Source organism: Salmo salar, chromosome ssa24, assembly GCF_905237065.1.
Source record: "Salmo salar chromosome ssa24, Ssal_v3.1, whole genome shotgun sequence".
Taxonomy (NCBI): Eukaryota; Metazoa; Chordata; class Actinopteri; order Salmoniformes; family Salmonidae; genus Salmo; species Salmo salar.
In genome coordinates, this window is record NC_059465.1 from 41169105 (window position 1) to 41241193 (window position 72089).

The following is a 72089-nucleotide window of genomic DNA, read 5'->3' on the forward strand; positions in this document are numbered from 1 at the left end:
GGGTAGGAGCAGGAGAGGGGAGGAGAGGAAGAGAGGAGAGGGGAAGAGAGGAGAGGGGGAAGGGAAGAAAATTAGAGGGAGAGGGGAGGAGAGGAAGAGGAAGAGAGGCAGAGGGGAAGAGAGGGAGAGGGGAGGAGGGGAAGAGAGGGAAGAGAAAGGAAGAGAGGGAAGAGAGGGGAAGAGGAGGAGAGGGGATGAAAGGGGAGGGAGAGAGGAAGAGGGGAGGAGAGGAGAGGGAGAGGGGAAGAGAGGAGAAGAGGAGAGGGGAAGGGGAGGAGGGGAAGAGAGGGAAGAGAAAGGAAGAGAGGGAAGAGAGGGGAAGAGGGAGAGGGGAGAGAGAGGGGAAGAGAGGGAAAGGGGAGGAGAGGAGAGCGTCAGGGGAAGAGAGGAGAGGGAGAGTGAAGAGAGGAGTGGGAGAGGCGAGTAGAGGGAGAGGGGAAGAGAGGGAGAGGTGGTGTCACACACAGTCACTGTATAGGAGAGGTGACGTCTCTCTCTATCTTTATTGCTGTCTACCTATGCTGTTGGGGAAGAGGGGGAGATGGGAAGAGAGGAGAGGGAGAGGGCAAGAGAGAGAGAGAGAGGGAAGGAGAGGAGTTGGAGAGGGAAATAGAGGGAGAGGGGAAGAGATGAGAGGGATGGAGGAAGAGAGGGAGAGGGTAGGAGTAGGAGAGGGGATGAGAGGAAGAGAGGAGAGGGGAAGAGAGGAGAGGGAGAAGGGAAGAAAATGAGAGGGAGAGGGGAGGAGAGGATGAGAGGGAGAGGGGAGGAGGGGAAGAGAGGGAGAGGGGAAGAGAGGGAAGAGAGGGGAAGAGAGGAGAGGGGATGAAAGGGGAGGGAGAGAGGAAGAGAGGAAGAGGAGAGGAGAGGAGAGGAGAGGAGAGGAGAGGAGAGGGAGAGGAGAGGGAGAGGGGTGGAGAGGGGAAGAGAGGGAGAGGGGAAGAGAGGGAAAGGGGAGGAGAGGAGAGCGTCAGGGGAAGAGAGGAGATGGAGAGAGAGAGTGAAGAGAGGAGTGGGAGAGGATAATAGAGGGAGAGGGGAAGAGAGGAGAGGGAGAAGGGAAGAAAATGAGAGGGAGAGGGGAGGAAAGGAAGAGAGGGAGAGGGGAGAGGGGAAGAGAGGGAGAGGGGAGGAGGGGAAGAGAGGGAGAGGGGAAGAAAGGGAAGAGAGGGGAAGAGGGGAGGAGAGGAAGAGGGGAGGAGAGGGAGAGGGGAAGAGAGGAGAAGGGATGAAAGGGGAAGGAGAGAGGAAGAAGATGGGAGGAGAGGGAGAGGGGAGGAGAGGGAGAGGGGAAGAGAGGAGAAGAGGAGAGGGGAAGAGAGGGAGAGGGAAGAGAGAGGGGAAGAGAGGGAAAGGGGAGGAGAGGAGAGCGTCAGGGGAAGAGAGGAGATGGAGACGGGAGGAGAGGGAGAGGTGGTGTCACACACAGTCACCTGTATAGGAGAGATGACGTCTCTCTCGCTTTATTGCTCCCTATATCGCTCTCTCTCTCTCTGCCTCCCACTCTCTCTCCCTCCATCTCTCTCTCTCTGCCTACCTCTCTCTCTCTCTCTCTCTCTCCCTCCCACCAAGTTGTCATGACGTTGTCCTCTTTGGGTACAGCGAGCAGAGTTGACCCCCTCCCCCTGCACCATCCCCCTACTTCTGCACCATCTCCCTCTGTCTCCTACACCCAGGCTGCTGTGGTCAGAAGGGGTCGTAAATTCCTAAGAAAATGTCCCACCTCATGGCCACAGTAAAAAGACAGGCTGTTTTCATGGAGAGACAAAGGAATTCTTCCACCTCACAGGACTGGAGAACCGAACGACATTTATGTTCCGGAGGAGGTATAAAAAAATCGGTGAAGAATCCAGCTACGAACTGGTCCGTTTGGTACAATTTTGTGAAACTCATGAGAGACAATACGGCCACATTGCCATGGCTCTGTTTATATAATAGCCTCAGTTGTGAGACTTATATCTAATGGTTGTATAAAATTAATGAATAAGGATGGAACTGTTTGTGAAATTGTGTAAATGTGATTTTGGACTGTTTAATGAAGGAAACTCAAATTCCCTTTGGAGTCTTAACTAAGTACTTGGCACGCCCCCAGGGACAGAGACAGGACCTGGCATCATGAGACAGCCTTTTTCTGTATTCCGAATATAACCCCCACCCAGGGTTTCTATCATCAGACCAGCTTACCTCGAGGGCCAAGGTTTGACCATGCATTCCTCGTTCTGAACTTTAACCTCTCTGGGCTAGGCGGGACGAATTCGTCCCACCTACGTAACAGCCACTTGAAGCCTGTGGCGCGATTTTCAAAACCATAAAAATCCTATTACTTCAATTTCTCAAACATATGACTATTTTACAGCTATTTAAAGACAAGACTCTCGTTAATCTAACCACACTGTCCGATTTCAAAAAGGCTTTACAACGAAAGCAAAACATTAGATTATGTCAGCAGAGTACCAAGCCAGAAATAATCAGACACCCATTTTTCAAGCTAGCATATAATGTCACAAAAACCCAGAAGACAGCTAAATGCAGCACTAACCTTTGATGATCTTCATCAGATGACAACCCTAGGACATTATGTTATACAATACATGCATGTTTTGTTCAATCAAGTTCATATTTATATCAAAAACCAGCTTTTTACATTAGCATGTGACGTTCAGAACTAGCATACCCCCGCAAACTTCCGGGAATTCGCTAACATTTTACTAAATTACTCACGATAAACGTTCACAAAAAGCATAACAATTATTTTAAGAATTATAGATACAGACCTCCTCTATGCACTCGAGATGTCCGATTTTAAAATACCTTTTTGGTGAAAGCACATTTTGCAATATTCTAAGTACATAGCCCAGGCATCACGGGCTAGCTATTTAGACACCCGGCAAGTTTAGCACTCACCATAATCATATTTACTATTATAAAAGTTTGATTACCTTTTGTTGTCTTCGTCAGAATGCACTCCCAGGACTGCTACTTCAATAACAAATGTTGGTTTGGTCCAAAATAATCCATCGTTATATCCGAATAGCGGCGTTTTGTTCGATGCGTTCCAGACACTATCCGAAATGGTAAAGAAGGGTCGTGCGCATGGCGCAATTCGTGACAAAAAAATTCTAAATATTCCATTACCGTACTTCGAAGCATGTCAACCGCTGTTTAAAATCAATTTTTATGCCATTTTTCTCGTAGAAAAGCGATAATATTCCGACCGGGAATCTCCTTTTCGGCAAACAGAGGAAAAAATCACAAAGACGGGGGCGGCCAGGTCACGCGCCTAAGCCCAGAGTCCCTTGATCGGCCACTTGAGAAAGGCGATAATGTGTTTCAGCCTGGGGCTGGGATGACGACATTCTGTTTTTTCCTGGGCTCTGAGCGCCTATGGACGACGTAGGAAGTGCTACGTTAGAGCAGAGATCCTTAGTAAAAGATAGAGATGGCAAAGAAGTTCCAGAAATGGTCAGACAGGCCACTTCCTGTAAAGGAATCTCTCAGGTTTTGACCTGCCATTTGAGTTCTGTTATACTCACAGACACCATTCAAACAGTTTTAGAAACTTTAGGGTGTTTTCTATCCATATGTAATAAGTATATGCATATTCTAGTTACTGGGTAGGAGTGGTAACCAGATTAAATCGGGTATGTTTTTTATCCAGCCGTGTCAATACTGCCCCCTAGCCCTAACAGGTTAACCATACCACGTGGTTAAACTCTTAGACTATTGATACCGACAGAATAATAACAAGTCTTTGATATTGATTACTAGTCTGCAGCTAGGAATTCGGTATCATTGAACGCGAAGACCGACGAAACATCCGTCCTATAACGAGATTAATGAATGTCACTTTGAAATATCCATTCTAACCGACAGAGAGAGAGGGAGGGCGGACAGACTCTACTACAGAACAAAACTCTCCAACAAAGATCCCGACGACACACTGAGCGTAAATATATATATTGATTGCAATTGTTCCCGAATGAGTGAGCGTTCATGTGCAAAGGATTAGCATTTCAATTGTTAATATTTATCAACTCTGTAGTGCCTTCTCAGCTGACCCACACTCCCCTTTTGTCTAACAAGCCGCCATGCCGGTTTAGCCCACTAGGGCACATTCCTTTATCATTTCTTTGTAACGATACCTACTGTTTGTTATGCATTTCTTTGAATTACTTAGATTAGTAAATCAATTATTTTAAGACAATTGATGTATGGATGACTCATAGTGAAGACTTACGACGTTTGGAATGAGACTGACGAGGTAACTAATACGTCATTAATCAGGAGACTAATCGATCAGATATTATAATATCTGAAAGTTATATTAGGAAAATTATAACTTTGTAATCTGAATATTTTCCTTGGTGCCCCGACCTCCTAGTTAATTACAGTTACACGATTAATCAGTTTAATCGCGTAATATTAAGAATTATTCAATATTACTGCACTGTTGGAGTTAGGAACACCAGCATTTTTGCTACACCCATTTTTGCTACACATCTGCTAAATATGTGTATTTGACCAATACAATTTGATTTTATTTGAACCACACATGTTGAATGGGGATACCAGATACCTCTACCACCTACAAGTCCAAAAGATGCCAGTGCCATCACCCCTTCAACCATTCATCTAAGATACCCTCTGACATGTTGTAACGGTTGTCTTTGGAAGAAGGAGTAGACCAAAGCGCAGCGTGGTACGTGTTCGTGATGTTTATTAATAACTTGAACACTGCAACAAAAAAACTAAGTGAAACAAAACGCAACAGCTCTGTCAGGTGAACACACCAAACAGAAAACAACTACCCACACCAAGCCTGTGGGAAAAGGCTACCTAAGTATGGTTCCCAATCAGAGACAACGAGAGACAGCTGTCCCTGATTGAGAATCATACCCGGCCAAAACAAAGAAATACCGAAACATAGAAAAAGGAACATAGAATGCCCACCCTAGTCACACCCTGGCCTAACTAAAATAGAGAATAAAACCCTCTCTATGGCCAGGGCGTGACACATGTGTTTTTGGTTCTGACTAAATTATTATTAACATCAGGAGAGTTCATTAAATGAGTTGATGTGTATATTATATATTATCATAAAAAAAACATCCTTGAATTAGAAGCTAGTAGTGTAGAAAGATCTGGGCCTGCAGACAATCAGAGATGGACAGATAGAACCAATCACACTGAAGGAGGGGTGGGGGGGTGAGAGGTGGGGGAGAAATGAGAGGGGGAGGGGAGAGAAGAGATGATGAGAGGAGGGGAGGGGAGAGAGGATGGGATGGGATGGGAGAGAGAGAGAGAGAGAGTAGAGGGGAGAGAGAGAGGAGAGAGGAAAGGAGGGGAGATAGGAGAGGAAGAGAATGCAGTGAATGGATATATTGTAGTGCACATAAGAGCAGACTGTAATCAAAGCATGGCTGATAGTGTGTGTGTATGCCTGCGTGCGTGTGTGTGTGTGGGTGTATATGTGCGTCTCACTTCAGCCAAAGCCTTGTTGTTGCTGTCTGACAGGCTGACATGGTTCCAGAATCAATGCATATCAGCATAGATCAATTTTTCTAGCTAAATCATTTTTCATTTTTCCTTGGCACAGAATGAAAAAAAAACTAAATGCTACAACGAAGCCTGAAGCCAGACAGGAAAACGTAAATGAGAAAATCTCCGCTGGTAAACTGGTGTTCAAGGGAAAATATATTTTCTGAAATGATCACCAGATCAAAAGGAGAAGATCTCACAGACGACTTACATTACAACCAACCACCACCGGCATGGTGGGAAGCTCAACCAACCACCACCGGCATGGTGGGAAGCTCAACTGGCCACCACCGGCATGGTGGGAAGCTCAACCGGCCACCACCGGCATGGTGGGAAGCTCAACCGGCCACCACCGGCATGGTGGGAAGCTCAACCGGCCACCACCGGCATGGTGGGAAGCTCAACCGGCCACCACCGGCATGGTGGGAAGCTCAACCGGCCACCACCGGCAAGGTGGGAAGCTCAACCAACCCACAGCAGAGAGGAGAGAGAGAGAGAGAGAGAGAGAGAGAGAGAGAGAGAGAGAGAGAGAGAGAGAGAGAGAGAGAGAGAGAGAGAGAGAGAGAGAGAGAGAGAGAGAGAGAGAGAGAGAGAGACCTGCATGTAGTCATGTAATTAACTACTCCCTATATATAGACATGTTCTTTACTACTTCCTGTATATAGCCATGTTCTTTACTACTTCCTGTATATAGTAATGTTATTTACTACTTCCGGTATATAGTCATGTTATTTATTACTTCCTGTATACAGTCATCTTATTTTCTACTTCCTGTATATAGTCATGTTATTTACTACTTCCTGTATATAGTCATGTTATTTACTACTTCCTGAATATAGCCATGTTATTTACTACTTCCTGTATAATGTCATGTTATTTACTTCTTTCTGTATATAGTCATGTTATTTACTACTTCATGTATATAATCATGTTAATTACGACTTCCTGTATATAGTCATGGTATTTACTACTTCCTGTATATAGTCATGTTATTTACTACTCCCTATAGTGTATATACCCATGTTATTTTCTACTCCCTGTATACAGCCATGTTATATTCTTCTCCCTGTACATAGCCATGTTATTTTCTACTCCCTGTATATAGCCATGTTATTTTCTACTCCCTGTATATAGCCATGTTATTCCTACTCCCTGTATATAGCCATGTTATTTTCTACTCCCTGTTTAAAGCCATGTTATGTTCTACTCCCTGTATATAACCATGTTACTTACTACTCCCTGTATATAGCCATGTTATTTACTACTCCAATGCTATTTTCTACTCCCTATACAGTATATAGCCATGTCACTTTCTACTCACTGTATATATCCATGTTATAATCTACTCCAATGCTATTTTCTACTCCCTGAACATAGCCATGCTATTTTCTACTCCCTGTATATAGCCATGCTATTTTCTACTCCCTGTATATAGCCATGTTATTTTCTACTCCCTGTATACAGCCATGTTATTTTCCTCTCCCTGTACATAGCCATGTTATGTTTTACTCCCTGTATATACCCATGCTATTTTCTACTCAAATGTTGTTTTCTACTCCCTGTATATAGCCATGTCATATTCTACTCCCTGTATATACCCATGTTATTTACTACTCCAATGCTATTTTCTACTCCCTGTATATAGCCATGTCATATTCTACTCCCTGTATATACCCATGTTATTTACTACTCCAATGCTATATTCTACTCCCTGTATATGGCCATGTTTTATTCTTCTGCCTATTTTTTTTATTTTTTATTTAACCTTTGTTTAACTAGGCATGTCAGTTGAGAACAATTTCGGCCTAGGAACAGTAGGTTAACTGCCTTGTTTAGGGGCAGAACGACAGATTTATACCATGTCAGCTCTGGGATTCAATCTACAAACCTTTCGGTTACTGGCTCAACATTCTAACCACTAGGCTACCTGTCACCCCTATATATAGTCATGTTATATTCTACTCCCTATTTTATACCCATGTTATATTTGACTACTTATTTTTATTTGTTATTTACTGTGTGACTATTCATATTTTTTACTAGGGTTAGGAGTAAGGGTTAAAAACAAAGCATGTGACAAAAAACACTTACTTATCCTTTCCCTTACTCCTAACCCTAACCCTAACTTCTAACCCTGACTCCTAACCCTGACTCCTAACCCTAACCCTAACTCCTAACCATAACCCTAACTCCTAACTTCTAACCCTGACTCCTAACCCTGACTCCTAACCCTAACTCCTAACCCTGACTCCTAACCCTGACTCCTAACCCTGACTCCTAACCCTAACTCCTAACCCTGACTCCTAACCCTAACTCCTAACCCTGACTCCTAACCCTGACTCCTAACCCTGACTCCTAACCCTGACTCCTAACCCTAACTCCTAACCCTGACTCCTAACCCTGACTCCTAACCCTGACTCCTAACCCTAACTCCTAACCCTGACTCCTAACCCTGACTCCTAACCCTAACTCCTAACCCTGACTCCTAACTCCTAACTCCTAACCCTGACTTCTAACCCTGACTCCTAACTCTAACTCCTAACCCTGACTCCTAACCCTAACTCCTAACCCTAACCCTAACTCCTAACTCCTAACTCCTAACCCTGACTTCTAACCCTGACTCCTAACTCTAACTCCTAACCCTGACTCCTAACCCTAACTCCTAACCCTAACCCTAACTCTGACTCCTAACCCTAACTCCTAACCCTGACTCCTAACCCTAACTCCTAACCCTGACTCCTAACCCTAACTCTTAACTCCTAACCCTGACTCCTAACCCTAACTTCTAACCCTAACTTCTAACCCTGACTCCTAACCCTAACCCCTAACTCCTAACTCCTAACCCTGACTCCTAACCCTAACTCCTAACTCCTAACCCTGACTTCTAACCCTGACTCCTAACTCTAACTCCTAACCCTGACTCCTAACCCTAACCCTAACCCTGACTCCTAACTCTAACTCCTAACCCTGACTCCTAACCCTGACTCCTAATTCTGACTCCTAACCCTAACTCCTAACCCTGACTCCTAACCCTAGCTCCTAACCCTAACTTCTAACCCTGACTCCTAACCCTAACCCTAACTGCTAACCCTAACTCCTAACCCTAACTTCTAACCCTAACTTCTAACCCTGACTCCTAACCCTAACCATAAATGTCCTAAAATATTTAGTACATTTTCCAAGATCTTTTTCTGCTGCTGAAAAACATCCCCACATCATGATCCTGCCACCACCATGCTTCACCGTAGGGATGGTGCCAGGTTTCCTCCAGATGTGACGCTTGGCATTCAGGCCAAAGTGTTCAATCTTTTTTTCATCAGACCAGAGAATCTTGTTTCTCATGGTCTGAGAGTCCTTTAGGTGCCTTTTGGCAAACTCAAAGCAGGCTGTTATGTGCCTTTTACTGAGGAGTGGCTTCCGTATGGCCATTCTACCATAAAGGCCTGATTGGTAGAGTGCTGCAGAGATCGTTGTCCTTTTAGAAGTTTATCCCATCTCCTCAGAGGAACTCTAGAGCTCTGTCAGAGTGACTATCAGGTTCTTGGTCACCTCCCTGACCAAGGCCCTTCTCCCCCGATTGCTCAATTTGGCCGGGCGGCCAGCTCTAGGAAGAGTCTTGGTGGTTACAAACTTCTTCCATTTAAGAATGATGGAGGCCACTGTGTTCTTGGGGACCTTCAATGCTGCATACATGTTTTGGTACCCTTCCCCAGATCTGTGCCTAGATACAATCCTGTCTCGGACCTCTACGGACAATTCTTCGACCTCATGGCTTGATTTCTGCTCTGACATCCACTGTCTACTGTGGGATCTTATATAGACAGGTGTGTGCCTTTCCAAATCATGTCCAATCAATTGAATTTACCACAGGTGGACTACAATCAAGTTGTAGAAACATCTCTAGGATGATCAATGGAAACAGGATGCACCTTAGCTCAATTTCGAGTCTCATAGCAAAGGGTCTGAATACTTATGTAAATAAGGTATTTATGTTAGATTTTTATTTATACATTTGCAAAAAATTCTAAAACCTGTTTTCACTTTGTCATGATGTAGTATTGTGTGCAGATTGATGAGGAAAACGTTTAATTTAATACATTTTAGAATAAGGCTGTAACGTAACAAAATGTGGAAAAATGGAAGGGGTCTGAATACTTTACGAATGCACTGTATATACCCATCAGCAATCTTCACAGCATCTATCTTTCAGCATCTCTCATTCAGCAACATAGTGTCTGAGAGAAGAGATTCCTCATTAGAGTACAACAGGTAGGACTATCATGGTGTGAACAAGCAAGCTTTGATCTGCATCGACTAAGGAAAAATACAGGAGTTAAAAAGCGAGCTGCTGTTATGCGGGAGAGTGTGTGTGTGTGTCTGTGTGTGTCTGTGTGTGTGGTGTGTACACACGTGTGTGTGTGTGTGTGTGTGTGTGTGTGTGTGTGTGTGTGTGTGTGTGTGTGTGTGTGTGTGTGTGTGTGTGTGTTCTAATGAGGAAGTGTTTGAGAGCATTAGGCAGCAGCATGATTTACTTTGCGTTGGGCGATGGCCAAATTACTTCTCTCTGTTTCTTTTATTTCCATGTCCAGCCACCACTGTGTCGCGTGCACCGCACCAGCATTAATCTCCATGCGCTCGATTCATATAAACAAATTGGCTGGGCCAGGAGAATAACTCAGAGAAGCCTAGGGGACGGCAGGGGAGGCGTGGCGCACAAGTGAAAAGCTAATAAATAAAGACTGTTTGCTTCTTTATGCATTCCATCACTGTCATAGAAGCCATTACTGTTGTACTGTAAGTGCCAACTAACTTCTCTGTATATTTATAGTTACTTTCCAGCCTGTAGTTTTATCTTTTAGTTTGTTATATGGCTATGATGACAGTGTTTCCTTGGTTACAATTTTGTTAATTAAAGGGATTGCATTTATAAATAATGACTGTATTGTATGCAGAATGTCTTTCAATTATTAACGAGACAGAATCTGAAAAATCATTGTGTTTGACAAATGGGTGCGAAAACATCAATCATGAAATGAAAGCTAAATTCACAGACATTCAGGAAAAGGAAAAGGAAGGTTGACACAGAATTTGCTACTGCTGACACAGAGACAACAAGTAGACAAAACACAGGGGACTGTGTTGTTTGGATGAATGGAGGAGGGAAACGGCCAGTACGAGTCTAACTACGTCTATGATGTCATTGCATAATAAATGGCTTAACCATTTATCATACACCCATTACTAGCCTTTTAGTGGGGTCCTTCATCATGAGTAAGTCCATTGGCTGTGCTACGTTGGAATCTGTAAGGGGTGTGTGCTATACATATCACACCTCAGGAGGGGTGATATGTAATTGAGGATTATCTGATCCCTCTGATAGGGACATTGCCAGGGACATTGTCTCTGAGGGCATCCATGACTGCATTGTCAGTGTCTCGCTGCTCCCCGGGCTCTTGTCCATGCTTCCCGTTTCACCGGCGGTGTCGGTTGGCTCATCAGTGTCACTGTCACTTCTCTTGCGTCGGACTCTGGTGAGTGCTTGCCTGCCTCTGGTTCGCTGAAACCATCGTCAGCATCAGCAGGTCTAGCACACTGAGCTCTGGGCTGAGTGGTGACCACAGGAGGAGGGGATTCTGGTTTTGGAGGTTCAGGGCGACTCTGCCATGGGAAGCCCAGTTTTTCCCAAACTTAGATGCAGCCACATGAAGTTCCTCCTTTCTCTTCCTGGAATATACCCACCGAGAGTCCTTTGAAATCAGAGAAGAGGCCGCCATCTTGTGGTGGCTGTGGTGTCTTGGCTGTAGCAGGCGAGGTTGAAGGTGTTGAGGAGAAGAAGGATCTGAGAGATGAAGTACCATCAGAATAAGCCAGGACAGGGATGTCACACATGCTCTTAGGCTTTGTAGCTGGAGGTGGTCCGGCTTTCTCAACTCCTGAAGAATCAGGCTCTCCTGTAACAACACCAGGCTCCTTGTGGGTCACGTCTCCCTAAGGAAGAGCAGCTTTCTCCTCCTCAGAACTCTCCTTTACATCACCTCTCAGAGACAGTCTCCTTTTGAGAAGGTCCTGTGGGTTCTTGGAGTTTCTGCTGTTTTCTCTGGTTCCTTATTAAACATACCAAAAAGGTCAGTAGTCAGGGACTCAGTGGGGGAGGTTGGTTGGCAGACCGAAGAAGGAGCTTTTTTTCTGTGGCTGACTAGCTGCAGGAGGAGCAGGCGAAGACCCAAATAATGAGGACTGTGGGGATGAGAAAAAGCTGCCAGTAGATGTTGGTTTGCTTTAGGCAGCAGAGGCACCAAACAGACATGAAGCCACCAAATCCAGATGGCCCAGGGACCCTGAGGTTGCTCTGTTACTGAAGGCTGGTTTATTTCAGCTGGTCTCTCCTCAGTCAGAGATGGAACAGATTCCATGGGTTTTCCAGTTCCTCCGTTACTTTCTCTGCTTCTAGAGTTACTTTCTCAGATTATATTAGTCTTTTCTGATTCAACCTCTGGCAGAGCAGATTTCTCTGTGTCCATAGTTGTTTCCAAGGCATCTTTGTCTGATTCCACCGACTTCTCAGTTTCAACAGCAGAAATATCTGCTTCCAAAGCACTCCTTTCAGATTCCAAATCAATTTTCTCTGATCCGGCTGTTGTTTCCACTGAAACAACATCAGATTCCAAGGAGTTCTGCAATTCTTCTGGGTTATCGGCTTCTACTACTGTTTCAGATTATGGTAATTTCTCAGATTCCACTTGTTGTTCTGAATCCTCCACTTTAAGTTCAGTTGATTTTATTGGCTGATCGGCTTCAAAGAGCTTATCGGCTTCAAAGAGCTTCAAAGAGCAATGTCTATCAGTTGCTCAGTGACAGTAGATTGAACAGGTCCTGCAAGTTGTTCCATTTCTGTAAATTCATCTGCTTTTGGCAGATCTTCCACCTCTGGCTGAGAATATATTGATGGAGTTATACTGTCTTGAGTTTCTCATCAGTTCTTGAATCATCTGACACTGCCACAGCAGGTGTAGACTCAGGGGGTAGATCTTCCTGAACCTGTCCCTCAGTGGACTGCTCCTTTGAAGCCAAAGTTTTATCCATGATATATTTTATCTCTGAGGATGATGCCTGCTCAGGGGCAGCCTCTTCCTTTTCAACAGTTACTTCTTCTGGATTGGGTTCGTCTGGATTTTTGTCATCCATGAATGACATACAGAGGATTCCAAAACCACTAGTCTTAGGTTTGCTCTGATCGTCTCCTCCACCAAGTGAGAATATGGAGGAGACTTTAGACCTCAGACCCTCTGGCTCTGGTGGTTCAGAGGCTGCTGGTGGTGCATCTGATTGGGTCTGATTGGGAGGTGTTTGTTGACTTGGTCCACTAAACATATAGAACATTCTTCCAGATGTCACTGCTGGGGCTGGAGGGTCACCGAACAGAGAGAACATTCCACCAGATGCCACTGCTTGGGGCTGGAGGGCCACCAAAGTCCTACCTGGAGGGCCTCTTGGAGGGGCAGCACCGATAGGAGCACCCCTTGGACCCTTAGGACCTCTTGGGCCTGGATGGCCTTGACCTCTTGGACCTATAGAACCTTGACCTCTTAGACTCATAGGACCTTGACCTCTTAGACCCATAGAACCTTGACCTCTTAGACCCATAGGACCTTGACCTCTTAGACCCATAGGACCTTGACCTTTTAGACCCATAGAACCTTGACCTTTTAGACCCATAGGACCTTGACCTCTTAGACCCATAGGACTTTGACCTCTTAGACCCATAGGACCTTGACCTTTTAGACCCATAGAACCTTGACCTTTTAGACCCATAGGACCTTGACCTCTTAGACCCATAGGACTTTGACCTCTTAGACCCATAGGACCTTGAACTTTTAGACCCATAGAACCTTGACCTCTTAGACCCATAGAACCTTGACATTTTAGACCCATTTGACACCTTGGACCAATTTGAGGACCTCTTGGACTGGGACCAGGTGGACCTCTAGGCATGGGACCAGGTGGACCTCTAGGCATTGAGGAGCAGATCCTCCAAACATGGAAAATAGCCCTTTTTCTTAAGGTGGGGGACCCCTTGGGCCAGGTTGTGGCTGAGCAGAGGGTCCACCAAACATAGAAAACATTCTTCCAGATGGTGCTGGTGTTGGGCCTCTGATTCAAGCTGGAGGCTGAGTACTGGGGCCACCAAACATGGAAAACAAACCTGCTCCGGGAGTTTCTTTTGGATCCGAGGAGCCAGGAAGAATGCCTCCGTGTATTGATGATCCAGCCTGTTGTGGACTTGAACTGGAGCCAACAAATATGGGGAAAATTCCTTTGTCTTGTTCTTTGGGGGCTTCTGCCTCTAGTGAAGCAACCTCTAGGACTGAAATGTCCTCCTTAGGTGCTCGACTCTCAGTTTCAGGAGAATGTTCAGGACTGGGCTCAGTAGCAATATCCTTTTCAGTTGTGATCACATCCTCAGATGCTGGTTCACTGGTTACTACAACCCCTTTTTTAACTTCAACATCTGATGCTGCTTCCTCTGAGGCTGTTACTTCAAGCACAGTCTTTCTGACTCACAACAGAATCCTCCCGTGATATAGTTGTGGGCTCCTCTCGTGATGAGGTTGTCTTTGGAAGAGTGACTCCAGTTGTCTCATCCTGAGGAGGGGTAGAGCGCTCACTAGTCTTGCAGGATAAAAAGTCCTTGCGCTCCATGGGAGCTACCACAGTCAATGTAAACTCCCCAGGAGTGAAAGTGAAAGAGCACACTCTTAAAGGGAGTGCTCCTAATCTCAGCTTGTTACCTGTATAAAAGACACCTGTCCACAGAAGCAATCAATCAGATTCCAAACTCTCCACCATGGCCAAGACCAAAGAGCTCTCCAAGGATGTCAGGGACAAGATTGTAGATCTACACAAGGCTGGAATGGACTACAAGACCATCGCCAAGCATCTTGGTGAGAAGGTGACAACAGTTGGTGCGATTATTCGCAAATGGAAGAAACAGAAAAGAACTGTCAATTTCCCTCCATGCAAGATCTCACCTCGTGGAGTTGCAATGATCATGAGAACGGTGAGGAATCAGCCCACAACTACACGGGAGGATCTTGTCAATGATCTCAAGGCAACTGGGACCATAGTCACTAAGAAAACAATTGGTAACACACTACGCCGTGAAGGACTGAAATCCTGCAGTGCCCGCAAGGTCCCCCTGCTCAAGAAAGCACATATACATGCCTGTCTGAAGTTTTCCAATGAACATCTGAATGATTCAGAGGACATCTGGGTGAAAGTGTTGTGGTCAGATGAGACCAAAATGGAGCTCTTTGGCATCAACTCAACTCACCGTGTTTGGAGGAGGAATGCTGCCTATGACCCCAAGAACACCATCCCCACCGTCAAACATGGAGGTGGAAACATTATGTTTTGGGGGTGTTTTTCTGCTAAGGGGACAGGACAACTTCACCGCATCAAAGGGACGATGGACGGGGCCAAGTACCGTCAAATCTTGGGAGAGAACCTCCTTCCCTCAGCCAGGGCATTGAAAATGGGTCGTGGATGGGTATTCCAGCATGACAATGACCCAAAACACACGGCCAAGGCAACAAAGGAGTGGCTCAAGAAGAAGCACATTAAGGTCCTGGAGTGGCCGAGCCAGTCTCCAGACCTTAATCCCATAGAAAATCTGTGGAGGGAGCTGAAGGTTCGAGTTGCCAATTGTCAGCCTCAAAACTTTAATGACGTGGGGAAGATCTGCAAAGAGGAGTGGGACAAAATCCCTCCTGTTATGTGTGCAAACCTGGTGGCCAACTACAAGAAACGTCTGACCTCTGTGATTGCCAACAAGGGTTTTGCCACCTAGTACTAAGTCATGTTTTGCAGAGGGGTCAAATACTTATTTCCCCTCATTAAAATGCAAATCATTTTATAACATTTCTGACATGCGTTTTTCTGGATTTTTTTGTTGTTATTCTCTCTCTCACTGTTCAAATAAACCTACCATTAAAATTATAGACTGATCATTTCTTTGTCAGTGGGCAAACGTACAAAATCAGCAGGGGATCAAATACTTTTTCCCTCACTCTGTGTATATACACTGCTCAAAAAAATAAAGGGAACACTTAAACAACACAATGTAACTCCAAGTCAATCACACTTCTGTGAAATCAAACTGTCCACTTAGGAAGCAACACTGATTGACAATAAATTTCACATGCTGTTGTGCAAATGGAATAGACAAAAGGTGGAAATTATAGGCAATTAGCAAGACACCCCCAATAAAGGAGTGGTTCTGCAGGTGGGGACCACAGACCACTTCTCAGTTCCTATGCTTCCTGGCTGATGTTTTGGTCACTTTTGAATGCTGGCGGTGCTTTCACTCTAGTGGTAGCATGAGACGGAGTCTACAACCCACACAAGTGGCTCAGGTAGTGCAGCTCATCCAGGATGGCACATCAATGCGAGCTGTTGCAAGAAGGTTTGCTGTGTCTGTCAGCGTAGTGTCCAGAGCATGGAGGCGCTACCAGGAGACAGGCCAGTACATCAGGAGACGTGGAGGAGGCCAACAACCCAGCAGCAGGACCGCTACCTCCGCTTTTGTGCAAGGAGGAGCAGGAGAAGCACTGCCAGAGCCCTGCAAAATGACCTCCAGCAGGCCACAAATGTGCATGCGTCTGCTCAAACGGTCAGAAACAGACTCCATGAGGGTGGTATGAGGGCCCAACGTCCACAGGTGGGGGTTGTGCTTACAGCCCAACACCGTGCAGGACGTTTGGCATTTGCCAGAGAACACCAAGATTGGCAAATTTGCCACTGGCGCCCTCTGCTCTTCACAGATGAAAGCAAGTTCACACTGAGCACGTGACAGACGTGACAGAGTCTGGAGACGCCGTGGAGAACGTTCTGCTGCCTGCAACATCCCCCAGCATGACCGGTTTGGCGGTGGGTCAGTCATGGTGTGGGGTGGCATTTCTTTGGGGGGCCGCACAGCCCTCTATGTGCTCGCCAGAGGTAGCCTGACTGCCATTAGGTACCGAGATGAGATCCTCAGACCCCTTGTGAGACCATATGCTGGTGCGGTTGGCCCTGGGTTCCTCCTAATGCAAGACAATGCTAGACCTCATGTGGCTGGAGTGTGTCAGCAGTTCCTGCAAGAGGAAGGCATTGATGCTATGGACTGGCCCGCCTGTTCCCCAGACCTGAATCCAATTGAGCACATCTGGGACATCATGTCTCGCTCCATCCACCAACGCCACGTTGCACCACAGACTGTCCAGGAGTTGGCGGATGCTTTAGTCCAGGTCTGGGAGGAGATCCCTCAGGAGACCATCCGCCACCTCATCAGGAGCATGCCCAGGCGTTGTAGGGAGGTCATACAGGCACGTGGAGGCCACACACACTACTGAGCCTCATTTTGACTTGTTTTAAGGACATTACATCAAAGTTGGATCAGCCTGTAGTGTGGTTTTCCACTTTAATTTTGAGTGTGACTCCAAATCCAGACCTCCATGGGTTGATAAATTGGATTTCCATTGATTATTTTTGTGTGATTTTGTTGTCAGCACATTCAACTATGTAAAGAAAAAAGTATTTAATAAGATTATTTCTTTCATTCAGATCTAGGATGTGTTGTTGAAGTGTTCCCTTTATTTTTTTGAGCAGTATATATATATATATAACTGCCATTCAAAACTTTGGGGTCACCTAGAAATGTACTTGTTTTTGAAAGAAAAATCTATTTTATGTCCATTAAAATAACATCAAATTGATCATAAATACAGTGTAGACATTATTAATGTTGTAAATGTCTATTGTAGCTGGAAACAGCCGATTGTTTATGGAATATCTACATAGGGATAAAGAGGCCCATTATCAGCAACCATCACTCCTGTGTTCCAATGGCACGTTGTGTTAGCTAATCCAAGTTTATCATTTTGAAAGGCTAATTGATCATTAGAAAACCCTTTTGCAATTTTGTTACCACAGCTGAAAACTGTTGTTCTGATTAAAAAAGTAATAAAACGCTCCTTCTTTAGACTAGTTGAGTATCTGGAGCATCAGCATTTGTGGGTTCGATTACAGGCTTTCTATAGAAAGCAATGGTTTCTGATCTAGAGAAACTGGGGCAGCTGGTCTGACCTCACTATGAGAGGCTGGAGGTGTGGACTGATTATCCAATGAGGAGATGAAAACCCTTAAAGAGGAAAGATATTTTACTCCTTGATCAGTTCTGATTATAGGTCTGTCATCTTTAATCTCCACACTCAACAACCCCTCTCAAACATTTCTTTATTTACATTGGCGAAATCCATAGCTGCCCATCGTCCAATACAGTGTAATGAGTGGTCACAGTTTTGGGGTAGATTATGTTTGGCAGAGAAGTCAATAGGTGTATTGCGGGGTTGGTAGTCTTTGTTTGGTTGCCTTGGAAGTGACAGAACCCCATTTCTGTGGTGTGTAGGGATCTGCTGACATAGAGGTTCTGTTGTGTGGACTCCATGCATGCCTGGTCTTTCCTTCTGCTGTGCTAGGGCTTGAGCTGTAGAGTGTGACTGTGTCAATATCTGCTGTTGATGTTGTCGTTGCTGAGAAGGTGGTTCCATAATCAAATGAACACCAATAGACTCTATCCTGGTGATGGTGGACCTGCTTTTAACCAGTGGCATTACTCCCGTCCAAGAGGGCTCAGTGTTAACTTCAACTTGTATCTGGATTGGCTTTGGGGACATATCCAAAGAGCCTTAATGGTGTTTGCTGGTGCAGAGGCCGTTTCGTAATCTGGAATATGAGGCAGCATTCGTCCAGTAGACTGAGGTGGGGTTTTTTTTGCCTTGGAACAGTAGGTTGCTCCACAAGTGTAGGTGGTTCTACAATCAAATGAATGCTGACAGCATTCTTCTGAACTCTAGCAGCGCTCATTGGTCTAGCTTTCACCAGTGCCATTGCATCTGCATAGTCAAGATTTGTAAATCCCTCAGCTTGTCTCACAAGTGTCTTCTGAGTTGACTTAGGATACATATTTAATGTAGATTTTATAGCATTTGCTGGAGCTGGGGCTTTCTGGTAAGGCTGAGGAGGAGAGGCAGTCTGGTAAGGCTGAGGAGGAGAAGCAGTCTGGTAAGGCTGAGGAGGAGAGGCAGTCTGGTAAGGCTGAGGAGGAGAGGCTTTCTGGTAAGGCTGAGGAGGAGAGGCAGTCTGGTAAGGCTGAGGAGGAGTTGCAGTCTGGTAAGGCTGAGGAGGAGAGGCAGTCTGGTAAGGCTGAGGAGGAGAGGCAGTCTGGTAAGGCTGAGGAGGAGAGGCAGCCTGGTAAGGCTGAGGAGGAGAGGCAGTCTGGTAAGGCTGAGGAGGAGGAGATGCAGTCTGGTAAGGCTGGGGAGGAGAGGCAGCCTGGTAAGGCTGAGGAGGAGAGGCAGTCTGGTAAGGCTGAGGAGGAGCTGATGCTGTCTGTTAAGGCTGAGGAGGAGAGGCAGTCTGGTAAGGCTGAGGAGGAGCTGATGCTGTCTGGTAAGGCTGAGGAAGAGGGGCAGTCTGGTAAGGCTGAGGAGGAGAGGCAGTCTGGTAAGGCTGAGGAGGAGAGGCAGTCTGGTAAGGTTGAGGAGTTGAGGATGTCTGCTAAGGTTGAGGAGGAGCTGATGCTGTCTGGTAAGGCTGAGGAGCTGAGGGCTGCAATACTCTCATGGATTGATTTGGCAGGGAATGTTCTCTGGCAAGCACTGAAGCAGAGACAGCAGTTGGCTGCCGTAAAACAGAACTGGGGGGTACCTGCTGTGTTTGCGCCTGTTTTGTGGCTTGAAGCTGGTCCACTAACTGGAACACCAACAGAGTCTTTCCTGACAATATCTTGGTCTTTACCAGTGACATCACTCCAGTCTTGCTGGTCTCAGTCTCTTCAGATTGCCCCTTGACGTAACTGTGGTGGTTGTTGTCTCAGAATTTCTGGTGACTCAACTTTAACGGTCAGGTTAACAGATTCATGTTGATGAGACATTTCCTTCAAAAGATGAACAGTTGACGGTCTTCTGTTCAAGACATTTCCTCAGTTCTGTTAAAAAATACATTGCTCAGTTCTGTTCTATAAACACATTGCTTCAGTTCTGTTCAATAAAGACATTGCCTCAGTACACAGATTCTCGGATGGCACTTCAGCTTTTATATTAGACAGTTGGGGGGGATGGTTTTGGGTTCATATCCAGTGTGTCTTTCAACGGTTGGAATATCCAGTGTGTCCAACAAGGGTTGGAAAACATAACTGGGATGGTTGCTGTCCCTGAGTTTCCGGGGACACAAATTTGAAGGACAGATCAACAGATCCATGGCGATTAGACATTTCTGGTAACGGAGCAACAACTGATGGTGTTCTCTTCGATAAGGACATTGCCTCATTCTCGGGTGGCATCTCCGTTAACCTCTCATAGGGTTTTGAGGAGATGTCAATTGCACCTTTGATAGAGTTTGCTAGTGCTGAGTCAGTGGTAAGTCTGAACTGATTGAGGCTCGTCGTTTAAGCTGGGCCTCCTGAGTTTGGCTTTCAGTGCCTTGTGCCTCTTGGGGTGTTGATGGACTCAGTGGACTAACCCTTCCTAGCATTGAGCCAAACATTGATGAAGTCTGGTTAGTGCTTAGTTTGGCCTTCACTGCCTATTCAAGCCTCGAGGGGCTAAGCCATCCTAGCATTGAGTCAACAAAAGAGGTAGATGGCGGCACCTGAGATGAAGATGAAACGACTGCAATTTGGGGAGTAGAGCCAGTAGGCTTGGGGATGAAGGATAGTTTGGTGATGCCAGACTCGGCCTGTGGAGGGACTGAGGAGGTGGATGGAGCTGCAGTATTAAACGCTTTAGTTGCTTCGGCAGTTGCCTTGGAACCTGTGATGGAGCTTAACAACGAAGTCATTGAACTCATTGCATTCTTCATCCCAGTAATACTGTGCTCAACTGCTGTGTACTCTAACTTTGTCTGGTTTGTCATCTTCGCTCTTAGCCTCCTTTGTCTTTGCTTCCTCAGTCTTAACCTCCTCGGTCTGTGGTGGTTTCGCTCCGGGTATTGGCAATGCTGGGAGCTTCCTCCAGTTAGTCGATTTAGGCAGCGATCCATATTTGCTGATCTCCTCTGCCTTGTCAGCTACAATGAAGATACTCAGACACAGAGTGGACCAGGTTCTAAAGTTCCTCCACTGGAGACAACATGGGATCTGGTCCAACATGTCCTGGATGGTAGCCTTGTCCTCCGTACGGGGACGTGTACCCCTCTGGGTAGTAGTAGCTTTCATAGTCATAGGTGACATCACTATCCAGAAACGTCAGGTCATCCAGTTCTCCCTCGTACCCCAGGGACTGCATCTCATCAAACCCCACCAAGTCGTACTCACTCCTGCCTCCGAACCTGGTTGCCTCCTCTGTGGTCGGTCTCCTCTTCCTGGAAGGCTTCATAGTCCTCCAGTGTGTGTCCCCCAGAGAGGTCTTGGCCCACATCCTGGTCCTGTACAGGAGCCCCTCCTCGATGTTTAACTGCTGACAGAGATGCCTTAATGGTAGGTGTTGATAGGTGTTGATATCAATCCCAGGAGGAGAGGTCTCGTCCTCGAAGCTGTTGGCTTCTTTATAGACCAGGCGCGCCTCTCTGCTGCCGAAGTCACGCTTCCTCCGCCTGCCAGTGGCATCTACCTCCTCAGGAGACATGGCATCACACTCCATCGTCCGGTAGAACCTGGAGCTTTTGGCCCCTCCTCCAGGCTCACTGCTGATATGGTAAATAATGGTCTTCATCCTCTCACTCCTTCTGCTCCGGTTCCAGGTAGTCATCCAGGACTCCACTCTCTGACATCTTGTATTGGCTCTCCCAGTCCTCCACACCCATACCTGAGTCTACTGGGATTATCCTGACTCTGTTCTTACTGTTGGACCGTCTATGAGAGATGAGAGATGATGCAGGGAGGAATGGAAAATCGTGAAAAAGAACAAAAAAGAAAACCAAATGATTAGTGAGACAGGAAATACATTCTCAAAGAAGATAATGTGATGTACAATTAAATGAATAGCAAAACAAAAAGGACAGAAATTAAAATGTTGGAGTGAATTTGTATGCATGTGTGTGGTGGTGATGTTTTGTGTTTTCCTTAAACCAGAATCCAATTTTTAATGTACTATAGTAACGTCATTCAAGCCAATAACCATCAATTCTGTGGGAAGAGCTATTAAATATATGTTCTCACAACATATATCAACACATCTATCTAAGGCTGTGTTTTTTTTGTTATGCCCATGCACCAAAATTAATCCCCTTTGAAGTATTTTAGAACCAATCATATTTTCTTTTACGGACATAATTTACAATTCCAACCACCAGTCAATAACGATACCTGGCAACCGGTTGCATATCACTAAGCCTCTCAAACAGAGCACAAGGTAAACAAATACAATTAAATAAAAAAACATTTCAAGAACCAAGGTTAAGATTATTAAATCAGGCAAGTGGAAAACTGCTTTAAGTGTCCCTTCAGTAAAGTTAGTTAAATTCCCAGCCACTAAATGTGTAAGGGCTCTAACATTAGCCGCAACAGGAAGTAATGTTCCTGTCACGTCCTGACCAGTAAAGAGGTTATTTGTTATTGTAGTTTGGTCAGGACGTGGCAGGGGGTGTTTGTTTAATGTGTTTCGGGGTTTGTTGGGCAATGTTCTATGTTAGTCTATTTCTATGTCTGTGTCTAGTTTATCTATTTCTATGCTTAGTTTATTGGTTTGACCTTCAATTGGAGGCAGCTGTTTCTCGTTGCCTCTAATTGAAGGTCCTATTTAGTAGGGGTGTTTTTCATGGGTTTTTGTGGGTAGTTGTTCCTTGTGTAGTTGTGTACCTTACAGGACTGTTTCTCGTCGTTGTTTTTTTTAAGAATGCGAAACATTTATAAAAACTGCTAGCCAATTAATTAGACAGGCAGCCATGACAGTTGGGTAACAAGCCAATTAGCAACTTGCTTTTCAAGGAAAGTGGTTCTATTATTAGTAGAATAATTATGTTTTATTATTATTAGTTATTATTATATGGTTATTATTATTTGTATTATATTATTATTACTACAATTATTAACTATCAAACCCCATCGGTAACACTGAGGATTTGTTGAGAATAGAGAGCACAGTGGAGGTCTGAATGGGAATATAAATTATGTTTATTAAATTAATAATCTCATTATTATGCCAAAATAATAACAGTAGCGGCCAACTTCACTCCCCTTTTCTCCCCAAATGATGAAATCATATGTGCCATACAATGATAAATGTTTATGATGGTGCACAGTGCTTCTAATTGAAATGTTCTAATTGAAATGTTCTGAATCAAACGCCATATGAAAAAAAAACATATTCTAGTTGAGCCGGAGGGCTGATGTGATGTAGATTAAGTGCTGTGTTAAATTCATAATGATTAACTTTCTCAATATTGGATGGGATTTATGAAACAATGGCTTAATTAATGGGATAAGATGACAAACATTTATTTCATTATTTTTATTCTGGGTTAGATTTTTCGGTCAGTCTTTTAGGTCAGCGAGGATTACAGTTTTTTCTGAATGCTTAAACACTAACAGTGATTCTTGAAGCACTATCTCTGAAACCATTAACACTTGTAGCCAATGCATTTACCAAGTGTGCCAAACTGAATGCACGTTCTCTGCTTTACACTCAGTTTGTAATTTTATAACACAATTCTAGCAAAACTGTAAACACAACTCACTGCTTTACACTAAGTTTGCAATTTAATAACACACTTCTAGCAAAACTGTAAACGTTGGTCTTTACATTGCTACACTATTTCGCCAATTGCCTTTCCACATTGACACATCTGAAAACACTTTTAGATAATGAGTTCACTTACAAATCAGAGCTAGAGCACTATAAATAGGCCACAGGTAAACATTTGGTTTGGACAACATTGGAGACCAATATTGGACAGAGAGTAAGAGGGGTGAGAACTAGAGGAGGACGAGGAGGAGGAAGAGGAGGACGAGGAGGAGGAGGTAAAGAAGTAAGAGGAGGAGGATGAAGAGGTGAAGTAGGACAGGAAAGAATGAGAGGATGAGGAAGAGGAAGGGGAGTCAGGAAAACAATAACTGATGAAATCAGAGTGACTGTGGTTGACCATGTTGTCAACCATGGGATGAGCATGAGGGAGGCTGGGAAACGGGTTCAACCAAATCTGTGCCGCTATGCTGTTGCAGGTATCATCCGGATATTTCGAAAGTGCTGTAGTCTTACTGACACAGTAATATGTACTGTACTTTCATAATGAGAAGGATCTATCACTAAAACCATTCAAATGTTTTTACAGAACTGCAAGAAAACCAGTATCTGGTGGAAGAGGTTGACTGTTCACCTCAGAGCAGAAGACCCACACTGTAAATATGGTCATGGCAAATAACCGCATCAGACTCAGAGAACTGCAGGACCAGATAATGGCAGATAACACCATTTACCAAAACGTCTCGTCTACTGAAACACAATAAAATTATGATGAAGCAGCTGTACAGAGTCCCTTTCGAAAGAAACTCAGACCGTGTAAAACAACTGAGATATGAATATGTGCAGGTAAGTTATACTATCCTATCATTGTACTGGATCTGGAAGTGTATGGTGCTACATCATATTGACTGACCACTGTCTTTTCCTACTGTGCTACATTGTTTTGTCTTGTCTCTTTCAGAGAGTCATGGAGCTAGAAGCAGATGCAGTTCATCATGAGCTAATGTATGTGGACGAGGCAGGTTTCAACCTTGCAAAAACAAGGCGCCGCGGGAGAAATATCATCAGACACCGTGCTATCATCTAACGTCCCGGGACAATGTAGTGGCAACATAACAATGTATGCGGCTATTAGTCAAAACGGCATCCTTCACCATCATGCAATCCTAGGCCCATCAACACTGCACACATTATCACATGTCTGGACACCCTGCACAACAGACTAATCCTTAATGACCAGGGGCCAGAGCAGCCCAGGTACGGTATCATCTGAGACAATGTTAGTTTCCACCGGGCTGCTGTGGTCTGCAATTGGTTCACAGGTCAACCACTTTTCATCACACTCAATCTTCCCCATACTCTCCGCTGTTGAATCCTATTGAAGAATTCTTCTCTGCATGGCGTTGGAAGGTGTATGATCGCCAGCCCCACCAATGCATAGCCCTTCTACAGGCAATGGAAGAGGCTTGTGGAGACATCGATCAAGGGTCATGCCAGGCCAGGATACGGCACTCCAGCAATACCTTCCACGCTGCCTTCGTCAAGACAACAACTTTTATTTGTATTGTTAGAGTGTTTTGTTCGGATTACACATTCATACTTTACACATTTGGATACCTGTGTGTATGTATGTTTATTACATGTATGACAAAACTTTATTGCAAACTGCTTTGCCCTGCACTCAGAAAAAGCAAAAGCCACAAGTGTTTTTCATTTATACTATCAGTGCCTAGTTGGTGCTTCCTGTGCTTATTCAAATGATGGTTTGTGTGTACTGTATTGACGCAAAAACTTTTTTTTTTTTTTAAGAGTTTGAAGAGTTTTGCAAGAATTGTTTATTTTTGCAAGATGTATACCATTTTGCTGGTTTCGTGTAAGGTTTTGTGGTTAGAATGTAGAATTTTGCAAAAATAGCCTATAGTTTTAAAGATGGTGCCTGAGCAATCAGAGAAAAACTGCAAATGTGAATAATGAAAGACACCACAGGCAGAAGAACGATGAAAAGTTTGTTTGACAGTGAGTTGTACACCTGGCAGGCAGGAGGTTTAAAAAGTGAGAGCCTAGAGCTCACCTAGTGGACAACTAACAGAGAACCAGCACAGACAGTCTGTACTAAAACAACTCTTTCATTCTCTTCTAGTTATTCAACCAGGCAAAAGAACAGCAGCACATGTATTATTGAAAAGACACATTAGAGAGAGAGAGAGAGAGAGAGAGAGAGAGAGAGAGAGAGAGAGAGAGAGAGAGAACCGAGAAAGAAAGAAAGAAAGAGAGAGGGAGAGAGAGAGGGAGGATGGAGAGAGAGAGAGAGAGAGAGAGAGAGAGAGACCGAGAAAGAAAGAAAGAGAGAGAGAGAGAGAGAGAGAGAGAGAGAGAGAGAGAGATAAAAAAGAGAGAGAGAGAGAGAAAAAGAGAGAAACCCCACAAGAGAGACAGAAAAAAAGAGAGAGAGCGAAAGAGACAGAGAAAGAGAGAAAGAAAGAGAGAGAGTGAGAGAGAGACTGAAAGACAGAGACTAAGATAGACACAGATGTCATGGCATGAAAGTCCTTGTTGGCTGAAACAGACCAGAACATGCACTGGTAACAAGAGTAAAGAGAAGGACAGGCTGCCAAAGTAACAGATCAACTGAATGAAATAGGAGGAATACAAACAGCAGATAAAGGCAGGTGAAGTACATTCTCTGAGGTTCACTCTGAGGTTCACTCTGAGGTTCACTCTGCGGTTCACTCTGAGGTTCACTCTGCGGTTCACTCTGAGGTTCACTCTGAGGTTCACTCTGAGGTTCACTCTGAGGTTCACTCTGAGGTTCACACTGCGGTTCACTCTGAGGTTCACTCTGAGGTTCAGCCTGCGGTTCACTCTGTGGTTCACTCTGAGGTTCACTCTGAGGTTCACTCTGAGGTTCACTCTGAGGTTCACTCTGAGGTTCAGCCTGCGGTTCACTCTGAGGTTCACTCTGAGGTTCACTCTGAGGTTCACTCTGCGGTTCACTCTGCGGTTCACTCTGAGGTTCACTCTGCGGTTCACTCTGAGGTTCACTCTGAGGTTCACTCTGAGGTTCAGCCTGTGGTTCACTCTGAGGTTCACTCCATCCAAAATAAGTCCAGTTGCCTGGTGGTGAGGGAGAAAGTGTTCAAGAAACAAAAACCAGAGTGGAGGAGGATGTGAGGAAGGGTGAAGAATACTGCAGCTGTTTAAAAGAACATTACATCTTTCAGTGACATGGGTATTGTATTAGAATCATTCTATGGCATTACATTTCTCCAAAATATTGAAAGCAAAGCTGTAATCTAAAAATCATAGATACGAAATGCCATGGTGTTTTTCACCAATCTGAAAAATAAAGTTCTGCAAAGCACATGCTCAGAAACAGTGATGACAAATTAGGACGAGAGATGTGAAACAGAGAAAGGGGGATGTTGAATGATAATGAAGGGGAAAAAGCAGAAAAGCAGAAAAGGAGTAGTGAAGAGCGGACAGAAGATGGATGTTCAAGATTGAATCCGAATATCTCTTCCAATATCCACCACCGTTACTCAGCTCGCTCATACATGCCCAGTAGTGTAAAGTCCTTAAGTAAAAATACTTTCAAGTATTGCTTAAGTAGTTTTTTGTGGTATCTGTACTTTACTATTTATATTTTTGACAACTTTTATTTTTACTTCACTACATTCCTGAAGAAAATGATGTACCTTATACTCCATACATTTTCCCTGACACCCAAAAGTACTCGTTACATTTTGACAGGAAAATGGTCCAATTCACACACTTATCAAGAGAACATCCCTGGTCATCCCTACTGCCTCTGATCTGGCGGACTCACTAAACACAAACGCTTCGTTTGTAAATTATGTCTGCGTGTTAGAGTGTACCCCTGGCTATCTGTAAATAAAAAATGTAAAAGTATAAAATGTGTCCGTCTGCTTTGCTTAATAAAAGGAATTTGAAATTATTTATACTTGTACATTTACGTTTGATACTTAAGTATATTTTAAACCAAACACTTTTAGACTTACTCAAGACTTACTCAAGTCGTACTCACTTACTCACTCCGAGACTATACTGGCATGACTTTCACAGACAACAAAAACACTCCGCACTCCAAGACTATACTGGCATGACTTTCATAGACTACAAAAACACTCCTCACTCCAAGACTATACTGGCATGACTTTCATAGACTACAAAAACACTGCACTCCAAGACTATACTGGCATGACTTTCATAGACTACAAAAACAATGCACTCCAAGACTATACTGGCATGACTTTCATAGACTACAAAAACACTCTTCACTCCAATACTATACTGGCATGACTTTCATAGGCTACAAAAACACTCTGCACTCCAAAACTATACTGGCATGACTTTCATAGACTACAAAAACACTGCACTCCAAGACTATACTGGCATGACTTTCATAGACTACAAAAACACTCTGCACTCCAATACTATACTGGCATGACTTTCATAGACTACAAAAACACTCTGCACTCCAATACTATACTGGCATGACTTTCATAGACTACAAAAACACTGCACTCCAAGACTATACTGGCATGACTTTCATAGACTACAAAAACAAAAGACAAAGTGATGTATTTAATCCTTTAAAAGCAAAAAAGTCAACAGAACACATTATTGGTCAATGTTAGATTCCCCATTAAAGCTGCTGTGTAAAGAAAGGCTAGAAGTGATGTGGTACTCTACTCAGGTGTGGTGATGGTAGGTGTGGTGATGGTAGGTGTAGTGAAGTTAGGTATGGTAGGTATGGTGATGGCAGGTGTGGTGATGGTAGGCTTGGTAGGTGTAGTGATGGTAGGTGTGGTGAAGTTAGGAATGGTAGGTATGGTGATGGCAGGTGTGGTGATGGTAGGTTTGGTAGGTGTGGTGATGGTAGGTGTGGTGATGGTAGGAATGTTAGGTGTGGTAATGGTAGGTGTGGTGATGGTAGGTGTGGTAAATGTAGTGATTGTAAGTGTGGGGATGGTAGGTCTGGTAGCTGTGTTGATGGTAGGTGTGGTGATGGTAGGTGTGGTAGGTGGGGTGATGGTAGGTGTGGTAGATGGGGTGATGGTAGATGTGATAGGTGTGGTGATGGTAGGTGTGGTGATGGTAGGTATGATAGGTGTGGTTATGGTAGATGTGTTGATGGTAGGTAGGGTAGGTGGGGTGATGGTAGGTGTGGTGATGGTAGGTGTGGTAGGTGTGGGGTGATGGTAGGTGTGGCAATGGTAGGTGTGGTGATGGTAGGGGTGATGATGGTAGGTGTGCTGATGGTAGGTGTGATGATAGTAGGTGTGGTGATGGTAGGTGTGGTAAATGTAGTGATCGTAAGTGTGGTGATGGTAGATCTGGTAGCTGTGGTGATGGTAGGTGTGGTGATGGTAGGTGTGGTAGGTGGGGTGATGGTAGGTGTGGTAGGTGGGGTGATGGTAGGTGTGGTGATGGTAGGTATGATAGGTGTGGTGATGGTAGGTGTGGTGGGTGGGGTGATGGTAGGTGTGGCAATGGTAGGTGTGGTGATGGTAGGGATGGTAGGTGTGATGATGGTAGGTGTGCTGATGGTAGGTGTGATGATAGTAGGTGTGGTGATGGTAGGTATGGTAGGAGTGGTGATGGTAGGTGTGGTAGGTGGGGTGATGGTAGGTATGGTGATGGTAGGTGTGATAGGTGGGGTGATGGTAGGTAGAGTGATGGTAGGTCTGATGGTAGGTGTGGTGAAGGTAGGTATGGTAGGTGTGGTTATGGTAGATGTGATGGTAGGTGTGGTGATGGTAGGTCTGATGGTAGGTGTGGTAAAGTAATTATGGTATGGTATTTGTAGTGATGGTAGGTGTGATAGGTGTGGTGATGGTATGTATGATGGTAGGTGTGGTGATGTAAGTGTGGTGGTGGTAGATATCATAGGCATGGTGAAAGTAGGTGTGATAGGTGTGGTGATGGTAGGGGTATCAATGGTAGGTATGGTGGGTGTGGTGATGGTAGGTGTAATGGTAGGTATAGTGATGGTAGGTTAAATGGTAGGTGTAATGGTAGGTGAAATGGTAGGTGTATTGGTATGTATAGTGATGGTAGGTGTAATGGTAGGTATAGTGATAGTAGGTGTGGTGATGGTAGATGAGATGTAGGTGTGATAGTTGTGGCAGTTGTGGTAGGTAGGTTTGGTGGGTGTGGTGATGGTAGGTGTGGTAGATGTGGTGATGGTAGGTCTGGTGATGGTTGGTGTGGTGAAGGTAGGTAAGGTAGGTGTGGTGATGGTAGGTGGGATAGATGTGGTGATGGTAGTTGTGATAGATGTGGTGATGGTAGTTGTGGTAGGTAGGTGTGGAAGATGTGGTAGGTAGGTTTGGTAGGTGTGGTGATGGTAGGTGTAGTGATGGTAGCTGTGGTAGGTTTGGTGACAGTAGGTGTGATAGTTGTGGTTTGTAGGTTGTGTGATGGTAGCTTTGGTAGGTGTGTTGATGGTAGGTGTAGTAGTTGTGGTAGGTTGGTGTGGTAGTTGTGGTAGGTAGATGTGGTAGTTTTGGTAGGTAGCTGTGGTAGTTGTGGTACGTAGGTGTGGTAGTTGTCTTAGGTAGGTTTGTTGATGGTAGGTCTTTTAGTTGTGGTGATGGTAGGTGTGGTAGTTGTGGTGATGGTCGATGTGGTAGTTGTGGTAGGTAGGTGGGGTAGTTTTGGTACATTGGGTGGTAGTTGTGGTAGATAGGTGTGGTAGTAGTGGTAGGTAGGTGTGGTAGTTGTGACAGGTAGGTGTGGTAGTTGTAGTAGGTAGGTGTGGTAGTTGTGGTAGGTAGGTGTGGTAGGTAGTTGTGGTAGGTAGGTGTGGTAGTTGTGGTAGGTGTGGTGGTTACGCTTGGCCTGTATCCAGATTTTCATATTGTCATACCTTCCTTCTCTCATACCGGGATTTAAAGTACTACCAGCATAGCACATGAGGGGATGCTAAAAACACAAGAAAAGCCTATGGGCTTCTATTTCCAGAATGCTAACAAATTAGCATAAACTGTTAGCAAATTCACATAGATGCTGTTAGCTAAATGCTAACAACTGAAAATGAACAAACTAACTGCAAAGCAGTGGAGACTTCTGAGGGGAGGACAGCTCATAATAATGTCTGGAATGAAGTCAATTGAGTGGTATCAACCACATGGAAACCACATCTTTGATGGGTTGATACCACTCCATTGACTCCATTCCAACCATTATTATGAGCCTTTGTCTCCTCAGCAGCTTCCACTGTTGCAAAGAAAGGCAAATCCAGCTCATAAAGTTGTCAGGGATAATCAACGAGGGACTGTGTGTTCTATGGTAAATAATGAACACTGTGGAACTGACCTTCCATGGACTTGCATTATTTTCCAGAGAACCATAAAGCCCTGAGTTGATTATCCCTTTTATACCATGGCTATAATTTAACACATTTGCCGGTAGAAATGTGTTCATTTGCCAGTAGAAATGTGTTCAACATCCACTGAAGTAGCTAGCAAGTTTACTAGATAGCTAAAGTAGTTGCCTTGGTAACCAAACAAACATACTTGCTAGTTTAGATAACCAAACCATCAGTCCTAGCTTGCTATTACGAAAACCTAATTCAACAATACCAATACTGTTTTCAATTTCACTTAATTTGTAATGTCCAAAAGTCCAAACGTAATTGCCGTGGATTGGAGGGAAGAGGTCCATGAACCAATATCAGTTTGTTGTATTAATAAAAGTAATATGGGGTGGAAGTTACTGAAGTTTTAGGGAAACATTTTTCAGGTAAAGTCAATTCAAATTCATTAAAAAATACAAAGTAAAAAAATACAAAACATAATTGACGTTCATTTGTGGGATGAGGTTCCTGAACCAATGATAGTTGTTTGTATTCATTAAAGTAACATAGGGTGGAATCTATTGAGGTTTTAAGGAAGTATCTTTAATGTAAAGTCAATTTAAGTTGGTAGAATATCACCAAAGTCAAAAAATACTAAAGTAATTGCTTTTGAATGGAGGGATGAGGTCCCTGAACCAATCACAGTTAGTTTTACTCATGATTGTCACATGGGGTGGAATCTATTGACATTTTAAAGTATTATTCATGCAAATGGTATTAACCTTTGTAAAATAGTATCCAAAGTAAACAAATACAACACAAATGGCTGTTGATTGGAGGCATGACATCCCTAAACCAATAACAGTTGGTTGTATTCATGAAATTCTTATGAGGTGGAAGATATTGATGTTTTAATTAAGATTTTTTTATGTAAAGTGATTTCTTTTACATTTTGTAGATTTTATAGAAGTAAAAAAAATGTAACTAATTGCATTCGAGAGAAGAGGTCTCTTTACAGTGTCAAATTTGTTTGAGATCACTATGTCATGTAGTTGAGAAGGTATTGATATTTTTCATTTACAGATATTTGTATGCATTGCAGTTTTAAGACGGTTCCTTAACCCTCTGAGCAGAGGATAGCACATTTTTAGCTAAATTTCACCTCCAAAAAGTAAATATGACACCAAATTGGAAAAACAAGGGGTGTAACTTATTAACTATCATCATTTAATAATAATGTATTCATCATAGAATCATCTTTGATTATAGTATTGTCAGTGGCGAGCCGTCATTTAGGGCAGGTGGGGCAGAGCCACACCCGTTTTGAGCCCCACGTGTTTAGCAAATAATATGTGTCACATATCAGTTTGCAAACAATGTAAAAAGGAAAATGTAATCATTGAGTTAATAAAGCCTCATACAGACATGGTATGTTTTTGCTTTCTTTCTTTTTCCTTGTCATTTCAAGAGAAATTATGAAGAGAAATTATAGATTAAATGTATCGGTGCTCATCAACCATTGGACATAAACATTACACAACAAGTTGGAAATCGCAAATTCAACAATGGGTGGTTTGGAAGGAATCAGTGGCTAACTACAAGCTTAACAAAGCAATCACTAGCCTGCTATTCAGCATGACTTCTGCCGCATTCAAAACAACTGGAAACTTGGAACTGGGAAATCTTAGACTTCAGTGAGTTCAAGACAACTGGGAACTCCGACTGGGAAAACAAGTTTTGAACGTTCATCCAACTCGGAATTCCAAGTCGGGAACTCAGGCCTCTTTCTTGTGCTCTGACCTGAAGATCACTGACGTCATGATTCAACCTTGTTTTTTTCCAAGTTCCCAAGTGTCTTGAAAGCACCATAAATCCAGAGAATGCCAGACTTTGATGACAAATTTTGATGACAAACCGCCGCGACACCTTCCTGTTCAAGTGAGCACAGCACAACAAGTTGAGTCCAAAAATGTCTTGAATGCTGCTCTATAAATGATGTAATATGCCAGGGAGATATGCATTCTGTAGCTAAGAAAGTAATACTAAGTGTATGTTGTGTAGTAAGCTGTTAGTAGCCCATGTGTTAGTAGCCCAGCCTAATAATTTTGTCCCTTTCCCCTCTCATAACTTAGCCTACTGCTCTGACTTGGTGGTGCACATGTAGACTATATATATTGACTACGTCCATCCTAGCTCTCTCATTAATGTCTTCATCAAAATTACGGATTGCCTCTTATCCACTCATTGTCCCCTTATGCCATAGTTTGTACATCTCAACTGTCAGTAGAAACCACATTTGTTTAAGCAAGTCAGCCATATCAGCTATGTTCTTTAAAAGGTTTCACTCCATGGTGCTGAAAAGAAAGCTCTGCTGTTGGGACAGCTTTATGTAGACCCTAACAGTTTGTGGGCACCGTTTGTCAAAGTTATAGTGCAATGAATGTATTGTTTAGTGTTGTGTTGTGTAGTGGCTTTGCTGGCATGCATCTAAAACATTTTTGGGGAGTTTTCCCCACCAAGATTTACATGCTACAATCACCACTGGGTGGGTGAATTATAACACATCAACCCTGTTACCTAAGAATGTTAGAATTAGGTTAAATAAAAGTTACACTCCCCAAAAGGTACTCAATTGGTGGAATGACCCAAGAACTGAACTGGAGGTGGGAGAGCTAACGATGCGTCTACTGTTGCTCTCTCCTCAGATTCTTAGAGAAGCTATTTCAATCTGATATTTCTCCTATGGTCTAAAAAAGATGTGTATAGAGGACTCCTCTCTAATATAACATGTCACACATTGTGTCAGACTGATGGAATGTTAGGTGTCTCATTGAAAGTCTAACATCTACCATGACTACTGGATGTTTCAATTCTAATAAATAACAAAACAATCCACACCGTAACAACAATATAACTTTTTTAATGAATGGTTTTATTAAAGCTTAAAATTTTGCTAACAAAAATGACATCATCCAAGATCACTGGCCTGACTTGTGCAGCTCTGCCCAGGGATTGAATTTAGTTGCTACTGGTCCGGTCCAGGCTACCTGAAGACCTCCTCCCAGACCTCCCTGAACTCTTCCCAGACCTCCCTTTTCAGCACCTCCCCTTAACACCTAAGACCAGCAGTGGGAACTGAACTAGCAACCATGGAGCTGCTAGGCTCTGCTCCTAGGGACCATCTCCTGTCGTTGTACCCTAGATCAAGGCACTTAATCCTGAAATGGCTCTTCACCCAAGAGGTGCTGCTCCATGGCTGTCCCTGTGCCTCTCAACTTGTACCATCATTTATTGGGAGTTATCTTCTAGGTCTAGGACAGGTGAGGTGGTGGAAATGATCAGAGTTGCGTTCAACTTGAATAAAGATGAGAAACTCTGGTCTGTGGAGCCACTGGTCTGAGGGGAGGACTTCTATTTAAACCATGTCCATTTGGGGATATTTTCTAGGACAGTAGAGGTGGTGAGCAGAGATGAATTCAACTTGGAAAGAGATGAGAATCTCTGCTCTGGGGAGGAGAGTCACTGACCTTAGATGGTTTGTTGCCTTGATAAAGAGGATACTTTCTGGCTTGAGGAGAATATAATGTTTTGTGGAGGAAATGTGGCTTCATCGAGTTCCAGCTCTAGGCAGGCAGCACGTCAGGAATGCTGTAAGACATCACAGAGACAGGTAAGTATCTACATATTTACATGTGTGTTGCATGTACACTAAACCCTCACATTTGGCTAATGTCACTTTTAAAGTGACAACATATATATAAACAGTGTAACATGAATACATTTTTAAACATTATTTACCTCATCTTAATTCTCTTCCAGATGCTTGGCCTTTTCTTGTTCTTGGAGGTTGGCTCTGATGTTTCAGCCTCTTCTGGAGCTTCCAGCTGCTGGTTCTCTGGCCACTCCTGCTGGTTCTCTGGCCACTCCTGCTGGTTCTCTGGCCACTCCTGCTGGTTCTCTGGCCCCTCCTGCTGGTTCTCTGGCCACTCCTGCTGGTTCTCTGGCCACTCCTGCTGGTTCTCTGGCCACTCCTGCTGGTTCTCTGAACTCCACTCCTGCTGGTTCTCTGAACTCCACTCCTGCTGGTTCTCTGAACTCCACTCCTGCTGGTTCTCTGGCCACTCCTGCTGGTTCTCTGAACTCCACTCCTGCTGGTTCTCTGAACTCCACTCCTGCTGGTTCTCTGGCCACTCCTGCTGGTTCTCTGAACTCCACTCCTGCTGGTTCTCTGGCCACTCCTGCTGGTTCTCTGAACTCCACTCCTGCTGGTTCTCTGAACTCCACTCCTGCTGGTTCTCTGGCCACTCCTGCTGGTTCTCTGGCCACTCCTGCTGGTTCTCTGGCCACTCCTGCTGGTTCTCTGGCCACTCCTGCTGGTTCTCTGGCCACTCCTGCTGGTTCTCTGAACTCCACTCCTGCTGGTTCTCTGAACTCCACTCCTGGTTCTCTGCCCATGCCTGCTGCCTCCTTGGCCCCTCCTGCTGGCCATCTCCAGATCCAACAGGCTCTTGGCTTACCTGTTGGCCTGTGGCCCATCCCGGCAATGCCTGACCGTGGTTGGAATCGTGGCTGTGTTGGGTGGTTGGACACCGGGTGTTGATTTGAGCATCAGCCTCCAGATTCATCTGCTCCAGGTACTTTTCCTTTATCCTCTCTCTCTCCCTCTCCTCCTTCAGTTTCTGATGAGTCCTTTTTTTAAGCAGGGACTGCTCTCTCCACTGCTTATTGAAATCCTCCAACTTCTTCCTTCTCTCCTCATCCTTCAGCAGCTCCTTCCTCTTCTCCCTCTCTCTCTGCCCGGGTCATGGTGGATGTTAGCCTTGTGTGTCCAGGGATGGCTGGGAGGGGAGAAGAAGTAGAGTTCACATTCAACTTAGTGGATCTGGTATCAACTTAAATGTAATGGACACAGGGAATTAAGAATAGAAAACACAATTTGATCTCAAGGATTCTTTAATCTTTTCAATTGAGCAAGGCATAGAATTTGTCAATGAAGTGCAATAATTCCCATCCCGAATTGACCTGACCCTAAGTTGAACATGAGTCCCAAATGGCACCTATTCCTTGTATAGAGCCAGGGCCTATGTGATAGCTTAGGGCTCCATGGCAACTAGGGGCCCCCCGACCCCCCCAAAAGCCTTTTTTGTGTGTGTTTTTTAGGAACTCTTTCTGGGTCTCTACTTAGTCTTGAGAGTTAGACTAGTAGATGACATAAGGTATCATTTAAAAACGTGGTTGTTACATCAGCAGTATTTTTCTTGTTATGTCAGTCAGTCACTCAATTAGCCATGTCAGCTAACATATTCTTTGGACAGTAGTTTTATATTGAAACAATGATGCAACATGATGACTGGTGTGGAACTTATGTGTGTAGAGGAGACTAAAGAGGATGATGTCATAAGCAGAGGTAAAACAGGTCTTACCTATGTGGACGATCTTATAGCCCTCCTCAGCCTCTCTCTGATACGTTCTCTCGATCTTTTTGAGGTTCCTCTTCTCCCACTTCTTATTCACCCAGTCCACAGCTCTCCTTCGGCTACTTTTATCAGGTGGGAGAATGTCCTCCTTGTCATCTTCTTTCTCCTCCTCCTCTTCACTGTTCTCTGTCTCACCCATCTTGTAATTCCCAGGGATCTCTCTTCTTTCCTCTTCTGACATCTCCTCTCTTATGTTTGCCTTTATGATGTTCTCTCTCTCTCTGATTAAAGCTAAATGGCCTTCAATGGCTCTCTTTCTCTCCTCCTCTCTCTTTTCCTCTCTCTGCCTCTCCTCCTCTCTTAGTCTGAACATTTCTTTCTGTCTGGCAATTCCAATCTCTCGTTTTTTATCCTGCTCCTCTTGTTGTCTTGCCCTCTCCTGTTTTCTTTCCATCTCCAGCCGTCTTTCCTCCTTCTCCCTCCTGATTTGTTGTCCTCTTTCTATGTGTTCTCGTTCCCCCTTCAACACTTCTAACCTCCTCTCTTTACGTCTATTGAAGACTTCCCGTGCTTTAGCTTTAACATTAACTACTACATCTTTCTTCATGCTTACTTCCTTTCCTCTCTCTTCTCTTTCCATGTACTCTTCCTCTGCTTTCTTAATAATCACTTCCTGCTTTTCTTCCATCTCTCTCTCCTGTTCTATCTCCAGTTCATTCTGCCCCTCATTTCTTCTTCCTGCTTCCTCCCTCTCTCTCATAATCATATTTTCTTTCTCCATCTTTTTCTGTTGCTGATCTTTTAATTCCATCTCTCCCTGATTCTCATTGTCTTTCTCCCTTTCTTTCTCTTTCTCCATTTGTTTCTGTCGCTCCTCTTGTTGTCGTCTGTGTATCTCTTCTATCTTTCTCTGTATCTTGTTCTCCCTCTCTCTTCCCTCCTTCTCCATGTCAATTTGCTTCTGTTTCCATATATCTTCTTCTTCTGATCTCTCTCAAACTTTCTCTTTCTCTCCTCTTGTTGTTGTCGTCTCTCTTTCTCTCCCATCTCTCTCTGTCTCTCTTTCTCATCGACTTATTTCTCTCTGTCTCTCTTGCTCTCTTTCCATACTTTTCTGTCTCTTCTCCATTCTCTTTCTTTTGATCTGTCTCTGTCTCTCTTTCTCCCTCTCTCGTTCTTTCTCTTTCATCTCTATTTGCTTCTGTTTGTGTCTCTCCTCTTCTTCTTCTTCTCTCTCCATCTCCTTCTTCTTCTCATCTTCTTGTTGTCTCTGTTTTGGTATTTTCTCCATTCTCTTTCTTTCTACATCTTTCTGTTTGTTGTTCTCACCCTCCATCTTCTCCTCCATGTCCATTTGGTTCTGTTTCCATAGATTTTTGTCTGTTTCCATATTTTCTAATTCTATCAGCTGTTCCTTGATTTTCTTGAAGACTTCCTCCAATTCAGACGTCTTTTTGTCATTGATGAGGGCTGTCTCCATCTGCATCTCTCTCTCCACTCTATTTTTCATCTCCTCTTCTCTTCGTCTCCAATCATTTTCTCTCTCTCTGTCTCTATCAAATGTTCTCTCTGGTTCAGTCTCATCTTTCAATCTAATCTCTTCTTTCATTCTCGCAACCTCTCTGTCTAACACTAGTACATTTTGGTTAACCTGTTTCACTCTCTCATTCTGTCTTCTATACGCTTCTTTCGCTCTTTCAAATTTGATTTTGTATTGCATTTCTTTTGTTGTCATATCTTCTTTCAGTCTCTCAACCTCTCTCTCTAACTCTTTTGCCTTTTCGTTAACCAGTTTGACTTTCTCATTCTCTGCAATACGCATGTCTCTTCCTCTTTCAAATATTATCTCCTTTTCAATCTCTTTCAATCTCTCAATCTCTCGTTCTAACGCTTTTATCGTTTCTTCTGCCTGTTTCACTTTCTTCTTCATTTCTTGTCTTTCCAATTCTGCTTTTCTCTCCCTTTCCATCTCCCTTTCTCTCTCTTTTTCCCTCTCTCTTTCCCTCTCTCTTTCTGTCTCAATAGGTTTGTTGTTCCAGGCCAGTCTTGGTCGCTGATCCTCCATGACTTTCTGCCATAGCCTCAATCTCTCTATCTCTTGCTTCATTTTAAAAGGTGAAATTAGTGATAATCTATGACCAAGACATACTTTCAAAGGATTTGCAGAGAATGATACATAGAAATACAACCTAGACCTAGGTAATTGAATCAAACACTGGACAACATCAATAGCAGGGTTATTTTGATCAATTCATCTGGACAATTCATTGTCAATTAATGTATTGACATGTTTGAAAGAATTATGAGACATTTTATGGACAAATACAAACACACAACTAGCTTGCCCATTCAGTTAGGGGTTTGAGAAATTCCCGTTGCAATTTGTGTGATGTTACAACAATGTTACCTCTGATGTTTATGCTTGTAGAAATTACTCCTACAAATGATGTTTCACTAATGCAATTATTTACAACCTGCACACATACAGTTATCAACAACAACAACAGTAATGATGTTAATAAGGAAGTGGATATTCAACCGGCAGAAGAAAGGCATAGGGGTTGAGATAAATGAAGGTTAGGTTCAGGACCTAGAGTTGGGTTAAGGTAAAGGTTAGGTATAGTTTCAGTGAGGTCAAGGTAAGGGTTAACGTTAAGGAAAGGCATAAAAGTTAACATTTGGTTAGCGTACCGCTGTCCGCCACGATTCATTGCCTTTTAATAATAACAATGACATGTCTTACGTGGGCCAGTTGTAGATCCACCATCAGTAGCTCCAGCAGATGTTTGAGGCTCTTGATCTCCTGCATTTTTCTGTTGTTCTCCTTCGCTTCTGTGACTCTCTGTGCCTCCCTTTCTTGCCTCTGTCTTTGCCTCCTGCTCCCTCTGTCTCTCTGCCTCTCTCTGTCTCTCTGCCTCTCTCTGTCTCTCTGCCTCCCTCTGTCTCTCTGCCTCCCCTCTTGTCTCTGCCTCTCTCTGTCTCTCTGCCTCCCTCTGTCTCTCTGCCTCTCTCTGTCTGTCTCTCTGCCTCTGCTCTCTGTCTCTCTGCTTCTCTTTGTCTCTCTGCCTCCCTCTGTCTCTCTGCCTCCCTCTGTCTCTCTGCCTCTCTCTGGCTCTCTGCTTCTCTCTGGCTCAGGATTTCAACCTTCCACTCTTTCATTAGACCCCTTTCTACTCTTCTTCTCCTCCTTACCTCTTCTAAAAGGGATCTGAGATGGTCTGTCTCAGACTGTAATTGTTCAATGATCTTGTCCTTCTCCGTTCCACCATTCCTCTTCTTCTTTTCCTCCTCCCAGAGGCAGACTTGAAGTCTGTCCATCTCCTTCTTCTGATTTCGGATCGTTCGATCCTTCCCCCTCAACTCAAGCATGTGGGCTTCCTTCTCTGTACAGGTCTTCTTCTCTTCTCTCAGGAACTGAACCTCCATCTCTGCCTGCTTGTAGCTGGGAGCAAAGGAATGTCCACACATTATTTAGGAAGTGAACTCAGACAATTTACTACAATATTAAAATAATAATTAAACTTCTGCTCAATTAAACTGTCTTTAATCACACAACTAACACATCTGTGACTTACAGTACGTGAATGTAATGAGTTGACTGTCCATGATGGCCAGAGGTGGGTAATGTGTAGCTCTGGTCCAGGGCGTTACGTACAGCTTGCAGACACTGAGCCTTCCTTCAGCAAGCCGCACATAATGCCCTGGACCAGAGCTAGGTTATGTGATGAATGACTTACAGACTGTTCCACATGATAGGAGGGGGTAAGAAGACAGTCCCAGTAGGAGACGGAGATCGTCCAGAAGAAGAAGAGGTGTCCATCTCCTCAGAGACTGTAGTAAAGGTCTACAAGTTTTATTTCTGGAAAATAAAGAGATGCCTTCGTTCAGCAACAATGTGTGTTTCTATGTTTCTGTCACTAGATGGGGCCATTGTACACAACATTTACTCACCAGGTCAGTTAATTCAGAAATAGTCTACACACTACAGTACTCAAGCTCTAGCCTACAACCCATCATGCATCAGCACAAGTAATATAATACTACCTCATCACAACTTCATAATCCCAGTACACCTGGATTGTGTTCACAAAGTGTTTCAGGGTAGGAGTGCTGATCTAGGATCAGATCCCCCCGTCCATCAAAACGTATTCAGTTTGATTTAAAAGACACAATTGATTATTGATCAGCACTCCTTCTATGAGACTTTGTGAATATGAGCCTGTGTGAAAGAACCTTTCTGGCATATGCTGGCTAGACAGTACACAGACAGACAGATAGTCCGACAGACAGACAGAAGAGTAGATATAGATGGACTGATTGATAGCAACAGAAAAAAACAAAGATATAATTGTATTTTATAATGTCAGAAAGAAAAAATATTTCAAATACATTAACGTTCACCTTCACATGTGTTATCTTACCATGACAGAATTATAGTCTAAGTAGGCTAGCGGTTGGTTAATGTATTGTAAACTTGTGTAAATATTAGACTCACCTCAAATCACACGTGTCAAAGCGCAGTTTTAGTGTGGAACCGAATAATATCTTTGGCATGAACTTTCTCTGGTCTGGAGCTGTATTGTTGCGTCATTTGAAACGCTTGACCGTCATAATCGGTTCACCGCGCCTGCTTGATTGACAGCTAGGGGTTCTCCTGCGCATCAGTGTCCAAAAGTCGATATTGTTGAGCTACTCATAATTGATAAAGACATTTATAACCATTTTCACTCGACTTTTATTTCGTGTATTTTTGTCTAAGGTTATTTGGTAGTCTATGTTGTGTGATTTCTCTTTGTATGGACCTAAAGTACAATGAAATACAAACAGCAACCATAGCCTACAAACATTTCCCACACAAATACAAATGTGGGTGTTTAGTGAGTACACAAAATAATAACAGGACAGCCATAACTGTACAAACAAACATACAATCACAACTCTTGGGCACCAAATATTCAATGTAAAAGCCAAAAGGTAGGCTAACATGAAGTCCGATTCTGAAATGCGCGTCAACAATTGAAGAACTCGTTTTTAAGCATGAAATAAATCCTCGTGGACCAGATTGACCCGCTCTCCCCACTATGTATTGTTTCTGCAGTGAGGATTCACCCCCTTTAGACAATGATGTTGTAATTTATCTGCAGAAAAACGTTGATCTGAGCTCAACAAGCAGTAGTAGCAGTATGCAAATCAGAGAGCCAGATGAATGGATCTTTCACCGATGCATTTCGGTTCCCGACGTTCAACAAAAAGATCCGTTCAAAAAGAGCCGTTCGTTCGTGAACGACACATCACCACACTGTAGTTCTCCACCATTGCGTATCGTGAGCTGGAGGAGCGTTCATCTAACCTCTCATCCAAGTAAATGGCAGCGGCGCATCATCCATCCGCTGAATGTCCCAAGGGAGGGAGGATAGTTTACGATGCAACAAGCGTTTGGGGAGCACATTCATTGAAACGCAATGAGTGTTTTTAAATTGTTGAGGGACTCTTGCTCCAGGGGAAATCTCAGCAGCGATGTCTCTGCTGTGCGTCAGAGGTGGGATCTTTACCTTCTTCACTATGCTTATTATACTGTACATATCTGTCACACTAATCACATTGCACTCAGGAAAGTTGTCTGTAGGCTATTGGGGAGATGCGCATAGCCCGTTGAGTTGTCACGTTCCATGATTAGGCCTATGACTTTTGATTCCACTTTGGCTACCTTGCACCATATTGTCCTCTCTTGCTATATCTTACACTTTATGCCCTTGTGCAGATCTTCTCTCTAAACAATAATCATGATAGTGTGAATGAGTTGAGTAAACTACACTGTTGTTATCTTCTCAGTCTGTACTGTACTGTCCCTGGAAGACCCTCCACATAGTTCACCTAGATCCAGTCCACTTTGTACCGCTGGTCAACTAATCATCAAAACCTCTGATTAGTGAATCAGGTGTGCTGGTGGTGGAATACATGATATGAACTGGTTAGGGGGAGGACAGGTTTGAGAAGGGAGATACTAAATGGACTTTTCTGACCAACATCCCATTGACAGCCCATCTGGCCAAAACCTGAAACCTAAAACTGACCCTAACCTGAAACCTAAAACTGACCCTAACCTTAACCTTAACCCTAACATTAACCAAACCTTTAAGCCTTAAAGGTAGTCTCATCATGGGTGTGATTCAGACTGTAGTTTCTCCATGTGTGTCCAGTAAACCTCCTCTCATCATGGGTGTGATTCAGACTGTAGTTTCTCCCTGTGTCTCCAGTAAACCTCCTCTCATCATGGGTGTGATTCAGACTGTAGTTTCTCCCTGTGTGTCCAGTAAACCTCCTCTCATCATGGGTGTGATTCAGACTGTAGTTTCTCCCTGTGTGTCCAGTAAACCTCCTCTCATCATGGGTGTGATTCAGACTGTAGTTTCTCCCTGTGTGTCCAGTAAAGCTTCTCTCATCATGGGTGTGATTCAGACTGTAGTTTCTCCCTGTGTCTCCAGTAAACCTCCTCTCATCATGGGTGTGATTCAGACTGTAGTTTCTCCCTGTGTCTCCAGTAAACCTCCTCTCATCATGGGTGTGATTCAGACTGTAGTTTCTCCCTGTGTCTCCAGTAAACCTCCTCTCATCATGGGTGTGATTCAGCCTGAAGCTGGAGAGGCCAGTGGCAAACCAGCCCGACCACTTTATTACTAGTTGGGGATAGATTGTATCTCTAGAGTTACAGTAGGGCATTTCCATGTAAAAGGACCCAGGAGCACCAACGTGATGTTCATAGGAGCATGTGTAATTTGGTGTCAAATGAAATCTAAGAGTCTATATTTTTGGTAAATGTAACTCTAGATTCATTTTTCAACCAGTGAAGGCTTTGATTTCTGGGTAAACAGATGGAAAAGGGATCTTAGAAAACATCTTCCAGAAAAAGTCTTAAAAGGTCCAATATCAGAACTACATAAAAACAGAATCATGTTGACGTAAAGACCCCTGACTACTAATATCAACACTTACATTTGGTTTTAGAGAAAGAGTTAACCTTCTTTAAGTTTCAGAAAAATTCCCTTGTGCCTTTTAATTCCGTTACCAAAAACCCACATAACTTTCAGGTATTTTCACATTTCTCTCCCTCAGTGAGGAGGGATTATAATGAAAAAAATGGTAGAGATAAAAATGACTTATAGTGATTTTTCTGAGATCAACTTTGTTATTAAGTTGTTCAAATTCGTAATTCCAAATTGGTAACGGAATTACCAAAGAATCTGTAATAGAATTACTGCAACTGAATTGGCTACAATGGAAATCATAATAGTCACAAACCACAATTGGGTTACCTGGTACTGTCCTCCATTCCACTGGCATACTGTTCAGCTCATAAAGGTTTTCTTTCTCTTCTCTTGTGGTCAAACCAAGAGTGTTAATACAGTCTGTCTGGACAATCTCTCTCTCTCTTTCTCTCTCTCTCAAATGATTCCGTGTTTTACTGAGTCACTCTGACCAGACTGACTGATTTGGTTTGTTTTCACAGACACTATAATTGATTAACTGTCGATCTCAGGAGTCATATTGAGTTGGCTTCAGTCTCAGTGGTCACACGGCACATGATTCAGAGTCAAGCTTACTGATTCAGAATCAAACTGACTGATTCAGGATCTCTGTTAACACTGGAACCGCTGGGCCTCAAGACCCCCCATCAAGCTGATGAGCAGTCATTTTGACTAAAACATTCTAACATTTCATATATGCTATCGCAAAAATAATCATTTGGTTTTGTTTATGATTTCAAATAACACAATAGCATTTCATTACTTGACGTTACTGCAGGCTATATGTAAAAATTAATCACCATGAAAAACACGGTAGTTGTGGTTATGGTAGGTCTGATGGTAGATGTGGTGAAGTAATTATGGTATTGTATTTGTGGTGATGGTAGGTGGGATAGGTGTGGTGATTGTAGGTGTGATAAGTGTGGTGATGGTAGGTGTGGATGGTAGGTATGGTTATGGTAGGTGAGATGGTAGGTGTATTTGTAGGTATAGTGATGGTAGTTGTGGTTATGTTAGGTGTGATGTAGGTGTTATAGTTGTGGTAGTTTTGGTAGGTAGGTAGGTTTGGTGGGTGTGGTGATGGTAGGTGTGGTGAGGGTAGGTGTGATAGGTGTGGTGATAGTTGGTGTGGTGAAGGTAGGTAGGTATGGTAGGTTTTGTGATGGTAGGTGTGATAGATGTGGTAGGTGTGATGGTAGTTGTGGTAGGTAAGTTTGGTAGGTGTGGTAATGATATATACAGTAGGAACATGGTGATGGTAGGTGTGGTAGTTGTGGTTTGTAGGTTTGGTGATGGTAGGTTTGGTGATGGTAGGTTTGGTCGATGTGTTGATGGTAGTTGTGGTAGGTCGGTGTGGTAGGTGTGGTAGGTAGGTGTGGTAGTTGTGGTAGATGGGGTGGTAGTTGTGGTAGGTAGGTGTGGTAGTTGTGGTAGGTGTGGTGATTAGGCTTTGGCTGTATCCAGATTTTCATATAGTCATACCGTCCTTCTCTCATACCAGGATTTAAAGTACTACCAGCATAGCACATGAGGGGATGCTAAAAACACTAGAAAAGCCTATGGGCATCTATTTCCAGAATGCTAACAAATTAGCACAAACTGTTAGCAAATTCACATAGACGCTGTTAGCTAAATGCTAACAACTGAAAACGAACGAACTAATTGCAAAGCAGTGGAGGCTTCTGAGGGGAGGACAGCTCATAATAATTTCTGGAATGAAGTCAATTGAGTGGTATCAAACACATGGAAACCACATCTTTGATGGGTTGATACCACTCCATGGTTTTCTATCCAAATCTACTAATAATATGCATATTCTAGTTTCTGGGCCAGAGTAGTAACCTATTTAAATTGGGTACGTTTTTCATCCGGCCGTGAAAATACTGCCCCCTACACCCCAACAGGTTAATTGAGAAGATCTTGAATTATTATTTTAATATTGTAATAAATTGTATGAGTTCACTTCCTAAATAATGTGTTGAGAGTCCTTTGCTCCCTGCTACAAGCAGGCAGAGATGGAGGTTCAGTTCCTGAGAGAAGAAGAGCTGTACAGAGAAGGAATCCCACATGCTTGAGTTGAGGGGGAAGGATCTAACGATCCGAAATCAGAAGAAGATGGACAGACTTCAAGTGTGCCTCTGGGAGGAGGAAAAGAGGAATGGTGGAACGGAGGAGGACGAGATGATTGAACATCTACAGTCTGAGACAGACCATCTCAGAGCCCTTTTAAAAGATGAAAGGAGAAGAAGAGGAGTAGGCAGGGGAATAGTGGAAGGCTGAATTCCTGAGCCAGAGGGAGCCAGAGGGAGGCACAGAAGCGAAGGAGAACCAGAGAAAAATGCAGGAGTTCAAGAGACTCAAACATCTGCTGGATCTACTGATGGTGGATCTACAACTGGCCCACGTAAGACATGTCATTGTTATTAATAAAAGGCAGTGTATGTTCACACAGCTGAAAATGAATCGTTGCGGACAGCGGTATGCTAACACAATGTTAACTTTTATGCCTTTCCTTAATGTTAACCCTTACCTTAACCTCACCTCACTGAAACTATACCTAACCTTTACCTTAACCTGTCTGGGCTAGGGGGCAGTATTTTCACGGCCGGATGAAAAACGTACCCAATTTAAACAGGTTACTACTCTGGCCCAGAAACTAGAATATGCATATTATTAGTAGATTTGGATAGAAAACACTGAAGTTTCTAAAAAACTGTTTGAATGGTGTCTGTGAGTACAACAGAACTCATATGGCAGGCAAAAACCTGAGAAAAGTCAACCAGGAAGTGGAGGATCTGAGAATTGTAGTTCTTCTTTCTAGTCCCTTTCAAAACTACAGTATCTGTGGGGCTACGTTGCACTTCCTAAGGCTTCCATTGGCTGTCAACAGTCTTCAGAAAGTGGTTTGAGCCTTCTCCTGTTACTGGGCAGATAATAGGAGCTCAGTTACTGAGTGGACTGCCTGGCAACAAAGGGATTGGAGCACGCTGTTCCTTCTTTTTCTTCTTGAATGAATACGCTAATGTCCGGTTGGAATATTATCGCAATTTTACTTTAAAAATACCATAAAGATTGATTTTAAACAGTGTTTGACATGCTTCTAAGTACAGTAATGGAACATTTGGACTTTTTGTCTCTGGTACCGCGCTTGCGCGTTATGCCTTTGGATAGTGCTCTGAACTCATGAATAAAACGGTGGTAGTTGGACATAAATATGTATTATTTCGAACAAAAACAACATTTCTTGTGGAAGAAGCAGTCCTGGGAGTGCGTTCTGACGAAGATCAGCAAAGGTAAGATAATATTTCTAATACTAATTCTGAGTTTAGGTTGCGCCGAACTTGGCGGGTGTCTGTATAGCTCGCTGTGATGGCTGAGCTATGTACTCAGAATATTGAAAAATCTGCTTTCTCCGTAAAGCTATTTTAAAATCTGACAAAGCGGTTGCATCCAGGAGTAGTCTATAATTCTTTGAAAATAATTTGTATATATTTTGTCAACGTTTATGATGAGTATTTTTGTAAATTGATGTGCCCATTCAACGGAAGTTTTGGTGGGAATACATTTTCTGAACATCACGCGCCAATGTAAAATGCTGTTTTTGGATACAAATATGAACTTTATCGAACAAAACATACATGTATTGTGTAACATAATGTCCTAGGAGTGTCATCTGATGAAGAATGTCAAAGGTTAGTGCTTCATTTAGCTGTGTTTTGGGTTTTATTGACACATGTCCTTGCTTGGAAAATGGCTGTGTGATTATTTTTTGTCTATGTACTCTCCTAACATAATCTAATGTTTTGCTTTCGCTGTAAAGCCTTTTGGAAATCGGACAATGTGGTTACATCAAGGAGAAGTGTATCTTTAAAATGGTGTAAAATAGTTGTATGTTTGAGAAAGTTGAATTATGACATTTTGTTGTTTTTGAATTTGCCGCCCTGATATTTCACTGGCTGTGTCCCGCAGGTGGGACGCTAACCCAACCCTAGGTCCTGAACCTAACCTTAATTTATCTCAACACCAATGCCTTTCTTCTGCAGGTTGAATATACACTTCCTTATTAACATCATTACTGTTGTTGTTTATAACTGTATCTGTGCAGGTTGTAAATATTTGCTTTAGTGCAACATTTGTAGGAGTAATTTCTACAAGCATAAACTTCAGAGGCAACATTGTTGTAACATCACACAAATTGCAACTGGAATTTCATTTAGCTCTAATCGGGGAGAGAGAAAAGATAAATAGAGGCAAACAAAAGAGATGAGATGGCGGAAGAGTAAAGGAGAGATCCTTGAAGTACAAGAGGGGTGAGTTAGAGAACAGTGAAGAGGAGAAGGAAGATGACAAGGAGGACCTTATCCCACCTGATAAAAGTAGCCGAAGGAGAGCTGTGGACTGGGTGAATAAGAAGTGGGAGAAGAGGAACCTCAAAAAGATCGAGAGAACGTATCAGAGAGAGGCTGAGGAGGGCTATAAGATCGTCCACATGGGTAAGACCTGTTTTACCTCTGCTAATGACCTCATCCTCTTTAGTCTCCTTTACACACATAAGTTCCACACCAGTCATCATGTTGCATCATTGTTTCAATATAAAACTACTGTCCAAAATGGTCAAGCTGATCTGGTATCAACTTAAATGTAATGTACACAGGGAATTTAGAATGGAAAACTCAACTGGATCTCAATTACCCTGGTCTAAAGTAGTGCATCATAGCCTTTTGGGGCCCTAAGAAACATTTTGTTCAGGTTTTTGACTACATTTCCTCCAAATCTACACTTTGCAATGGGGCGTAGGGAACATGTTGCAGTTTTTTAAACAAGTTTGCTGTAATTCTACAGATTTTCCCATGGGGTGGAGAGAAGAATTAACTGTTTCAAAGCTAATTTCCTTCAATTCTACACATTTTGCCATGAGGTTGAAAGAAAATGTTGGCAGTTTTGAATCTAACACCATGCCCAAACGCGTCCGCATGCGCCACCGTGCGCAAATAGATTTTGTCCCCCCACACCAAACGCAATCACGACACGCAGGTTGAAATATCAAAACGAACTCTGAACCAATTATATTAATTTGGGGACAGGTCAAAAAGTATTAAACATTTATGGCAAATTAGCTAGCTAACGTGCAGTTTCTAGCTAATTTGTCCAGGGATATAAACGTTGAGTTGTTATTTTACCTGAAATTGTCCTCTACTTGAAAATGAATCCACACATAAAACGGTCATCTGAATCGTTTCTTTTTTGGACTTTATATGGCGATTGGCATCTAACTTTCATAGTAAGGTGTATTACCACAACCGACCGACTTCAGTTCATCTTTCAATCACACACGCGGGTATAACCAATGAGGAGATGGCACGTGGGTATATGCTTCTGAAAGCTAATGAGGAGATGGGAGAGGCAGGACTTGCATCGCGTTTGCCGTCACAAATAGAAGCAACTTCTATTTTCGTGCTTGGAAACGCACGTGCGAGCAGTGTGGGTGGAATGATTTAATAACATGTATGTCTACATTTTATTTTGCAACGCTCGCGCACGCAATGTGTCCGGTTTGGGTAGTGTGTAATTCTACACATTTTGTCATGACTTATGTCATGTTAAGATGCAATCTGAATGAAAGTGACTAACACGATCAATGGTAGCCCCTAGTTGCCATGGAGCCCTAAGTGATCGCATATGCCTAGGGCTGGCCCTGGCACTATACAAAGAATATGTGCCGTTTGGGACTCACTGCTTAAAAAAAGGACTCATCAGAAACTGAAGGAGGAGAGGGAGAGGATGAAGGAAAAGTACCTGGAGCAGATGAATCTGGAGGCTGATGCTCAAATCAACACCCGGTGTCTAACCACCCAACACAGCCACGATTCCAACCACGGTCAGGCATTGCCGGGATGGGCCACAGGCCAACAGGTAAGCCAAGAGCCTGTTGGATCTGGAGATGGCCAGCAGGAGGGGCCAAGGAGGCAACAGGCATGGGCAGAGAACCAGGAGGGGAGTTCAGAGAACCAGCAGGAGTGGCCAGAGAACCAACAGGGGGTGCCAGAGAGCCAGCAGCTAGAAGCTCCAGAAGAGGCTGAAACTTCAGAGCCATCCTCCAAGAACAAGAAAAGGCCAGGCATCTGGAAGAGAATTAAGATGGGGTAAAGAATGTTTAGAATGTATTCATGTTTTACACTGTTAACCAGTTATGGCTAGGGGGCAGTATTTTCACGGACGGATAAAAAACGTACCCGATTTAATCTTATTAGTACTCCTGCCCAGAAACTAGAATATGCATATCATTAGCTTTGGATAGAAAACACTCCAAAGTTTCTAAAATTGTTTGAATGGTGTCTGTGAGTATAACAGAACTCATTTGGCAGGCCAAAACCTGAGAAGATTCTGTACAGGAACTACCCTGTCTGACCATTTCTTGGCCTTGTTGATTATCTCTATCTATTACAGGGGATCTCTACTCTTACGTGACACTTTCTACGGCTCACATGGGCTCTCAGAAGGCGGCAAAATGCTGAATCGTGGCTTTGCAGGCTCTGGCTGAAACAAAGTAGCGCGTTTGGGTAGTGGCTGGTTACAGTACTGTGAGACTCAGGCTCGTGCCCGCGTCGACCGAAAGCTTTGTTGTCTTTCCTCTGTTTAGCTAAACGGAGATTCCCGGTCGGAATATTATCGCTTTTTTACGAGAAAAATGGCATAAAAATGGATTTTAAACAGCGGTTGACATGCTTCGAAGTACGGTAATGGAATATTTAGAAATCTTTTGTCACGAATTGCGCCATGCTTGCGACCCTGATTTACCATTTCGGATAGTGTCTTGGAACGCACGAACAAAACGCCGCTATTTGGATATAACGATGGATTATTTTGGACCAAACCAACATTTGTTATTGAAGTAGCAGTCCTGGGAGTGCATTCTGACGAAGACAACAAAGGTAATCAAACTTTTGTAATAGTAAATCGGAGTTTGATCAGGGCTAAACTTGGTCGGTGTCTAAATGCCTAGCCGTGATGGCTGGGCTATCTACTGAGAATATTGCAAAATTTGCTTTCACCGAAAATATATTTTAAAATCGGACATATCGAGTGCATAGAGGAGTTCTGTATCTATAATTCTTAAAATAATTGTTATGTTTTTTGTGAACGTTTATCGTGAGTAATTTAGTAAATTCACCGGATGTTTGCGGGGGGTATGCTAGTTCTGAACGTCACATGCTAATGTAAAAAAGCTGGTTTTTGACATAAATATGAACTTGATTGAACAAATCATGCATGCATTGTATAACATAATGTCCTAGGGTTGTCATCTGATGAAGATCATCAAAGGTTAGTGCTGCATTTAGCTGTGGTTTTGTTTTTGTGACATTATATGCTAGCTTGAAAAATGGGTGTCTGATTATTTCTGGCTGGGTACTCTGCTGACATAATCTAATGTTTTGCTTTCGCTGTAAAGCCTTTTTGAAATTGGACAGTGTGGTTAGATTAACGAGAGTCTTGTCTTTAAAATGCTGTAAAATAGTCATATGTTTGAAAAATGGAAGTTTTCGGATTTTAGAGGAATTTCTATTTCGCGCCACGCCCATCATTGGATATTGGAGCAGGTGTTCCGCTAGCGGAACGTCTAGATGTAAGAGGTTAATATATATGTTGTCACTTTAAAAAGTGATGTCTTACAGCATCCCTGCTGCGAGCTGGAACTCAACGTAGCCACAGTACCACTGAGGCCCACTTCTCTACTCAATCTTTACTAATGATTTACCTTCACTAATGAACAAAGCAAGAGTGGTCATGTATGCTGATGATTCTACAATGTATAGTGCAGCATCAGAATGTCATGAGTTAACAAATGTACTGAGTACTGTCCAGTTATATGGTCAATCCCTGGTTCTATCACACTTAGAGTACTGTCCAGTTATATGATCATCTGCAGCAAAGAAAGATATAAAAAAGCTCCAAATGGCTCAAAACAGGGCTGCCAGATTAGCGGTTCATTGCTCAGAACAGGGCTGCCAGATTAAGAGCGTCTGCTAAATGACATAAATGTAATGCTCAGAACAGGGCTGCCAGATTAGCTCTTCATTGCTCAGAACAGGGCTGCCAGATTAGCTCTTCATTGATCTATCCATATGAATAATATCCAAATGCATCAGAATCTCTCATGGCCTCATGTTGAAAACAAATTACTATCCAGTCTTCTGATTTTCTTTAGGAATGTTATCTTTCAGGCCAGTTAGTTTATATTAGCAACACACATAACCACCAAACCAGACAGGCAAATTCAGGGCAGCTAAAACAACCCAATCCAAGGACAAATCAATTTAAATCTACAGTTTTATAAAGAGCCATAGCTGAATGGAACTCTTTACCAATCCATATTTCTCAGGCAAAAAGTAAATACCCCTTCAAGTAGAAAATAAAATAACATCTAATGCAATAGACCATATGACTGGACAGGAAATAGAAAGCATCAACTGAATGTTAAATGTGTTTCCTGTCAGGTGTTTTAATTGTCTGTATTGTCTACTTGTTGAATGTTTGAAGTCTTGATTTGTGGTTGTTTGTAATGTCTTGTTAATTGGTGTTGGACCCCAGGAAGATCAGTGAGCGTTACGGCGTTAGCTAATGGGGATCCTAATAAAAATGACGTTATATTAGAGAGGAGTCATCTATACACATCTATTTTAGACCATAGACCTTGTCCCACCTGATAAAAGTATCCGAAGGAGAGCTGTGGACTGGGGGATCAAGAAGTGGGAGAAGAGGAACCTCAAAAAGATAGAGAACATATCAGAGAGAGGCTGAGAAGGGCTATAAGATCATCAACAAAGGTAAGTCCCGTTTTCCATCTGTTCATAACGTTTAAGTTGATACCAGAGTAAGTTAAGACCCTGTAATATTTCCTAACAAATACACACCCAAAATGTTTTTTGGGGGGGGTCGGCTGGGCCACTAGTGGCCATGGGGCCCTAAGCGATCGCATATGCCTATACAAAGATTAGGTGCCATTTGGGACTCATGTTCAACTTAGGGTCAGGTCAATTCGGGATGGGAATTATTGAACTTTATTGACAAATTCCATGCCTTGCTCAATTGAAAAGAGTAAAGAATCATTGAGATCCAACTGGGGGTTCTATTCTTAATTCCCTGTGTCCATTACATTCCAGATGCCCAGAGAGCCAGCAGGGGGAGCCAGCAGGGGGAGCCAGCAGCTAGAGGCTCCAGAAGAGGCTGAGACATCAGAGCCAACCTTCAAGAAAAAGAAAGAGCCAGGCATCTGGAAGAGTTAAGGGGTAAAGAATGATTAAAATTGTATTGATGTTTTACAGGGTTAATATACACTACCGTTCAAAAGTTTGGGGTCACTTAGAAATGTCCTTGTTTTTTAAAGAAAATTACATTTTTTTGTCCATTTTAAAATAACGTCATATTGATCAGAAATTCAGTGTAGACATTGTTAATTTTGTAAATTACTATTGTAGCTGGAAACGAAGATTTAAAAAAAAAATGGAATATCTACATAGGCGTACAGAGGCCCATTATCAGCAACCATCACTCCTGTGTTCCAATGGTACGTTGTTAGCTAATCCAAGTTTAATATTTTAAAAGGCTAATTGATCATTAGAAAACCCTTTTGCAATTATGTTAGCACAGCTGAAAGCTTGTCCTGAATAACAAATAAATAAAAGTGTTCTTCTTTAGGCTAGTTGAATATCTGGAGCATCAGAATTTTGTGGTTTCGATTACAGGCTCAAAATGGCCAGAAACAAAGACCTTTCTACTGAAACTCAGCAGTCTACTCTTGTTTTGAGAAATTAAATGTGTTTTCTCCTGACAATTTAGATGTACAAACTATGCCATAAAGGGACGACGAGCGGATAAGAGGCAATCCGTAATTTCGATTAAGACCTTAATGTGCAAGCTAGCACGGACATACAGTGGTTCCAACTTTAAAAGTTGCATCATACTACGGCACACCTTGCGGGCTGCCGCAGCATTCCATGGCTCGTCATTTAATTGTCAGCCATTTTTTCTGTTACTGCAAGTTAGTGCTAGTTTGACCACCAGAGGGCATCTTTGAGAAGCATTTGATAGTCTTCTATATTGGCATTACGCGGGAGACCGGGGTTCAATTCCCCGAAGGGGAGGAAGGAGTAGGCTGTCCTTGTAGGATTTTACATCGATTAGGATGGAACGGAAAATGTGGTGCTGTACAACGTGACGGTCAGCAGTAGAGTACTGGGCTATTTAACTAAAGAGTCCCTGTGTCGTGTGGATGGGAGATCGGGGTTCAATCCCCCGATGGGGAGGAAGGAGTAGGTTGTTCTTGTAAATAAGAATTTGTTCTTAACTGATTCCATATGTGTTATTTCATAGTTGTGATGTCTTCACATTTATTGTACAATGTAGAAAATAGTCAAAATAAAGAAAAATCCTGGAATGAGTAGGTGTCTCCAAACGCTTGACTGGTACTTGCTTAATTAATTTGATTAATATTATGGTGTTTCTATTCCATGAAAAACAAAAAACTCGATGGGTAAATTCAGACAATTTCGCTCTCGGAGCACACACTGGACCTTCGGGCCGAGGAGTAGGGTTGATTTGAGCGTTCTGGCCTTACAACGGCAGTCAAGCACCCAAGCTAACGTTGGCTAGCTTGCTAGCAACTTCCAGACACAAATGAGACCACTTTGACCATTTTACTCACCCTAGCAGAGCTGGTTAACCAGAGCGTTGGTGACTAACTGTGTTGCTGGAAACAATTTAATTGTGCTTTTTTTGCCAACGTTTATTGACACCGGCCATATTCAACGGGTGTTGAGCGTTCCTAAATTCATTATTCTGCGCTCTGGTACACTCAGACGAGAGTGCTCTGAAATAGGAGTAGATAGCCAGAGCGAATTTATGAAACCACCCGAATGTCCATTGACAACGCACAACGACTATACCATTTAGCTAAGCTAAGAATGACGGGAATAATCAAGTCAATAAACGTTGGGTAGTTAGATAGCCTATAGTTAATACACTGTCAAGTTTGATGTATAACTACTAACGTTAGGTAGATAGCTAACATACCGGTACATACTGCTGTAATGATATGCTATGTGGTTCGTAAGGACAGCATAGCTAACAAATTGTCAGCCAACATAACGTGTAAGGTAACTTATTTCAAAAGTCATTACTATTACATTGAGTAGCAAGCTACCGCGAGGACGCGCTCTATTGACTCTGCGGCTTGAGCATGCTTTAGGTGCACAGTCGATAGCTCGCTGGACTTCTGGCAAGAAGGTTAAGGGTTCGAAACCCGCTCCCTGCTTGTTTCATTTGATGTCGTGCACAATTATCAGTTCATTATTTGGTTTACATTGCCCATTCATTGTCAGTTTGAAACACAGTAGTGCATTGGAACCCAAAAGCATAATCAGTGCTCTAACAGGCTGACTACACCGCTCGCGTTGCAAAATACATTTTGAAATCTATATTATTCAATTATTGCACCCACACTGCTCGCGCGCGCCAACGAGAGTCTGCGTTGCCAAGGGCTAAAATAGAAGTCAGTTCTATTTCTGACGCAGATCGCACTGCAAGTCCTACCTCTCCCATCTCCTCATTGGTTTATAGAAGCAGGCACCCACGTGCCATCTCCTCATTGGTTATACCCACGTGGGTGACTGAAAGACGAACTGCAAGGTACACACTTCTGTCCAGTTGGTGGCGGAATGCACCTTAAACTGATTGCTAACCGCCATATCAAGTCTGGAAGTTCCGCCTCCCATCAATTCATTAATTGGTTCTCACAACAAACATACTTCCCCTACTTCCTGTAAACAAAAGCCAACGTGGGTGCTTGAAAGATGGATGAGGAGAGATTTATCGTTGAAGTAGAGAAGTACTCACTTTTATATGACCCGTCTTCAAAATTCTACAAGGATCCAACTAAAAAAGATGCGTTATGGAGAGAGATTGCAAAGACCATGTGCATTTCAGGTAAAGTATAACAACCCAATGTTCATCCCCGGTATAAAACGAACTAGCTAGCATTAGCTGAATGTAAATGCCATGTGTGCTGTATGCTTTTTTTAAATACAGAAATCCTCTGAAGCCAAGTCATGTGAGATTTTTGTTTTGTTGAAAATTAGTAGTATTTCCATTTTTCAAATGTTCATGTTTATTTTTTGTTCGTTGTTGAAATAATGGTGGAATTGTAAAATAGTTTTAAAGTGTAGAATGAATACACAAAACAAATGAAGATGTCAAAGTTGAACTTACTGTCCCATGTTGATAAACTACACACACACTCTCTAACACAGTGCATCTAAGTAAGCCTAGCTACAACCATTCTGTCCAGGAAGTCAATTCTGCCTTCCACAGAGGTGAAATACTGAGTAAACTTTACCCTCCTGACCTGCTCTGTTGGCCTGGATGGCTATGCCTCTCATGCCTCGCCTCATCTCTGCCCCACCCTGCTGAAGCCACATCTCCACATCACAAGGCTTTGTGAGGAAGTTGTGGAGGATGCACATCACAACCACTAGGGTATCAACCTTTCTTGGCAGTAGGTTTATTTTTTGGTAGAGGATCCTCCATCTGGCTGCAAGGATCCCGAATGCCTTCTCCACTGTCATTCTAGCTCGACAGAGACGATAGTTGAACATTTCTTTCTCGTAGCTGATGTTATTCCCGGCATATGGCCTCATCAGGTGGGGCTTTAGTGGGAAGGCAGCGTCCCCCACCATTGTGTATGGTATCGTTCCCAAATCTTCACTCCCAGGCAGCAAGGCATCTTGGGGCACCTGCAGGGTTTTTGGTGCCATTGCCCTTCCAAACTGGGAAGTTGGCATAGACTCCTCCATCACTGTTTCTCCCAAAATCTCCCACTTGAATAGCTGTGAAGCGGTAATTGGCATCCAGAAGGGTGAGTATCACCAGAGAGAAGGTTCCTTTATAATAAAAACAAAACGGCTCCCCGAGTTTGGTGGTTTGGTGATCATCCCATTTTTCATGAAACTTGAGAAGTTTGTCTCCAGGTTTCCTCAGTGGGTCGTGACAGATGGGTCGCCAGCATCTTCCTCTCTATGGCCTCACAGGTCTCCATAATACACTGCGACACTGTCTTGAATCCAAGACAATAGGTGAAGGCCAGGCTACAAATAGAGTCGCCAGATGCCAAATACCTGTAATGACAAAATAAATGTTTTGTTATTGTTAACAATCAATTCTATTTTACTCTTCACAGAAGTTGTGCAAAACCAGATGGAAGTCCCTCTGTGACACTTTTGTAAGGCACCTACGGAAGGCCCAGCCCTGTGGTTCTGGGGGAACCAATCAGAAAGAATGGAAATACATGAAAATATATTATATCCAGCCAAGGTATCAATAATATACATTTGAATTGATTGCACAGAATTCTAAATCTCAGCAAATTGCAGTATTGCTGGCCTTATTTAGGTAATCTGCTTCCTAGATGTAATGGAACACAAGTCTACATCTGTGGAGCATCATGATCACCAGTGTGCTGGAGTTTCTTTACACCATATACACTGCTTTTCTCCATGCACCTGCGTACACAATACAACCTTTTCCATTAACTAACCTTAGAGTGACAGCTAGTCTTTGCTTCGACTCTATTGGGGTCCTGTAGTTGGTCGTCTGCTTGGTGAGGTCTGGGCCAACAAAAGACAGAAGAGTCTCCATCTCTTCTGCACTCATCCAGAAGCATCGGTGATGTCGGACAGGGTCCAAGAGCAGCTCCTGGACAAGGTGGTAGTATTGCCCATGCTCCCTTCTCAGCACATCTATGGGATGCACCCATAACCACCTCCTTCCCTGTCTGAGCCTCAATAATACAACGGCGACCAACTTCTGTTTTAGCAGGTGGTGTCTGTTAATCCATGCTGTTTAGAAAAGCATGCATAAAGTATTGTTTAGTTTTAGTTGTATAATATTACAGTTTCTTATTTCATGGGCTTTTATTGAGTAAATGCATTGTTTATATCATCCCAGAGTGGTTTGGTTGTAAGGTGAAAGAGACTGGCTAATTACAGTAATCAGCCTGCTATCATCTACTGTAATTTCCGGACTATAAGCCGCTACTTTTTCCCCACGCTTTGAACCTCGCGGCTTAAACAATGACACGGCTAATATATGTATTTTTCCCGCTTTCAAAAAAAAACCCACACATTCTGTGACGTGCTCAGTTTTTTTTGGCGGCATGAAGCTTTCATTAGACCAATGAAATTGCCGAACGGGTTAAGGTCAAACAACTTTTTTGTTTACTGTTTAGATTAAATCGAGCACGCTCAAACTTCCCATCATTCTGATTATGGTAGTCATTTTGTCACCCTCATCATGGCAAAGACACTGAGAAATGCATATGATGCAGCTTTCAAGTTGAAGGCGATTGATCTGGCTGTTGGAAAAGGAAATAGAACTGCTGCACGGGAGCTTGGTCTGGAGCAATGACTTTCTTGGTAGGCTACTGTTTACTGATTATTTTTTGTTACAAGCCGTGTTTCGTTAAAGCCTGTGTAAAGTTCATTTGTTTCAATGTACCGGTAGGCACCTGCGGCTTATAGACATGTGCGGCTTATTTATGTTCAAAATAATAATTTTTAACAAATTCAGTGGGTGCGGCTTATATTCAGGTGCGCTCAATAGTCCGGAAATTACGGTATATTATTGGCATAATGGAGTCTTTGAGAGGAAAGTGCCTAAATGTGTAAAACAATTTGTATTTATTAAATGTATTAACTCCTGTCCTGGCATCACTATTGTACAATATGCAATCATGTACTTACCAATGTTATCACTCCTCAATCGCGATGAAATCAGAAGAATCAAAATAAACAGGGTCACTGAAAAATGCAGGCAAGAAAAGGCGCTAAAAACATTGTTCCACCCCCCAAAATAATATAATTGGTTCAGAGTTTGTTTTGATATTTTAACCTGCGTGTCGTGGTCGCGGTTGGTGTGGGGGGACAAAGTCAATTTGCGCACGATGACGCACACGGTCGGTTTCGGTTCCGTGTAACTCCCCTTGGTCATTAGGGCAAATCTGGTTTGTGATAGCACGGGGGTTTTTCACACCTAGCTCGGCTATTAGACTATTCTTTAGTAATGGTTGAATAGTCAGTCTATTGTTCAGCTATTAGCCCCCCTCACCAACTTGCAACAAATTGATGTATTTTTGTCGAGAGAAAAACTTTTAAAAATATATATATTAAATCTGAATGTTCTGAAAGCAAAAACAAGGCTTCAAAGTAATAAAAAAAAAATTGCAATCAAATGTTTTGTAATGGAGCGCAAAACTTTTCCAAAAAATATTTAGACAAATCTCCAATTTAATTTCGCTATCAACCACCCTCCATTTGGGCCAGTTTTTATAGTGTCAGTTTGGCTACTGTTGTAGAATATTGCCTCAGAAATATAACACTCTTACGAGAACTTGTGAATTCAATATAGACTTTAATACAGAGTAGCAAAGCTGAGCCCTTCCATGGAAGGACCCTATTACACATGTAACAGAGCCGAGCCCTTCCATGAAAAAGACTAAATTCTCATATTACCGAGTCCTACCTTTATAGGATTCTGTCTTTGCATAACGTATAGAGTCCCCTCCCTCTATATGAAAATAGCTTTCCTTGACCTTTCTCCATTATCTTTCCATCTCAGTTCTTGCTTGTTAACGCCCACATCTGACAGCTGTATAGGTTATAATGGTAGCAGGCCCTGGTCATATATGTTCCATTCCTTATGTGGCTATTCTGTGTCAGTTCTTCAAAGTGGACAGCCTAAATGCTGCTGATAATGGAAATGTAATCATAGTCATGAGTTTTGCACCCACAATACAACCAATACTGTTCAGCCTTTCTTTCCGACACAAAGGAAGTCATAGCAGACACCTACGAAGAAGGACTGTGTGATGATGGCATCTCAGGTAAGCAGCACTGGGCGTTCTTCCATCCAACTTTTACATAGCTAGTAGTTAACTCATACAATTCAGTGTTGGTTCATAACATTGTACTATATTACATTCATACATATCATAAAATGATAATTCATGCAATTATTATTCTCAAGCTAACCAAAAGCATTTAGCCTGTTCTCGCCATTTTCAGTTGAATTAATCTAACTTTCTTTCATGGCGACTCATAAGCAGGTAATGTCCTATTTGTTTCATAGTCAATATATAATCATATTTCATGACAGTGAAACGGTTTGCTTTTTTTTACAGAAGGATGAATGAACATAATATGTCTGTCAGGGAATGCTATTCTGATATGTCAGATGAAGAGTTAGACCAGAAAGTCAGCGCCATTAAGGCAAGGATGCCCCATGCCGGCTTTAAAATGGTCAAAGGAAATCTCAGAGCAATATGCCATTGTGTACAATGGCGAAGAGTTAGGGAGTCTTTGCAACGTGTAGATGGTGCAGGTATCATTGCCAGAATGATCCAGCTTCGTTGCATTGCTCGGCAAAAATACTCCCATCCACATTGATACAAATCCTAAATTGATAAGGTACTAAGATGTATAATGTCTCCATCAAATCTAAGAAGATATTTTAACTTTTTTATTCTTACTTATTCCTAGACTAATTTTTAATGATGTATGAAACTGGTAATGCATAAATAATGAATCAGTTTAACCTGTTATGCAAGGGGGCAGTATTTTCATGTCCGGATGAAAAGCGTGCCCAGAGTAAATTGCCTGCTACTCAGGCCCAGAAGCTAGGATATTCACATTATTAGTACATTTGGATAGGAAACACTCTAAAGTTTTTAAAACTGTTTGAATGATGTCTGTGAGCATAACAGAACTCATATGGCAGGCGAAAACCAGAGAAAAATCCAACCAGGAAGTGAGAAATCTGAGGTTGGTAGTTTTTCAAGTGATGATAGCCTATCCAATATACAGTGTAAATGGGGTCAGATTGCACTTCTTAATGCTTCCACTAGATGTCAACAGTCTTTAGAAAGTTGTTTCTATTGTGAAAGGGGAGAGAATAAGACCACTCACAGTAAGTGCCTCAGCTGAAAGCTATGAGTTGTTTATGAGCTCCGTTACCTTTCTAATGACAACAGAATTGTCCGTTTGGTATAATATTGAAGATTTATGATAAAAACATCCTAAAGATTGAATATATACATCATTTGACATGTTTCTACGAACTTCAATGGAACTTTTTTTACTTTTCGTCTGGACTTAGCGCCTGCGCTTTGTGCATTTGGATTAGTGAACTAAACGCGCAAACAAAAAGGAGGTATTTGGACATAAAGATGAACTTTATCGAACAAAACAAACATTTATTGTGGAACTGGGATTCCTGGGAGTACATTCCGATGAAGATCATCAAAGGTAAGTGACTATTTATAACGCCATTTCTGAATTGTTGACTCCACAACTTGGCGGGTATCTGTATGGCTTGTTTTGGTGGCTGAGCGCTGTACTCAGATTATCGCATGGTGTGCTTTCGCCGTGAAGTTTTTTTTAAATCTGGCACAGTGGTTGCATTAACTTCTCTAGGGCCAGTGGGATGATTTCGTCCCACCTACATAACAGCCAGTGGAATCCCGTGGCGCGTTATTCAAATACCTTAGAAATGCTATTACTTCAATTTCTCAAACATATGACTATTTTACACCATTTTAAAGACAAGACTCTCGTTAATCTAACCACACTGTCCGATTTCAAAAAGGCTTTACAACGAAAGCAAAACATTAGATTATGTCAGCAGAGTACCCAGCCAGAAATAATCAGACACCCATTTTTCAAGCTAGCATATAATGTCACATAAACCCAAACCACAGCTAAATGCAGCACTAACCTTTGATGATCTTCATCAGATGACACACCTAGGACATTATGTTATACAATACATGCATGTTTTGTTCAATCAAGTTCATATTTATATCAAAAACCAGCTTTTTACATTAGCATGTGACGTTCAGAACTAGCATACCCCCCGCAAACTTCCGGTGAATTTACTAAATTACTCACGATAAACGTTCACAAAAAACATAACAATTATTTTAAGAATTATAGATACAGAACTCCTCTATGCACTCGCTATGTCCGATTTTAAAATAGCTTTTCGGTGAAAGCACATTTTGCAATATTCTAAGTAGATAGCCCGGCATCACAGGGCTAGCTATTTACACACCCACCAGGTTTAGCCCTCACCAAAGTCAGATTTACTATAAGAAAAATTGTATTACCTTTGCTGTTCTTCATCAGAATGCACTCCCAGGACTTCTACTTCAATAACCAATGTTGGTTTGGTCCCAAATAATCCATAGTTATATCCAAATAGCGGTGTTTTGTTCGTGCGTTCAAGACACTATCCGAAAGGGTAAATAAGGGTTACGCGCCCGACGCATTTCGTGACAAAAAAAATCTAAATATTCCATTACCGTACTTCGAAGCATGTCAACCGCTGTTTAAAATCAATTTTTATGCAATTTTTCTCGTAAAAAAGTGATAATATTCCGACCGGGAATCTGTGTTTTAGTTCAAAGAGAGAGAAAGTAAAAACATGAGGTCGCCCCGTGCACGCGCCTCAGTCTGATGGTCCTCTGATCGGCCACTTACCAAAGGCGCTAAAGTTTTTCAGCCAGCGGCTGGAATTACATCATTCAGCTTTTTCCCAGGTTCTGAGAGCCTATGGGAGCCGTAGGAAGTGTCACGTTACAGCAAAGATCCCAAATTTTCAATAAACAGAGCCAAGAAGCCCAAGGAATGGTCAGAGAGGGTACTTCCTGTACAGAATCTTCTCAGGTTTTTGCCTGCCATATGAGTTCTGTTATACTCACAGACACCATTCAAACAGTATTAGAAACTTTAGGGTGTTTTCTATCCAAAGCCAATAATTATATGCATATTCTAGTTTCTGGGCAGTAGTAATAACCAGATTAAATCGGGTACGTTTTTTATCCGGCCGTGTAAATACTGCCCCCTAGCCCTAACAGGTTAAGGAGAAGTTTATCGCTAATCCTATGTATAACACTTGTATCTTTCATCAAAGTTTATGATGAGTATTTCTGTAAATTGATGTGGCTTTCTGCAAATTCAACAGTGTTTTTGAGGCAAAACATTACTGAACATAACGCGCCAATGTAAACTGAGATTTTTGGATATAAATATGAACTTTATCGAACAAAACATACATGTATTGTGTAACATGAAGTCCTATGAGTGCCATCTGATGAAGATCATCAAAGGTTAGTGATTCATTTTATCTCTTTCTGTTTTTTGTGACTGCTCTCTTTGGCTGGAAAATGGCTGTTTTTTTGTGACTAGGCGCTGACCTAACATAATCGCATGGTATGCTTTCGCCGTAAAGCCTTTTTGAAATCGGACACTGGTTGGATTAACAAGAAGTTTATCTTTAAAATGGTGTATAATACTTGTATGTTTGAGGAATTTTAATTATGAGATTTCTGTTGTTTTGAATTTGGCGCCCTGCAATTTCACTGGCTGTTGTCAAATCGATCCCGTTAACGGGATTTGAGCCAAACGAAGTTAACCTGTTTGGGATAGGGGGCAGTATTTTCACGGCCTGATAAAAAACATACCCGATTTAATCAGGTTATTACTCCTGCCTAGAAACTAGAAAATGCATATAATTAGTAGATTTGGATAGAAAACACCCTAAAGTTTCTAAAACTGTTTGAATGGTGTCTGTGAGTATAACATAACTCATATGGCAGGCCAAAACCTGAGAAGATTCTATATGGGAAGTGCCCTGTCTGACCATTTCTTGTCCTTCTATAGCCTCTCTGTCGAAAATACAGCCTCTGTGCTGTAACGTGACATTTTCTAAGGCTTTCATTGGCTCTAGGAAGGCGGCAGAACGTGGAATGATAGCTCTGCAGTCTGGGTGAAAAACAGCAGGGGTTTTGGTGAGTGGTCCTTCTGAGGACAATGACACGGGCGGACGCGTGCATCTGACGACTCCATGTTTTCTTTCAGTGTTTGAACGGATACAACGTCTCCCGGTTGGAATATTATCGCTATTTTACGAGAAAAATTTTAAACAGCGTTTGACATGCTTCGAAGTACAGTAATGGAATATTTTTACATTTTTTGTCACGAAATGCGTCGGAGCGTCACCCTTCGGATAGTGACTTGAACGCACGAACAAAACGGAGCTATTTGGATATAACTATGGATTATTTGGAACCAAAACATCATTGGTTGTAGAAGTCCTGGGTGTGCATTCTGACGAAGAACAGAAAAGGTAATCCAATTTTTCTTAGTAAATCTGAGTTTGGTGAGTGCCAAACTTGGTGGGTGTCAAAATAGCTAGCCGTGATGGCAGGGCTATGTACTCAGAATATTGCAAAATGTGTTTTCACCGAAAAGCTATTTTAAAATCGGACACTGCGATTGCATAAAGGAGTTCTGTATCTATAATTCTTAAAATAATTGTTATGTTTTTTGTAAACGTTTATCGTGAGTAATTTAGTAAATTCACCGGAAGTGTTCGGTGGGAATGCTAGTTCTGAATGTCACATGCTAATGTAAAAAGCTGGTTTTCTATATAAATATGAACTTGATTGAACAAAACATGCATGTAATGTGTAACATAATGTCCTAGGAGTGTCATCTGATGAAGATCATCAAAGGTTAGTGCTGCATTTAGCTGTGGTTTTGGTTTTTGTGACATATATGCTAGCTTGAAAAATAGGTGTGTGATTATTACTGGCTGGGTACTCTCCTGACATAATCTAATGTTTTGCTTTCGCTGTAAAGCCTTTTTGAAATCGGACAATGTGGATAGATAAAGGAGAGTCTTGTCTTTCAAATGGTGTAAAATAGTCATATGTTTGAGAAATTGAAATATAGCATTTTTAATGTTTTTCGTATTTCGCGCAAGGCGCTACCATTTGATATTGGTGAGCGGAACACCTGTCCATAAGAGGTTAAACATTTCACTTTTAATTTCGGTGCTTTTTTTCAGGAGACAACATGTAAGTATATTATTTTGTATACATATTGCATATTTCCCATCACCTAATGAACAACCACAATACCAGTCTGGTGTTAAGCTTTCTGTGCTGTATTGATGTATCCTGAAAATGACATCTGCTGCTTTAGATTGAACGGTCATGTCTCAGTTATTGTTTACATATCTACAAAAAATAAGCTATTTTCTTTACTTTCAGAGTGTGAGCTGATCAAGGGGTCGAAAATGTAGATATTGCCAGATGTTCAATGTCCGAGGAACAGGCCGTGGAAGCTTTTTTGCTGGCAAGTGTCCATAACCAGAGGTAATTAAACTGTTCTGTGTTCTTTTTCTCTCTTCCTCTCTGCCTGTCTTGTTGTACATGGAACCTGTCTCACATGCATAGTTTGGAGGAAGAAGCATACCTGTTGAATTCTATCCACCTCCTCAGTGTGGGATGTGTTCCTATCTCGTCTGCGGGAAGATCTGCAACATTTCACGGAGAGTTGGAATAATCACCCTTCAAGTTCAGAGGCGACCTGACACCTCACCAGCTGTGGCATATCAGAATGCTCCAAACACCTGTCTGTGCACATTTTGTTTTTGCCTTAGCACTACACAGCTGATTCAAGTCATCATCAAGCTTCAAGTGGTATTTATGTCTAATAATGACATTATCTTCTATTGATTGTCCTCGTGTCTGTTTTTCAGCATAAAGTACTCTGTAGCCACTTGGTGTGGACACCAGGTGAGACCACAAACACACTATAACAGTATCTCTCCTTCACTTCATCCCTCTCTCCCTTCTCCCTAAATCCTCTAGGTTATATCAGATGTGTTGGTGATCCCCTACCGCATCTGAACTGGCTGACACAGACGGCACAGCATGATCATAGGTGAGAGGTCACTTGGTTGGGTCAACAGGAAGTATTATTAAGGTGATGCTTTACATTGAAATACAGATAGATGTAGTAGTCCCAGAGTTAATGTTCCAAGGTCAGTTTTGCATTTCACTTCCTGATGATTATGATGACTGACCGTGTTAGAATAATAAAACAAGGCTTAATCATGCTCTCTCTATCCATCTGTCTCTCGTCTGCAGGTATGTTTTGATGTGAAAGAGGAAGCCAGTCCCGTCATCGCAACCTCACCCGCTCTTAAGATAACCTTCCGGCCAACTGGGGGCCCAAGGCTGGTTAGGAGACACCACTAGAGACACTGTAATTGTGATGAACTGAGAGAATATTAGGGTAGCACTGTAATTCATTAATCATATCCTGTCTGCCTTTGTTCCTACCTCTTTCCCTTTCTGTCTTCTACACCTCGTCTTTTTTCCTCGTTTTATAATGCACACCATATGTGCATTGAAGTACAGATTGAATTTGTATTTGTTATCATAATTATAATGCATGTATTATGTATTTATAACATCTGGATAATGAACTTCTTTCAATAACGCATTTCACGTTCTCCACTGGTTGAATTTAAGTATCTCATTGAAATACTATCCTGTGTCCTCAGATTAATGCAGATGAAGGGAGTTAGATAATCATATTTTTATTTCTGTATATATGGATTACAAATCAGCTTTTACTTAAATCATGTTTCTACTCTATTGCATAGTTACAATGTGTAATCATTGATTCTTTTTTTTTTTTTTCCCAAGATGGCGTAGCAGTTCAGACGTCCTCTACCCTCCTCTTGTCGTGTCCCGTGTATATATATATTTACATATTTGTTCTTCACTTATCTTTTTATATATATATATTTTTTTTTAATTCTAAAAACTCAACCTCAAAGCACTCTCCTGCAACCCGCCTCACCAATTTAAAAAAGAAAGTATTATTTACCTCATCTGAATTCCACAACAGAAGCTAGCAAGAGGTTAGCCATTTTCACTGGCTAACGTTGAAGTTCAGCTAGCCACGGTTAGCTGTCCTCAGCTATCCATTAGCTCGAAAAGCTATCGCCAGTTTTTGTACAGCGCGACTCAGACCAGAGCATACCGGACCTATTCGCTCTCCTTTCCCCGATTTCTACCGCAGGCTCTGGACATTTACACCTGGATCTTTCAGCTAACTAGCTGCTACCTGAGTGACTATTGGCAACGTCGGTCACGGAATTAACACACATTATTACGGAGCTAGCCAGCTAGCCAGCTGAAGAGTTCCGTCAGCCACTCCTGGGCTATTCCTGAGCTAGTCAGCTGAAGTGTCTCCTGGGCTACAACTCACCTATCCTGACCCGTTTTACTGCCGATGCGGAGCCCCATCGGGTCTTCACGACTGGACCACCGACGTTATCTGCCCGAGGGAGTTATCCAACTGGCCCCTCCGTCGCGACGTAACCTGATCGCCCATCTGCGGCCCGCTAATCGTTAGCTGTCTTTTCGGCTGCGATCTGAATAGGTCTATCGGACACTTTTCTTGGGCCACTATAACTAACTATTTTGCCAACTTGGACTGGTCCCCCCTTCCACACGGAACCCCACTAACCCACAGACGGAAACGCACGAGGTTGCTAAAAACAGACCTCCCTCCCATCTTCCACCAGCTTGCTACCTATGGCCCGGCTAGCTGTCTGAATCTCACTGGACCCTTTGATCACTCGGCTAAGCATGCCTCTCCTTAATGTCAATATGCCTTCTCCATTGCTGTTCTGGTTAGTGTTTATTGGCTTATTTCACTGTAGAGCCTCTAGCCCTGCTCATTATACCTTATCCAACCTCTCAGTTCCTCCACCCACACATGCTATGACATCTTCTGGTTTCAATGATGTTTCTAGAGACAATATCTCTCTCATAATCACTAAATGCCTAGGTTTACCTCCTCTGTACTCACATCCCACCATACCTTTGTCTGTACATTATACCTTGAAGCTATTTTATCGCCCCCAGAAACCTGCTCCTTTTTCTCTCTATTCTGGACGTCACAGACGACCAATTCTTATAGCTTTTAGCCGTACCCTCATACTTATTCTTCTCTGCTCCTCTGGGGATGTAGAGGTGAATCCAGGCCCTGCAGTGCCTGGCTCCACTCCTACTCCCCAGGCGCTCTCTTTGATGACTTCTGTAACCGTAATAACCTTGGTTTCATGCATGTTAACATTAGAAGCCTCCTCCCTAAGTTTGTTTTATTCACTGCTTTAGCACACTCTGCCAACCCGGATGTCCTAGCTGTGTCTGAATCTTGGCTTAGGAAGTCCACCAAAAACTCTGAAATCTTCATCCCTAACTACAACGTTTTCAGACAAGATAGAACGACCAAAGGGGGCGGTGTTGCAATCTACTGCAGAGATAGCCTGCAGAGTTCTGTCCTGCTATCCAGGTCTGTACCCAAACAATTTGAACTTCTACTTTTAAAAATCCACCTCTCCAAAAACAAGTCTCTCACCGTTGCCGCCTGCTATAGACCCCCCTCGGCCCCTAGTTGTGCTCTGGACACCATATGTGAACTGATTGCCCCCCATCTATCTTCAGAGCTCGTGCTACTAGGTGACCTAAACTGGGACATGCTTAACACCCCAGCCATCCTACAATCCAACCTTGATGCCCTCAATCTCACACAAATTATTAATGAACCCACCAGGTACAACCCCAAAGCCGCAAACACTGGCACCCTCATAGATATCATCCTAACCAACATGCCCTCTAAATACACCTCTGCTGTTTTCAACCAAGATCTCAGCGATCACTGCCTCATTGCCTGCACCCGTAATGGGTCAGCGGTCAAACGACCTCCACTCATCACTGTCAAACGCTCCCTGAAACATTTCAACGAGCAAGCCTTTCTAATCGACCTGGCCCTGGTATCCTGGAAGGATGTTGACCTCATCCCGTCAGTAGAGGATGCCTGGTTATTTTTTTTAAATGCCTTCCTCTCCATCTTAAATAAGCATGCCCCTTTCAAGAAATTTAGAACCAGGAACAGATATAGCCCTTGGTTCTCCCCAGACCTGACTGCCCTTAACCAACACAAAAATATCCTGTGGCGTTCTGCATTAGCATCGAACTGCCCCCGCGATATGCAACTTTTTAGGGAAGTTAGAAACCAATACACACAGGCAGTTAGAAACTCCAAGGCTAGCTTTTTCAAACAGAAATTCGCTTCGTGCAACTCCAACTCTAAAAAGTTCTGGGACATTGTAAAGTCCATGGAGAATAAGAACACCTCCTCCCAACTGCCCACTGCACTGAGGATAGGAAACTCTGTCACCACCGATAAGCCCACTATAATTGAGAATTTCAACAAGCATTTTTCTACGGCTGGCCATGCTTTCCAACCGAACTACCCCTACTGCCTTCCCTGTAGCTCAGTTGGTAGAGCATGGTGTTTGCAACGCCAGGGTTGTGGGTTCGATTCCCACGGGGGGCCAGCACAGAAAAAAAAAATAAAAATAAAAAATAAAAAATAAAAATATGTATGAAATTGTATGAAATGTATGCATTCACTACTGTAAGTCGCTCTGGATAAGAGCGTCTGCTAAATGACTAAAATGTAAAATGTAAAAAATGTACTGCATTCAACAGCACTGCACCCCCCACAGCTACTCGCCCAAGCCTCCCCCATTTCTCCTTCTCCCAAATCCATTCAGCTGATGTTCTGAAAGAGCTGCAAAATCTGGACCCCTACAAATCAGCTGGGCTTGACAATCTGGACCCTTTCTTTCTAAAATTATCTGCCGAAATTATTGCAACCCCTAGCCTGTTCAACCTCTCTTTCGTGTCGTCTGAGATTCCCATAGATTGGAAAGCAGCTGCTGTCATCCCCCTCTTCAAAGGAGGTGACACTCTTGACCCAAATTGCTACAGACCTATATCCATCCTACCCTGCCTTTCTAAGGTCTTCGAAAGCCAAGTTAACAAACAGATTACCGACCATTTCAAATCCCACCGCACCCTCTCCGCTATGCAATCTGGTTTCAGAGCTGGTCATGGGTGCACCTCAGCCACGCTCAAGGTCCTAAACGACATCGTAACCGCCATCGATAAGAAACAATACTGTGCTGCCGTATTCATTGACCTGGCCAAAGCTTTTGACTCTGTTAATCACCACATCCTCATCGGCAGACTCAGTAGCCTTGGTTTCTCAAACGATTGCGTCGCCTGGTTCACCAACTACTTCTCTGACAGAGTTCAGTGTGTCAAATCGGAGGGCCTACTGTCTGGACCTCTGGCAGTCTCTATGGGGGTACCACAGGGTTCAATTCTTGGGCCAACTCTTTTCTCTGTATACATAAATGATGTCGCTCTTGCTGCTGGTGAATCTCTGATCCACCTCTACGCAGACGACACCATTCTGTACACTTCTGGCCCTTCTTTGGACACTGTGTTAACAACCCTCCAGACGAGCTTCAATGCCATTCAACTCTCCTTCCGTGGTCTCCAACTGCTCCTAAACACAAGTAAAACTAAATGCATGCTCTTCAACCGATCGCTGCCTGCACCTGCCCGCCTGTCCAGCATCACTTCTCTGGACGGTTCTAACTTAGAATTTGTGGACAACTACAAATACCTAGGTGTCTGGTTAGACTGTAAACTCTCCTTCCAGACTCACATCAATCATCTCCAATCCAAAGTGAAATCTCGAATTGGCTTCCTATTTCGCAACAAAGCATCCTTCACTCATGCTGCCAAACATACCCTCGTAAAACTGACCATCCTACCAATCCTCGACTTCAGCGATGTCATTTACAAAATAGCTTCCAATACCCTACTCAACAAGCTGGATGCAGTCTATCACAGTGCCATCCGTTTTGTCACCAAAGCCCCATATACTACCCACCACTGCGACCTGTACGCTCTCGTTGGCTGGCCTTCGCTTCATAATCATCGCCAAACACATTGGCTCCAGGTCATCTACAAGACCCTGCTAGGTAAAGTCCCCCCTTATCTCCGCTCACTGGTCACCATAGCAGCACCCACCTGTAGCACGCGCTCCAGCAGGTATATCTCTCTGGTCACCCCTAAAGCCAACTCCTCCTTTGGTCGTCTCTCCTTCCAGTTCTCTGCTGCCAATGACTGGAACGTACTACAAAAATCTCTGAAACTGGAAACACTTATCTCCCTCACTAGCTTTAAGCACCAGCTGTCAGAGCAGCTCACAGATCACTGCACCTGTACATAGCCCATCTATAATTTAGCCCAAACTACTACCTCTTCCCCTACTGTATTTATTTTATTTATTTATTTTGCTCCTTTGCACCATATTATTTATATTTTATCTCTGAACTTTCTTCAAACTACAAATCTACCATTCCAGTGTTTTTCATGCTATACTTTATTTACTTTGCCTTTACCTCCCTTATCTCACATCATTTGCTAACATTGTATTAAATCTTCTTTTTTTTTTTTTTTTTTTTCCTACTGCATCATTGATTGTATGTTGTTTTACTCCATGTGTAACTCTGTGTTTTTGTATGTTGTCGAACTGCTTTGCTTTATCTTGGCCAGGTCGCAATTGTAAATGAGAACTTGTTCTCAACTTGCCTACCTGGTTAAATAAAGGTGAAATAAAAAATTAAAAAATGTCCCAGGAGTGGTAAACACTGTTGAAGTGTATAATTGTAATACATTCCTGCAAACACAGCATCATTCAAATAATGGAGTTTGATATGACTGAAAAAGAAGGTCTCAGAGATCATACCTGAACCGCACCTTTTATTTGCCAAGGAAGAGTACATGATCAGTGAATATATATTTAATGTACAGGCTACAATGTGGGAATCTCATGCATGGAAATAACTACAGTACATGTGTATGTACACTGCTCAAAAAAATAAAGGGAACACTAAAATAACACATCCTAGATCAGAATGAATGAAATAATCTTATTAAATACTTTTTTCTTTACATAGTTGAATGTGCTGACAACAAAATCACACACAAATAATCAATGGAAATCCAATTTATCAACCCATGGAGGTCTGGATTTGGAGTCACACTCAAAATTAAAGTGGAAAACCACACTACAGGCTGATCCAACGTTGAAGTAATGTCCTTAAAACAAGTCAAAATGAGGCTCAGTAGTGTGTGTGGCCTCCACGTGCCTGTATGACCTCCCGACAACGCCTGGGCATGCTCCTGATGAGGTGGCGGATGGTCTCCTGAGGGATCTCCTCCCAGACCTGGACTAAAGCATCCGCCAACTCCTGGACAGTCTGTGGTGCAACGTGGCGTTGGTGGATGGAGCGAGACATGATGTCCCAGATGTGCTCAATTGGATTCAGGTCTGGGGAACGGGGGGGCCAGTCCATAGCATCAATGCCTTCCTCTTGCAGGAACTGCTGACACACTCCAGCCACATGAGGTCTAGCATTGTCTTGCATTAGGAGGAACCCAGGGCCAACCGCACCAGCATATGGTCTCACAAGGGGTCTGAGGATCTCATCTCGGTGCCTAATGGCAGTCAGGCTACCTCTGGCGAGCACATGGAGGGCTGTGCGGCCCCCCAAAGAAATGCCACCCCACACCATGACTGACACACCGCCAAACCGGTCATGCTGGAGGATGTTGCAGGCAGCAGAATGTTCTCCACGGCATCTCCAGACTCTCACGTCTGTCACATGTGCTCAGTGTGAACCTGCTTTCATCTGTGAAGAGCACAGGGCGCCAGTGGCAAATTTGCCAATCTTGGTGTTCTCTGGCAAATGCCAAACGTCCTGCACGGTGTTGGGCTGTAAGCACAACCCCCACCTGGGGACGTCGGGCCCTCATACCACCCTCATGGACTCTGTTTCTGACCGTTTGAGCAGACACATGCACATTTGTGGCCTTCTGGAGGTCATTTTGCAGGGCTCTGGCAGTGCTCCTCCTGCTCCTCCTTGCACAAAGGCGGAGGTAGCGGTCCTGCTGCTGGGTTGTTGCCCTCCTACGGCCTCCTCCACGTCTCCTGATGTACTGGCCTGTCTCCTGGTAGCGCCTCCATGCTCTGGACACTACGCTGACAGACACAGCAAACCTTCTTGCCACAGCTCGCATTGATGTGCCATCCTGGATGAGCTGCACTACCTGAGCCACTTGTGTGGGTTGTAGACTCCGTCTCATGCTACCACTAGAGTGAAAGCACCGCCAGCATTCAAAAGTGACCAAAACATCAGCAAGGAAGCATAGGAACTGAGAAGTGGTCTGTGG

The 72089-nt window shown here is 43.0% G+C and overlaps 3 protein-coding genes across 3 annotated transcripts; 1 reads left to right on the forward strand and 2 right to left on the reverse strand.

Annotated features, from left to right (window-relative positions):
• The first annotated feature begins 5802 nt into the window (after positions 1 to 5802).
• On the forward strand, positions 5803 to 19476 carry LOC123730384 (caldesmon-like). The gene is made up of 3 exons (XM_045706825.1): positions 5803 to 5991; positions 18561 to 19164; positions 19454 to 19476. The coding sequence occupies exons 1-3, from the start codon at positions 5803 to 5805 to the stop codon at positions 19474 to 19476; spliced, it is 816 nt and encodes a 271-aa protein (XP_045562781.1).
• A 15442-nt stretch (positions 19477 to 34918) lies between these two features.
• Positions 34919 to 36999, reverse strand: LOC123730408 (vicilin-like seed storage protein At2g18540). The gene is made up of 2 exons (XM_045706988.1): positions 36000 to 36999; positions 34919 to 35414 (listed from the first exon to the last, which is right to left on the reverse strand). The coding sequence occupies exons 1-2, from the start codon at positions 36940 to 36942 to the stop codon at positions 35332 to 35334; spliced, it is 1026 nt and encodes a 341-aa protein (XP_045562944.1). The 5' UTR covers positions 36943 to 36999; the 3' UTR covers positions 34919 to 35331.
• Positions 37000 to 37140: 141 nt separating this feature from the next.
• On the reverse strand, positions 37141 to 39852 carry LOC123730385 (trichohyalin; the record flags this gene model as incomplete). The annotated part of the gene is made up of 4 exons (XM_045706826.1): positions 39731 to 39852; positions 39027 to 39435; positions 38737 to 38841; positions 37141 to 38094 (listed from the first exon to the last, which is right to left on the reverse strand). Coding segments are annotated over exons 1-4 (1551 nt in total), but the record flags the coding sequence as incomplete, so codon positions are not given.
• Positions 39853 to 72089: the final 32237 nt, after the last annotated feature.

Coding starts and splice junctions, on each gene's coding strand:
- LOC123730384 (XM_045706825.1), top strand. CDS start 5,803: ATGGTGGGAAGCTCAACTGGCCACCACCGGCATGGTGGGAAGCTCAAC. Junction 5,992..18,560: donor AACCGGCCACCACCGGCAAG/GTGGGAAGCTCA, acceptor TAGATTTTATAG/CATTTGCTGGAGCTGGGGCT. Junction 19,165..19,453: donor GGAGGAGCTGATGCTGTCTG/GTAAGGCTGAGG, acceptor TTGTTGTCTCAG/AATTTCTGGTGACTCAACTT.
- LOC123730408 (XM_045706988.1), bottom strand. CDS start 36,942: ATGGAGAAGGAGGGAAGAGAGAGGGAGAACAAGATACAGAGAAAGATA. Junction 35,415..35,999: donor CTATAAGATCGTCCACATAG/GTAAGACCTGTT, acceptor CTCCCCTCCCAG/CCATCCCTGGACACACAAGG.